Below are 72089 nucleotides of genomic sequence, written 5' to 3'. Positions count from 1 at the left end.
AGCATCTCCTTCACACACAGCGGGTGAAGCAGCCTGTCACTGAAGGAGCTGCTCAGTGCTGTCAGAGTGTCCTGCACGGGGTGGGACATGTTCTCCATCAGGGATGATAGCTTAGCCATCGCCCTCTTTTCTCCCACCGCCTTCATGGGCTCGAGGCATCAGATGACTGATGAAAGCTATTGAAGAAAAGGTTCAGATCATTCACCCACTTTCAGTCCCCCACAGGCTGGAGGTGGGGTCTGTTTAGCCAGAGATGGTCTCTCCAGATTCTGCTAAAGTCGTTCTGCTCAGGTTGATCCTCCATCCTCCTCCTGTTGCTGTTTTCTCCCTCTCTGATCCTCCTCCTCAGCTCCGTCTGCAAATTGTTTCAGCTCCTCTTTATGTCCTGACCTAAAGACCTTGAGGAGAGCCTTTATGGGAGGATCAATCCAGGGTTTGTTGTTGGAAAAACACTCCATTGTCTGGACGTGTACGCCATTCTCCACTAGGTTTATATCGTCCGTTATACTGTGTTTGACACTGTCATTGTCCTCGCCGTGAGCCTCACAAAGTGCTTCCCACACAGTTGTATGAAACAGTCATTCAAAGCCTCATCGCCATCATCTTTTTGCTGCCCGTGTGTGCATCAGGTTGTGATCAGATCTTCCCAGGGGGGCGGAGAGGTGATGAGTTATATGCCTCCTCGGTGTTGACATGAAATAAAGGCGGCGTTGTATTGTCTCTGGAGTATACAAGTGAATGTGGGCACAGTGGAGGACAGACAGGCATGATTAAAGTCACCATAAATCAGACGGAGGGCATGCAGGTGTTGTCTGCTCGCAACAGAGTGGATGACGTCACAGGCCGCATCAGAAGACACACTGCTGCAGCCATATCCTTTCAGTTAACTTCTCAGAGTGAAACATTGATAATTAGCTGATCGACTTTATTCCTGTATTCTTTTCACAGTTAAAATAAACCAAGTAGTTGTGAAATAAAGAAATTAATACGAATCTACACGTTATTATTAAATGTTGTTCCATTATTTCCACAGTAACACGGTTAATTGGACCTCTTCATATTACTTATTTAGAGAGGCTGACATTTGCCTCCACATGTGGGGAAATGTCAGAGGTTTTTGTGTGGAAGCCAGCAGCAGTGGTAAAACTGTGATAATCTGTCATGAAAAGTGTGCGCAACATCCCGTGCTGCAAGATAGATGGATTGTTTGACATGCGGTCATGGAATACATATGAACTAAATGAAGCTAGGGGCGAAGGGGTGGCCATTTGCCAAGTTACACAGAGGACAAAAGGCTTCGCGAGAAAAGTTTTGTGAGAAAATAAAAAAACTGGGTTTCTTTTGTGCACTTCCGTCTGAAACATGTTCCTCCACGTCCCCTCCGGGGCTCTGTAGAGCTTTAACCAAATGGTGGAGAGGTCAGCGGGTCAGGATGATCAGGAATTATCCTCTCATGAATATACACCGCTCATTTTATGGAAATCATAGCAACAGTTGTCAAAACGTCTCATTCTGCACGAAGCGGCTTGTTCTGTTTTGTGGTATAAAACTATCTAGACGTCCTAACACATCATCGGTTATTCTGTTGTAATGTAAGATGTTGCACAGTAATAAAACAGGATACTAACTCAAAATGTTGCTGAGTGGTGTTAAAAATGCACAAACCACACATTTAAGATCCCTCCGATGACGATGTACTCTTCCACCTCCGGAGAGAAGTGGAATCTTTTAAATGACATCCTTTGAACACCAGCAGCAAAGGGAGAGGCTCAGAGTGGTTCACTGAGAGACAGACAGACAGACAGACAGTCAGACGGACAGACAGGCAGAGTGCATCTCAGCATTCAGCGCTTGCTGTCTCCACCATTAGTGTGAGACCGACCAAACTTCCCTGCAGTGCGGCACTGAAAGGTGCAGTCACCGACATGCTCGTGCAAGTTTCTCCCACTTCCCGCCCCCCACCCCCCCGCAACAAAAAGCTCCCACAGGCCGTATCCTAATGCTATGTTGTGCCTTTTATCCCCGCCCCCCCGCCAGCGCTCTCCCATTCCCATTCTGTTGACTGCGACCTCCTCCCTCTTCCGCCTGCTTTTCACTGTGAAATGGAGCCCTTCTCAATCACACGGCGCTGTTGGCCTGCTCTTTTATTTCGCTCGCCTTTTTTTTTTTTTTTTTTTGTTCCCTCTCTTCCTCTCTGGCCGGGAGCTTATCTGAGAGCCTCAGCTGCTGGTCGACTGTCCACAGAGAACCCCGGGCCACAACAACAACAGCAAAAATAAAAAAAATAAATAAAAAAAACTGTGGCAAATATAGCTACTCTTTGCCGTGACTTTATTTATGTTAAGCACTGAGACACTTCAACTATTTACCGTGACCTCAACTTGAAATGTGGAAAACGATAAGCTTCCCTCTGCAGCTGGCATGAAGCATCACTGAAATGCCACTGAAACTGAGTCAAGGGTGATGGCTGTGTTTTCCTGATTTTTTTTTTAGTCGTATAGGGATGTAATAATATGTCTGTGGTGTCCACTGAAAACTATGTATCTCCAAAATGTCAGCTTTTCATGGAATAAAAAACAGCCTTGTTTGAAGCCAAGTGGGGATGCAGTTTTAGACAGTTTGCTGTATTTTTAAAAGGTTTTATTCACCAAAATGACCAAATATGAATGACATGCATGGGTTACACTGGACAGCAACGAGCTACTGTGTGCAACAGGACATAATTACCAGAACATAAGTAAAAATGTACCTGATTATGTGTTTGTATGTTCATGTTGTAAAGCTGCAGCAGTATGGCATTCATGAGTTGGGATTTTTATTTGCTTCTACTGGAACTGCTACAAAAGCCAGACTTTTCTGAAATACAGCTGTGATCAAGAAGCATGTTGGCTAAGGGTGGAGTTGGATGACCCGTCTTGCAAGCCATACACCAACACCATAAAGCTGGAAAAACGAGTCACAGGTGCACGTTGCGTGAGAGAGAAACAGGACGTTAGAAAAATGGGAAGTGTCGATTCAGCCTTCAGTTTCAGTGGCGGTGTAGATGAAAGTGTGTGTGAGAGCTCACTCGATCAGTTATACTCTGCTGGGTTCAGTTTGAACAGTTTTATAAAAGGGAAAATTGTGGCGCAGAGAGAAGTTTGAATTTCCTTGCCATGAAGAAGCGCAGCCCTCTTTACTGGTGACATCATCGACTTCAGCTTGTCCACAGACAGTCGGTGAATCAGCACTCTGGCTGGAGTGATCGCTGTTGTTCTGAGGACAAACACTCGCTCAGTGAGGTGGTGACGGAGGTGGAAAATAAGATGTGATGCGCAAGTAGGATTTCGCCTGAAGCGGGCAAACATCTGTGAGGCTGCTTCAGCGATACATCTCCGATGCTGCATTGCGGCTCTCTTTGGTGACATGCCTGTAGAGGTGGACTTGGTTCTTATTGCAGTCCTATCCCAAGTGGCAAAGGGGCAGTCCACCACCCAGGCCCCACCCGGGCCCCACCCGAGCCTTATGGCCCTGTCGAAGCAAAATCCACCTGATGGAATTTGCTCATGTGATGTAGCCAAGGTCTGACTGCACTATTACTCCCCTGCCTTGTGGTACTGCTGGTCCGACCTACTGCAGAGGCAACAGCCCTAAACCCATAGCTCTACAGCCGTGAATGGCCCCAGCCACGCCCCCAGTAGCTGTCCCAGTCCAAATAACTGCAGCAATAGGTGGAAACAGGCACCACCTCCACTGACACTGCATCCCTGTCCCCAGGGCTGGTCCTAGGTATGCCCCTCTGTGCGGGCCACATCCCCACCGTCCACCCCCAGAACCTCACTAAAACTGCAAAGCTGCTTTGATGATGCATTCCCGTCCAACATCACACACTGATGTGATGTGATCTTCAGCATAGCTGGCTGCCCACGCTGCCTGTGTATCAAATGGATGGCTGAAGCATCTCAGGACAGACAGACGTTTAATCGTTTCCAGTAATTCTGTTTATATTCACCTAATTTGCAGCAGCAAATAGATTTTGGGGGACAAATAACACAAACTGAATGTTTTCTATGAACATAAGTCGCAAAACAAAACAAAAAGTCAGCAGTGACTTGAGACGCAAGACTTTTTTTAGCATTTAACCAAAATCACGATCTTTCCAGAACTTTAAGCAAAGTGCTCTCATGCCTAAACCACAACAGGAGACAGGACACAAACCTGGATTCTGGAGTCACAGTTCTGTACACCCACCGTCCACCTCCACCACCTCTCTGCGACTCCAGTGTGATACATAAATGTAGTGTTTCATTCAATCAGAGAAAAGTCCATAACCATAATCCATGTCGTCACCACAAGATAAATATGACAAGAGTTGAGTGATATACAAATGGAATTTCTCTGAGACAGGGTGAAAAACGGGCACTTATACTTAAAGTCATCCATTCGTCTCTTTCCTGCTTGTTCCTGTTCAGGATCACATGGGGCTGCAGCAGGGAAATTCTCGAAACATTCCAATGAACTCTCGAACAAAGTTGCCCGATTTTTTTAAGGCAGTCTGTGGATACTCCACTTACTAATTCAATTGTGACATCAGTTGAAGCACTCTGTGCGCTTACAAACATCTGTCCATGTACTTGATCTGCACAATCACTCATGTCCTCCAGTATTTCTCTCCAAGCTGACTGCTTCTTCTTATTTATTATTACAGCGGATTGCTAGGCAGTCAGCGTTTTCTTGAGCTGGCTGTTAATTTTCTTATCTCAGTGTGTGTGAAATTGACTTTTCTTTTGCTTTGATCCTCCATAACTTCACAAATTAGAAATTTACTATAAATTAGCAAAACAGCGGGATATTGTTAACGATGTATCCTATTGACACAAGCTGCTTAGCAACAGCGGTCGTGTAGGCATTCACATGGATACCCATTGCTAAAACCGCATGTAGTTAAGGCGAGACTTAAGTTAGATTCATGCAACTGATGCAAAAGACTGGTTAGCTTAGTAAAGACCAGTTTGACATGGTTCCCTTTAACAAAGAACTGAAAAGCTCAACACACACCGCTCTGCTGTAATACACAAGAAGCATCTTATTCCAGACATTGACGATTCGTAAAGAAAAAACTGTTTTGTAATCTGAACCTCTGACTGACTGCACATTCAGGTCCTGCAGGTTTTTTCCTCCAGACAAGAATAACATTTTCAGTATTGAAAACACATTTGCAGTGTCCATTCTTTGGAATTGCAGCTAATGAGGCAGGTGTATTTCAGATACTGTTGCCATCTTCCCTAATAGCTTTAACCCGCTGAACTCATTTATTTTGAATACAACACTAGAAGCAATGACGACAAACATCAGTTGGCCCATTTACTGATGAAGAACATCAGCATGATGCCCTTGGATCACGTGACCCTATAATTTCCTTCTCTGAGTCATCTTCCTCATGAATCAATCTCATTGACGGCTACTTTGATGCCCGTGGAGGTACAGGGAGCTCGCATCGATACTTCTTCATTCCCAGTTGTTCAATATGTCACCTGGACAAATGGTTTTCTAAGAGATGATCCGGCCACCACGTCTGAGGTGTTTCTGCACTGAGAGGCCTGGCCCACCATGTTTAGCATCAGTGTACTTAATGTGGTAATTTGATCATAAACAGTGGCTGTAAAGAAAGCACACCCAGCCCTGGTAATACGTGATTAGTGACTGCTGGAGTGATGAACAACACCATATCAAACAATATGAACACATTTGGGAGCTCAGACAGATTATGAGACATCAGGACCCTGGATACGGTCACGTAAAAGCCCCCCCACCCCTCCTACATAAGAGCTGACACAAAATGTGTCACACATACTCTTATTTAAGCATTATTATCCCTTTAAGGTTGCATTATTTAATTAGGGACACGGGGCAACGTCCCGAGTCACTGGCTCCTACAGCTATGAAATAGCTGCAGGAGCCAGTGACTCGGGGCGTAGCCCCGAGTCACTTATTACTATCCCGCGCGTTTCTTCTTCTTCTTCTTCTTCTTCTTCTTATTATTTTTCATCTTCCTCCAAGTTTTCGTCCTCAAACTCGTCCCACAGCTTTGAGAAAACCCTCGCAAATTATATATCAAAACGTGCGTATTGTTCGGGATCGGTGTGCTATTACTTTTCTCAAATTTATCGCAGTTTTTCGCGTCGTAAGACGCGAAAAACTGCGATAAATTTCCCATAAGAAATGAATGGGACGGGCGAAAAAAACAAGATTGAAATTGGAGTTTTTCAAACATCTGTAGCTCAGGCATACATTCACCGAGAGACTTCATTTCAACTTTAAAATGTAGACCCAAGTCTGGTCTATTGGTGTGTTCATCCACATTTTGATTGGTCCTATAGTTTTTGATCAGTCACTGTTCAATGACAGTGATCGTTTGGCGGGAAATTTTGAGATTATAATGGGTGTGTATTGCGCGGAATGTTCGTGCTAGAGTGCGTGCTAGAGTGGCACAGAGTCTAAAAACGATCTGAAAATCTTCTCTTTTTCTCGTCGCTACGGCCACAAATTACACTCTACACGCATAATTTTGGGATCAGTTTGTAGACAAACTTGTCCTCTTTCGTGTGATGTCCTCGAAAAAGCCGAGAGACTTACTGAATTTAAATAGTGAGACGTTTTGTGCAGCCAGCGCCCTCCTGTTCTCCCATTAAGTCCCATGTTAAAATTCAGAGCTGTTTTGTGAGCAAAGCAGAAATGCCTCCTGTCTTTAGATCGCCATAAAACGAAAAGTTGTTGTGTCAGGAATAAAACGAGATGATGGTCGGACTCAGGAAGTTCTCGGGAGTCCGATGATCTATAGTACACTCTGATACGAGGTACGGTTCTCTCACCAGAGGATTTAGTTCAGGAGGTTCGCCGAACCCAAATCTCACTGCATACAATACAAACTCCTGTTCTCTGAGTCGCAGAGTCTTTTTAAGTCGACCATTTTGTCATTTTTCTAAAGAATATCTGGACATAAAACACACGTACATCTGGCCCAGACTTGTCCGCATCTCACAGTGTAATCGGTTTTTTGATAGCAGCTACGGTTTTGACACAATCGCAAGTTGTTCGGAAGAAACCGACAGCGAAAAAGGCGCTTTTCAAGGGAAGAGTTTAACAGGTGCAACTGTCATTTACACACACACCGGTCAATAACCCACGCACACACATCTGCAGGACAACCAGCCTGAGAGTGATTATCTTAACGAGCTCAGTCAAAACAAGGGCATTGTTTGAAAACAATCTCCGTCCAACAAACAGTTAAACTCAGCTTCAGAAAGCAGTTTCGCAAAAAGGTTGAGACAGTAGTGACACAAACACACACACAAAAAGGGCTAACCAACAGCTAAAAAGTGATTAAAAACAGCACGTCAAAACTGAACAGGAACAGGTAAACAGTGGGAGAGGTGCAGAGGTAATTATCAGCAGGTGGGGCAGAAGTTACACAGGCACACACGCACGCACACACACACACATTCAGACACACATATACCATACACATCTCCATGTAGGAGCAGACTGGGCTGCTTGTGTAGTTCAAGCAGACACACACACACAAACAGACGAAGACACACACATACGCAGTCACACACAATGACAGATACATAAACACACACACACAGACAAATGCATAATGAAAACCCCATCCCCCCGCCCCCTTGTTAACGCCGTTAGCTCTATTAGCTCTGTTAGCACAGTTAGCTCTGTTAGCGTTAGCGCCGTTAGCTCTATTCGCACCGTTAGCTGTTAGCTCCGTTAGTGTTAGCTCTGTTAGCTCCGTTAGCATTAGCTCCATTCATGTTTATTGATTCAGTTCATTAATTCATGTTAACAGAGACATGAAGCAGAGGAGAGAAGCAGACACAGACAGCTGAGGTGATCAACAGAGACAGACAAGGAGAAAGCCACAGAAACACAGCTGAGAGCAATTCATTAATCAGGGACTGACTACCTCTGATATCTGCCGTTTTCTCACATTGCAGCCTTTTTCAATTGTCCGCTGCTTCGCCATAGTTTCTCCTAGAGACTTCATTCAAACTTTAAAACGTAGATAATTTTGTCGGCTCCAAATGACCCTCGGCACATTTTGATATCTCTTACGGTTTTCGAGCTATGACCATCGAAGGCCGACGTAAGACGCAAACAACTGCGATAAATTTCCCATAAGAAATGAATGGGGAAATTTCCTCAAATTTCAGCCTTTTTCAATTGTCCGCTGCTCGGCCATACTTTGTCCTAGAGACTTCATTCAAACTTTAAAACGTAGATAATTTTGTCGGCTCGAACGCACCCCGTGTCCCTTTCAAAATTTCCCAGGGGGAATTTTCTAGTTTTCTATTACAATGCATAGTCATTTGTCTGTATTACACAAAGACATCTGATTCACTGTTAATTTAAAAATATTGATTAGAGGGATAATTCACGTCTCTACAAAGAAGTGAATAAAATTACCCACACAGAGAGAGAGCCCAGCCCGACTTCACTAAAAAATACAAAGCAAGTGACAGTCACCACCTGCCAGTTGCCTCTGAACAAGCTCATATTTAGGCATTGATGATTGATTTATTGAGTTATTGATCCCCTTAGTGGAACAATAGCTTTCAAAAACACAATAAAGACTGGCATTAGATCAGGTAAAGTAATGCTTTGAAATTATAAAGTGTTGTTTATGAATGGTATTGAATCCCAAGAAGGAAGTTGTGCATTATATACCTAATTCATTAGATCTGCACTGTTCATATAATAATAATAATAATTGTTTCCTTTCTTGTAAAAGTAATATTCATGTTAATTCTGTTAATTGCATTTTATGTGTCACTGTTTGTGTTTGGATGTTTATTCCTCTCTCTGATTCGATCACTATTCACATGGACACACTTCTGTTTTGTCATGTCCCGCTGTGTCTGATGTGTCTGTTCAGTGTCAAGTCTTGTCGTGCACTTCCTGTTTTATTGTGAAACCCTAACTCTCCTCTCGTTTCAGATCCTGACTTCCTGATGTGCTTCCCGCCTGTCTGATTGTCTGCCCCGCCCTGATTGTCTCCACCTGTTCATTGTTGCCTCATGTATATATAGTCCGCGTCTCCCTTTGTCTTGTGCCAGATTGTCTTGTACGTCTTGTGCTCCCAGTATCTTGTCTCGCTACCAGTCCTGTTGTTTGATTACCTTAGCGTCCTTAGTTCTCCTTTTTGAAATCCTTAGCGTTTTTTGTTCCTCCTTTTTGACACTACCTCTGAGCCCTGAGTTTGCCTGTATTGCCTTTTTGTTTTTTGTAAATAAATCAGCCCTCGTGCTCGCCTTTTGTTGGAACTGCGTTTGGTCTCCTGCTTTTGAGTCCTGACTCCTTCGAGCCCCTGGGCCTTTTCATGTTTAGTCTATTTGAGTCATTATCTGTCATTTTTCACTCATTACAACGCTAAACTTGATTTTTTATTGAGTGTATTTGCTGTGTGCCTTTTCTTCTTATACCTGCCGGTTGAAAAAGACTGCCCTTTTCAAGCCGCCTTGAAAAGGCGTGAAGGGAAAACTTGTGTGGAAACATATCACTCTGATGCTGCTGCACTCTGCATCTCTTTCATCTGTATGCTGTTTGAGAGCATCTGCAATAGCGTCGCCTTCGTTTTCCTCACGTTCACCGCAACCTAAGACTTCTGCGTGCGGAATGAGATCAATATAGGCGGCCTTGATGAAACCTCGCTTTCAAATGCAAAGTTTTCCCTGCTTTCGGGACAGCCACGCGTCCGGACGAATCCCAGCACTTCCAGATGCTGATAAAATCGCCCAAGATGCGACTGGATCTGCGATTGCAGTTGGCTGAAATCACTCAATCTGTTATGAGCCGTCAGCTGGCATTGAATCTGGTGTTTAGTATTCCGCGGCGTCCTCCTGTTTGACTCTGCTTGTCATCCAGGCTTCGTTACAGCCTCTCAGGGACGACAACAGCACTTTGAAGTTCACGTCTGCTTCGCATTATCACAGCCAACAGAAAGCAGAATCAGTCAGACTGCATCATTTAGTGTAACTGTTCTTATCGCTCCTCGCAATTTATTTGCTTTCACTATTGCGGAATGACTTATTCTGTGGCTCTCTGAGATTGAAAGCCCATTGTAAAGCTGCTGCTCAATGCACAGCATATTACTCTTTTCATGAAGTAAGCTGATGAGGTGAATCCAGGTAGACGCCGTTATTCCTGATTGATTTCCTGCTCTAGAATTAAACTGATCACAAAGGAGGAGGAAAAAAGAGGAGATGAATTGTCTTTGTGGTATGGATTGTGCAAAAACACCTTCACATTTTGTAAATTGGTGTGTGTATTTTAGCTTTTTGTCGGCACAGACGGCTTCGATGGCTCGAGTGTGTGACAGTGCTGTTGGCATATCTTGCCAAATAAAGCGAGTCCTGAGGAGAGAGTGACTTTCAGAGACCCGACATGGAGGATCCAGAGGTGCGCAATTAAACTAGATTTCCGTGATCACGCAGCCTCTCTGCAGCGTCACGCTGAATGACGTCCCCTGTTTGGAACAGGTGTTCCTACCAGCACTGGCACATCAAATGAGAAAAACAAGATTTTGACCTCTCAAAACCTAAATCAGCTGCAGACCTCAGTGGCATTCAGGAAGCAGATCCAACTTAAGAAAAAAAAGGTAAATAATAATAAAAACCTCTCCCTTTTACTGTTATAAGCTAATTTCTGTAATGGAATATAATTAAATGGAGAAAATGAAGTGCAGTCATAGATGCAATTGTTTATTGTACATCCTATTTGGTAAAGATAAAGGCCATGCAGGGATAATAGTCTAGAAGCTCCCTATTGGTATTAAATTGCTCCAAGTTTAATTTCAAAATATTCCCCTATTTTAAAAGTTTCTCGTCAGCTAATGAAGAAAAAACAGAGCCCAAATTAGCAGATAGTTAGGGAACAGCAAACAAAGAATAAGGCCTCGGCTTGCAGCTTTTTGTATGAGGCGGACCATTAGCTGGAAAGCAGCGGGTACTGACTGTTGTGCCTGAAGCGAGCTACAAAGGCTTTTTAAAAGCTCACTGATTTCATTTGAACAGTCCTCAAATGCAAACACGTACTTGTTTTTTGCTGCTTTTTTTTTTATCCGCCTTGTTTGAGATGAACACAAGCAAACAACTATCTTTACAGCCATGTATCATTTAACCACCAGATGAGGTGTTGGTAAATGAGACTGATTCCAACAAGCAGCGCAAAGGAAGAGATGAAGAAAGAGGCCTAATCCCAATCTAAAGCAATGTTATGAGCTGGTGTTTCAACAAAGTTGCACGGGCATAAAAGTAAACTAAACTGATATGTGTGGCAAGAGAGCAGCACACTTGTGCTAATAAATAAGGCCCAGGCAGTAAGTATTAAATAGAAAGACTTAGCGCAGTCATGGGAATCATTTTGTCTTGGTATTTACTTTTATGCCTTGAGAAGCGCCTCCTCTAAGCTCCGCTTGCATCCATCTCTTCCAATTAGTCTAAGTCCTGCCGAAATATGACTTTCTGCAGCCTCCTCTCCCTTATAATGCTTGATGTCGGGATTTTGTTCAAGCGCTGAGATTTTAATGAGTTAGTTTGTCATTAAATTAGCGGGCCGAAATGCATTCATCCATGTTATTTGCCATTCACCGCATGGCTGGGCCCCTGGCAGCCTGTGTCCACAGGTCGATAGGTAAAGGTTGCACGATGGCTTTGTGAATGGAGGGTGTTTTAATCAGCGGTTCATAGCTGAATACATAACTGCGTCACTCCAGGTCACATGTTGCCTTTTATTAAGCTCTTTGTAAGCAGCAGCCGTGATCAGTGTTAAATACCTTAGCATTATTTTCTTAATCTTGACATTTATTTTGGTCTTTGAGTTCAATAGAATAATTAAATGTCAAAAATGATGATGATGATAATTATCTTGTGACGAAGCCTACTGATGAGGTGCAAGGCACTTCTGTGGGAATGAAGATCTGACTAGAAAAATGAATCTAATTTGAGCTAAAGCTACAAATATCGTATTAAAGGACAAAGCTGGTGTGACTTTACTTTTCTCACTGTCAACATATTCCACAAAAAGAGCAAAACCAACCCGCCTGACTTTCCCTCCCTGCGTGGCTCACTCAGCTCCGAGCTGTCACTTTCTAACGAAGGCATGAACCTTTGAAAACAGCTTACAGGTGTATAGTGTGGTTTTCTGAAAAGGCTCGGAGGCTGTCTTGAACATCTGTAATTTTTAGCAGCCGCTATTCAGCCAGGAGGAAACAGTGTGTTTGTTATGAACTATTTTCAGCAGTGGATCAATACGCATTTGTTGATGTATTTGTGGCAGCGGTGGATGTGGGATTGAGTCAGTGCGGATGTGTTTTTAGTATTTTTTTTTGACAACAATGGAGCTCTATGGCACAGAGGAAGAAGACATATCAGGCTTTGATACCCACACAATACTTTAATATGTAGTAATAGGATACATTATTGGCTTAGGTCTTTTCATTGGCAGTGTTGACAGTAAAAACAGTCAGTGCCAGTGTTGTCCTTCAAAATACACTCTGCGTGCTGTACACAACAGCTCATTAGTTTGTTGTACATGCATTTCTTGTTTAAAAAAAAAAATCAAGGTAAAGTGCAGCTATTTCAGCTTTCATTTACATTGACAGAAAAACGACTTGACACAATGAGCTCAGGTTTGTTACAGGTGGTGTTGGTTCAGATCAGCTTGAGTTTTCCATGTGGAAGCACCATTTTTTTCCCTGTTTTAACAGAATTAAACACCAAACAAGGCATTTCAAACGAACGAAAGCCTGTGCAGGTCTCTCAGTACTAAAAAAACCTAATTAATTATTTATTCGTTTAATTGCTTATAATTCAGTTGAACATGATAAAGCTGTGCATTAAGATAAGATAGATAACTTAAGACGGGGAGATTCACCTGTTACAACAGCAGAATTTAAAAAAAAGGAGAGGTAGAAAAACAGAACAGGTAGAACAAGAATGGGCAATAAAAAACAGCAGATGAGAAAGATAGAAAATCAAATCAACTCCAGAAGGCTGGTTGCACAGATGCAAAGATATTAGACAACAGTTGGAATGTCTAACTCCAACATGATTGAACTGTATGGAGGTATGTAAGTCTGGGGGAAAATCCTAAATCCCTTTTATTGTTATGCATGTAGTTTTTTACCTGAAAGCAGTTAAACATCAAGAGATTTAGTGATGTTAGAATCAGCCTTTAAGCATCCAACATGGGATATGTGTGTAATCAAAGATGGAAGATGGGTCATACTATCTCATTTTATAATGTAAAGTGTAGGTTATATAAACAGATAAACCAGACAGTGTGGAGGGCTTTGCTGTGTGAGCTACCTGTGGAAAATAATTAATATATCAAGTTATGGATGAATTTCCCCAGACAGCAGCAGCAGTCGATCGTAAAACAGCAGTCTGGCAGACCTCGCAGGCCGTGAATGCATCTGGGGAGATGGCTTCAAAAACCAACACTAAGGAACAGGACTCATGTGAGTCATCTGCACTCTGCACCATTTCAAAGGAGACAAGCCGGCGTGAGTGAGGGATGTTATTAACGCTGCTGCCATTACTGAAGAAAACAGTGAATGATTCATTCTCTTCAAAGAAAGAGGCGGTGAATGCAAGAGCATTCGTGTCCAGTCAGGTGGGAATGTCCATGTCTGTGCCAAAGACGGACAGAGAGACACCGAAGTGCAGCCTGTGCCGTCTCACAGCCTGCAGCTGCTCCAAAGAACTGGATGCTGACGGTGTGTCTTTAGTGTCAATATTAGCCTCACTTTATAGCAATACCTGAAATATCTTTAACAATGTATCTCATCAGCTTCCAGGGGAATTACACATTTTTCAGATAATGGATCTCATTACAAGTTGGAGGCTGGAACAGTATTTTCAGGCAGTAGGAGGTATTAGCACCTCCGCCTGGTGTGGATGGGAGGGCTCTTATTTCACTTCAGGTGGTCAGGAAATGTAATTTTCACCCGCATAATTTCTTGGAGAAGTTCAAGCCTGTAGGCCTGGATTCCTGCTGTTGTAGCACTGATTTATTATGTTTCTTCTCTCTCTTCCAACTTCTTTGCATGGCACATAAAATTTGATGAAATGAGAGAACACAGCTTGGACCAAATTCATCTGATGGCTGTGACAAAAGTCAAGCATTTTAAGCTTCAAGAGACAATAATTCCCCGCACCACAAAGGTGATTAAGGGTCTTACTGCAGCTGCTGTTAAAACATATTGTGGATTATCAAGACCCTCGACACACTGTCAGCAGGCCAGTTTTCACAATGTGCACCTGGAAGTACCGTTTCACCTCATTTGAATAGAAAATGTGCTCAATTTTTACAAAACCTTTAATTTTTCCACACCAAACTTGGATTATGATACTGTTGAACCAATAATGTTCAAGTTAAGGTTAGTAAAGCCCCATAACAAACGTTTCTGCTGAATATAACAACAGAAATTAGAATTATTTCATCATTTATTTAGTTTATTGGATGCAATTCAACAGTTTTTTGATATTTGACCCATTCAAGTCTAACAACATAAGCAATGGAGCCACAAAGCAGCTCAAACAGGAACAAAGCCAGGACAGTCATTTTTTAAAATTCGATATTATGAATGGAATTTTTTTTTTTGCCGTTAAATTATGTTTTCTGAACATTTTATTTCTTTAAATAATGTTTCAAAACTCCCCTTCCCATCCCGCGTATGTATTCCATCAGAGAATGCCATACTAAATCCCTTTTACTCTTAATATATTTTGTATTTTGCCTAAAAGTCTTCAAATTTTAAACTCGCTTCAATGGATATCTTTAAATTTACAGTGAAAGTGGCTTGCTGTGATGAACACACAGAGATTTGTCATCCAAACTCTGCAGCATTTTAGCGTCTTTCATTCTGAGCTCTGATAAAATCACTGTGCTGCCTGACCAGCAACAAACAGCAGACGGATAGTTAGCAAGTTAGCAACTAGCTTACGTAGCGAAGCACTTAGCAGCTAACAAGCCACACTCCACAGAGATGGTGGAGAACAAATCGAGGTAAAAGAAGAGGGAATGTTGGACTCCAAACGCTAAATGCTGTTTCTGCAGGATGTATAATGCTAACATGTTAGCCATAGCTTTGTTCAGTGTTGATATTGTTTTTGCAGCTTGTTCTGCTGCCCCCCAAAATGGTGCTTTGAGATTTTTAGTCTGAAAAATATTGGAATCAACTATTAGAAACATGTAACATGTAATACAGTATATTAGTAAATGGAAATGAATGTTCCCCTTCATGTCATTAAATGCCTCAAATTCCCAGAAGATGTCGTGGGTGGCAGCTATAGCCCAAGGAATGAAGTTTTTTTTTTTTATGATTAACAAATGAATAGGAAAATGAAAGACCATTCAGTATGTTTGAAAAAAATGATACAATATCATCCAGATGTCCATGAAAATAATTATTTGCTGTGGCAGATTATTTTTTTCTGTTTTTTTTTTTTTTTTCAATGAACTATTCTCTGAAGCATTCAGCGCCTGAGACCTTTGTATGACATACGTATTCATGACGTATGACGCAGGCTAAAACCATCCAGCTCTTCTGAAGCCTTGAGACACAGTCGAGCACTTTTTCCTGTGCGGTTAAAGTTGGATATACTCTCCTTCCCAATGTTTTATTTAAGCTGAAACTGTTTCCTGCTTCTAGTTAGAGATCCATAATACAAGGCTGGGAAGCATCCCTCTCACTTTTTATGCACTGAGCACGTAGTTTGCATATGAACATTTCAGGAACATTTCAGGGACCACACTTTGAACAAAGAGCATGTGTTCAAATGAGTGCACATGTGAATGTCTGAAAATCCTCATATACAGTGTGTCTAGTTTTTGTCATATGCACAACAATCATGCCAAAGCAGTTGCTGGCAATGGAGTTCCTGTTCTAGTGCAAACACTGGAGAGGTTTAACAGAAAGAATGATGGAGGAGCTGACATCCATGCAAGTCTTTTTCCTGTTGCATCTTTCCTTTCGTAAATCAGGACCTGAAAACAAGATATCATAATTCATTCATGTGCAGAGTGATTTAAAGTCAGTGAATAAAAGTCAGAGGTTGGTTCCTGAGTCTTTCAGCTACTGGTGTTACATCCAAGCTTCTTTCTAACGCCGTGAACATGTGCTTCTTTTTTTTTTTTTATTTCAAGAGGTCTGCACAATATGTGTAATAAGTGGACATTGTAGGGGAGCGGTTCATTTGCTCTGGTAGGATGTGGATTGGGCTTTGCAGTAAGACCACCTCCATTCCAAATCACCTCCACTATCATTTGAGGACCTCTAATCAGCGAGGGCCGACTGGTGTTGCCATAGAGCACGTCCAGGAGAGGAAATTCAATGGCTCGAGGAAAAGAAAAAATGTGCACCGCTTCCACAAACCAGACCTTTTACACTCAGCTGCAGCCAGAAGTACAATGAAGAGCCTTCGTTCTGTCATGTTCTTGTTCTGCATGTGTGGCATTTTAAAAGCAGCTGCTTTGTTCGACTTCTGGGCTGTCTTTATCAAACCCTGACCCTATCTACAACGATTTGCACAAGCATCAACGCAACTGGATTTGAAAGAGTGGAGGTGTGGAGTGAGGCGGACTTGGAACAGAGCAGAGCTACAGCAAACAGCAAGATGATGTACGTGTTAATTAGCACAGTCATTTAAGCATAACACATAACGCACATAAAAACTCCTCAGTCCTAAATGACAAATATGTCGAGTGTGCATCATAACCGTATCAGTGTTTATGGATTGGTTATGTTAAGTGTCATGACGTGCTTATTATTTTTGTAAAGATGATTATTTCAATATAAAATTTCAATAAAATATAAAGCACTTAAGTGTCATATGTTACTTTATACTTATAAAACAGCTTCTCTGCCAAAAAAGCAAAACTCCTCTGGTCTTGTGATCATCTGCGGCATCTGTTAAGCATTAGTGCTCTTTTAATTTCTCCACCATAGAAACACCAGGCTAATGTACTGCTGCAGCACGCAGGAGGCGAGCGAGCTGGGTGTAAACTAGTTAGAGCTGGAGGTCACTTTGAGTCTTTTTTAATCTGATATCTGCTGCGGGTCAGGTTTGCTTCATCAGGCTGTGAGAAACATGAAAAAATGTGCGGACCGCAAGGTCAGTAGAGTTGAATCGACGCCTCTCTGACAGAGTGTCAGCAAAAACTCAATGTAATAGGCTTCATTAAGGTAGGATTTACTGCAGGACTTATGAATTGAAGCCGATTTTACAGGTGTTTGCTATTTTCTGGTGTTTAAATGTACGTTTAATCACGACACTTTACAGGAAAACACTTAGCCTTAGCCTTAGCTTAATATTTTCCTATTGTTCACTAATCCACCGAAAAGACCAAATCCAACAATGGAGTCCTGCTTGTGTAGCCAAAGTGTGATAACCTCTGTGCCACAGAGCTCCACTGTTAATTAAAACTATTAGAAACACATAAATCAGTAAATGCGAGTGCCGTTAATACTCACTGGAAATGTGTATTAATCCCCTGCTGAAAATAGTCCCGAACAAATGCGCTTTTTGCTCATTCCAGGAATGTTTGTTAAAAACTACAGTGCCCAGCTATTTTAGGAAATGACTGGACCGACTGGACTGGATAGAACAACATGTTGCGCTTCCTTGTATCCAGAACTGATTATTTCAATAAATTAGCAAGATTATCTGCTGTATGAAATATTCTGTGTTTTTCCATCTGCTGAGAACAGACGGCATGTCAAAGTTTTCTGTTACCATTAGAAACACCTAATTCTTTTTGACAAATACTCAGCTGAAACAGTGCAAAGACAATACATGTAATGTTTCACCTCATCAGCTTGAAAGGTTGAGAGTTGTAAAGAACGCTCCAAAAACACCTGTTTGGATCATTCCACAGGTAAACAGGTTGATTGGTAACAGGTGATAGTATCATGATTGGGTAGGAAAGGAGCATCCTGGAAAGGCTCAGTGGTTCACAAGCGAGGATGGAGCGAGGTTCACCACTTTGTGAACACATGATTGGATAAAGCAGATTAATTCATGGACTCAGGAACACTTTGTAAACTGTTAAACACAATCTGTTTGCAATTAACTGCATTCTGCTTTTAGATGCGTTCTACACAGCGTCACAACTTTTTTGGAATCATGAGTGTATGTACGTTAAAGATATTACAGCAACTAGAGGAAACAGACACCAGTTATCTGCAAAAGCAGAGTTTCCTTTATATCCCTGCACAGACATCGCCTTAAAGACCTGACCCTCCGTGGGTTAAAAGCTCATATTAGCACTGCAGCTGGATGTCCCAGGTCTGAGTTTTCACCTTTAAGCTCTAAGCTTTAAGGTCTTTTTGTGCCATGCATAATGACAGGTTTTGCAAGAATCAAAGAAAACTGGTGTGGAAACCAGACAGGGTTTTTTTTTTTTTTCAGCAAAAGAAGATTCGCCCTGAAAACGAGTACATCAAGCTGCTCTGCCTTCTAAAGCTTTATTTTTCACACAATCGGATGAAAAAAAAAACAGACATTTTTCTTGTTTGTTTTAGAGGGACAGCAGGGTATTAAGATCCCTCCAGATCAAATCCAAGAAAAGGATCTAATTTTGTCAGAGCCCCATCTGTGCTACATTGTTAAGTGTGCCATCACGATGTAGATAGCAAGAAGACACAGGACATATGGTTTTTGATGAGAGCAGTACAGGGACCTCAGATTTCTGACTTTTCTGTCATGTAGTTGCACACGAATCACTGGCCTCAGTATGCAGCTTTATGTACATTCAACACACATTTGTATATGTATGTAAGTATGTACAATATGTATGACAGAATAAAAACTCAAATGTGAAACGTGGTAACGTGAAAAATGGACAAATGAGCCAGTTACTGCTGTCTTCCACTGTTTTCCTGTAGTGTGCATGCATCTGTGGAATCACACATTGTATCGTCCTGACCGGTAGAACAAAAGTATCTCTCCTTTAAAAGAGATATAGCTGCACAAATAAGCAACATCTTGCATTTCCATAACATTATGTCTGCTAACATTACCGGTAGTTGGAAGGAAAGAAGTGACAGATTTATGGCAACTCAAAATACACCAGGAAGTAACAGAAAACAGGCGAGAACATCAGCATTTAAAAAAAGGGGAAGCTAACGCAATATTGTGGTAATGTTGCCTTTAGTTGGCTGTCTTTTGTGTTCTGAGACTATTGGTATGAAGGAGTGCAGCATGTAGGCGGTCAACCATCCAAATTTTCCCCTGGTTGTTCGCTAGAGGAAATTAACTCTTATACTTAAATGTTGTAATTTTACTCTAGTCAGTATTAATATATTATTATATAGGTAGCTACAATAATGCACAGCGAGCAAGAATGACTGTGTTCACTGAGCAGAGTCACTCTGCACAGTGACAGTGAACGGCGCCTTTCCCGCCAACCTTTCAAGATGAGGAGAACACCTGTGACCTCAGGAGCTGGACGCGTCGAACGTAGCCACAGCGACAGCCTCAGAATGCTTCATTGGCCCCATTCACGCTGGATTTACCTCTGCAGGGGAGGTGTGGCGCCTGCACTGATCAGTGATTTTTATCTCATCTGCAGGAGGATATTTTTCGCCTCCACCACCCTAGCAGTAGCAGCCAGTAGGTAATGCTGCTTTTCAGCCAACTTGCTGGTCCCCCTGCGGTTTAAATCCTGTCCGGATCGACGTCCTTGTATTTTAAAATGGATTTTTGATATTTTCTGCAGGAAGAGCTGCTTGTCCTTCTATTTTATTTTTATCTGCTCAGTATGAAATTTGGCCAACTTTAGTACATGTTTCTGTTGAAGCTATATGGTGCCAGCTTAGCCACTTTCAAGATTAGTTTTATGTATCCTCAATAAAACACCTGAATATTAGACACATTAGACAGCACACACATGACATTATGAATCTACTGCACAGATCATCAGCATCTCAGCGATCGCTGGTGTTTTTTCATTGTTGTGAGTGGTGAACGATCTGTAGCCCCACCCTGACTTCCAGCTTGCAGTGAAGGGTGCTGGAGACGTGCCTGAGGAACAGTCAGCAAGAACTAGTTCAACAACTCTCAACGCAAACAAATGTTCCCCAGAGAATGACGACCTTCTGGCTTTTCTCTAGCCTCACCGACTGAATAACATTTTTGGTTGCTATTGAAATATGTAGACAAATACTGGATGGCTTGCCATTAAATTTGTCATAGGCATTAATTTGGATGAATTGTAATGAATTTGATCCTGTGACCTTTCATCGCCCACCATCACTGGACAAAATTTCAGTTTTTCTAATAATTTAATATTCAAATACCTGTGAAAATACCAACATTTCCATCAGCCTCAGTTGGACTTTGTGTTTATCAGCAAATGTTAGCATGCGATATACTGAGACAGTGAACATGGCAAACATTTTACTGCTAAACATCAATATGCTTTTGTTAGCATGTTAGCATCCAAGTGCAGCCTCGCAGAGCTACAGTGATGGCTGTCGAGTCACTTCATCTGCAGATGCTCTGTTCTTGAAGAGGATTGTAGGTGCAAAGATTTTAAGACTGTCCAGTGCTTTTATCATTTGCTTCTGTTTAGCACACAAAGCATAAAGCAGAAGTGATGAAGCCAGATCATTTGGTTAGACAGCAGCTTCTCTCTTCTGAAATAAAAGGCATACATTATTACTTGATAGTAATAACATTCAAAACAAGGCTCAGAAGCTTGATTTCTGCATTTCCCCTTCTACAAAAGCCCTTCACTTTCCTGTAATCTTATTTAATGGCTTTCTTCACAACTTTTTCTCGACACAGTTCGGAGAAAAAGTTGACACGCTGGGTGAAGAACATAAATCACTTATTTGTTTTTGTCTAATATAATAGCTCGTTCAGATGAGAGTTTGTCTCTGGCAGGAAAATTAAAAATCACTAAAGAAAAGCTCATATAAGAAAGCAACCGTAGGTTTAATTCTCTCAGTTATTTGTTTTTTCTGCGTGATGAAATGTATTTTTTATGCATCTTGTGTGAGAGGTGCCTTTGTGAACAGTGTGCATTTTGCTTTTGACAGTTCCAACATTTTACTGCAAGGTCCACCTACACAGCTACAGCTGCAGAGAAGTTACAAATAAAGAAAAAAAAAAATCTGTATACTGTGTGTGCTTACAACTATATTACAGTGTTTTCTACATAATGTATTATCTACAGCATCACAAAGAAGTAGGCTTGAGTAGGATCACCTAACAAAAAGAGGACTGACAAATCCTGGTGCTTTGAAGGGCGTCAACCCATAATACCACCAATCAAATGCATTCACTCCATCATAACAGGTGATGCTCCATCCCCACACTCACACCTGGACAAGTGCAGAAACAGCCTCAGGTCACAGCTGTGTTTCAGATGATTATTCTTTAGTGCAGTGTCTTTGGGAGAACTATCAACAGTCAGTTTTTTAAGCATGTGGTGAAGACTTGTTGTGGACTGTTCTCTGTGTGGAGGTTTTGCTAGCCTACTCGTGGATTTAAGTTAAAACTTAAAAGACTCCCCCAAGTCGCTGCAGTGTTGTTGATGGTAGTTCTGGAGCAAAATATTGATTTTCCAGCCTTCCAGTGAGGATTTGGAGATGTCGGTTCATACCTCTGTTTGGTAGTTACGGTTCAGCATGTCCGGGTTCGTTGGAGTTTGGTGCAGTGGGGGAAAAAAAAGCCCCAGATGCATAAGAATATGTTTCTTTTCATTTATTTTGAACAGCCAGTAGTGTAAGTGTTAAAGACATACACACATTTGCCCTTTGTTATGTTTCCACTCAGCTTGTTGTGCTAACCTCAGCACATCTGCTAATGGTGTACGAATAAAAGTTTCCTGATGGAACTGCTTCGTTCTGCATTACGTGCATCAGTCTACACTACATGTATGTATATGATTATTACTATTTGATATCTTTGTATATATAATATTTTTCTTTTTTGATCATACGTTTATGTGCTGCTAAGTGGAGTTGTGTTTAAGCCGCAGTGACAATAAAGCATCTTTCATTGTGAAACTGTTAGAGAGTTTGCTACTGATGAAGTTTTGCAGAGCTGTTGTGCTTTTTGTCGTCTTCTCTCATCGAGACAAACTGGTGAGTCCTTTATTATTTATTCCAGAGCAGCTTTTTGTTCTTTTCTCTTTTATCCCTGAATGTAATCAGCTGTGTTTTATCAGGTTTAAACACTCTGTCAGCCAACAGCTCGCCGCAGGTTTTTGATATTTCTGTAGTAAAGATTTCTGATTAGATTTTTCCAGGGTGCCGCTGGCCTTTCGTCGTTTTAATTGTGGTCGACTGTCTTTCATCAGAGTGCAGATATTTAGAGATGTTTTGCCTTGTGAACAGCATTTTTAAAATAGATACACTCATTACCGAACTATGACCTACCACCAGGGATCAGTGCTGCTACTAACCATGATTGGTTGGCAGAAACGTTTCTGTTGCGCTGATGTGTCTTTATACTGATGATCTAGGACAGTGTTTATGTAGCATGTATGCAGGTCCCAGCTCATTTCAGTGTGACTACTTCCGCTGTGCGCATGACGCGCCTGGATGAACCCAGTGTGCATGAGCCTGAACTGTGATCTGTGAAGCCTGCCGATGCGAGCTGGCCTTCACCGCCGCAGCAAAACAACTTGCATGTGGAAGGAAATGCTATATGAAGCCTGAGCATGCTGTATATGGACAAGGACTCAGCCCACTTAATTGTTCCCTATGTTCCAAGGTAGTTATTATTATTTCAGCGTATATGTGGCACGAGTCTTGACATCATTGTGTGTAAAATTGCACTTTCTCCGTCAGGAGTGTGCTGAGATTTTCAAGTGGGCTTGAAACATTACATTTCTGCACTGCAGAGCATCTGCATGTATCTTTTCTCACGTAGCAGAGAGAAATCTCCATCGTGCTGACGTGGTGGCCAACCTCTGGTATCTCTTTGGGACCTGACATTTTCTTTATTCACAGCTGACGCAGTGATAGCAGGTGATATCAGGCCATGAGGCTATCATTATGATGAGGTCTAATCTTGCTGTAGCCAAGATAAGATGTCACTGTCTCTGATACATACCATCATGCAGTCATTCTCCATCCACTCCTACTCCCAAACCGGCCTGATATTAAAAAGGAATCGCTGAACTAGCGGCAAGGCTTTAACAGTGGCGAATGCATGCAAGGATTCATGGCCGACTTCCTCCCTCCCTTCCTCCGCTGTTGTGTTTTACCACCACAGGCTAATGTCTTGACCTTCTTTAATTACACCAATTACTCGGCCATCAAGCTTTACTTCCAGGCCCCAAACAACCTCCTCCATCCTTCACTTTATAATCTATTACCAAGAAACAGCTCTAACAAGACAGAAACACAATGCCTCTGAAAAGCTCTCAGCTCAGCCCCAGCCTTCAGAGACAGCTGTGGTCAAGCATCCTTCTTTCACAGTTTAACTCAAAAAACTTCGAATATCTGTCTGACTCCAATTTCGGCACTTCAGCCGTTCGCTTCAACAACAGAGTTGTAGGTTAAGTGGCAGTGGATGCCAGTGGCTCAGTTCCAAAGAAAAGCCCCCACTCATTTTGATGTTGGCTTCGAATCCATTCTAACACACATGGAATATGTGCACATACAAGGAATCTGACTCTGGTTTAAACATTGCCGTCATTGTGCTTGCATAGACAAAAAGACATTCAACTGAAGGAAACAATATACAATATATACAAATAATGATGAGGCAATAAACAATATTTACAATGACAATTCAAAATGATTTATTCTGTTTTGTATGTGTCGTGTACGATGAACAAAACACAAAGAAAGTAAAGGAAATAACTTTTTTCCTCTATATCTTTGTTAGCCAAGGTTTCAGGATTCAAGATTCAAGATTTCTTTATTGTCGTTGAGCATGACATGCATTGCAACCCCCATGTTAGAACCAAGATAATAAGAAAGATAAGAAAGATTAGAAAGAACACAATTAAGATAACTAGAATAAAATAAACCAACATGCAATAAAAATGTCTGTAAATATAAAATTAATTAAAAATATACCAGAAATGAAAATATACTAAACAATAAGTTTCATGAGCCACTCACTGACTGCCAGAGCATACACAAAAAATGCTGTGAGGCAAATCACTAATTGATAAAAATGAGTTAAGAACTAATCTGTCATACAGCCTTACTCTGTGGAAAAGCTACAAACCATGCACACTGATGAATTCTGTACATTTCCGATGGTTAAACACAACTTACCTTCAGTTAACTCATGCACTAAGAACAGAGGGAGAAGATGCAGGGCTGCTCTCGCCGGCAGAAAAGAAGAGAGGTCGACAGCAGTCAATAGGTTTTATCACAGAAATGATCGTAAAAATGATAACAAATCACAATCAGAAATTCATTTGGTCCAGAGAGGTCATTTAGCCACAGAGGACAAAACTCTGGTTGTGTTTTTAGTAAAGGAAAACATTGGAAGACTGCTGAGCATCTATGGAGGAGGTAAAATTCCTCCTCTACCACGGTCAGGGCATCTCGAGGGGACAATGTCTACAGCTGCTTTGTTTGTCCAACATACTGGTCCCAAAGTAACAGCCAGCACCATGTTAATATTAGCAAGCTCATTAGGCAGCTTTATTTATACAGCACATTTTCATATACAAAGATAATTCAAAGGCGTGTGGAACTAAAACAAGTCTGCAGACCTGCACTGCAGGTCTGTGGTTCAGCCCCTCGCCTCATAGGATATTTCATAGATTGGACTCATTGAAATGCTGGAACCTTAACGTTTTAATGATCGTACGGCCTTGATTGTATACTTGCTATCCAGCATACACACCCAACCGATCTTTCCCCCTTCAACTCTGGTCCAGACTTACTGATGCTGATCGTGGAACAAGATCCTGAATGGGCTTGTGGGTATCAATAATCCAAACTGAACCGCCGCTGAGACGCCCCATTGTGCTGCGCCAGTAGCTTCAGGGTTTGGTGTGGTGTCATGAAACAATCAATTACTTATTTAACTTGCTTTGATAAGATGAAAATGAGGCGGGGGAGGTGTGTGTGTGTGGGTGTGTGTGTGTGTGTGTGTGTGTGTGTGTGTGTGTGTGTGTGTGTGTGAGTGTGGTGGGGCTATCTCACCAAAGCCTTTCAACATTCTCACAGGGATATTTTTGATTCTCCTGATGTCTGAATTTCTGCAATTCCATCTTGTTCCTCTGAAGAATCTTTTATTCTCCGAGGTTATGAATATGTAAATAAAATTCGGTGGGTCAAAGACGCACCTTGTGCCGCCTTTGTTCTCTGCGTCCTACTTTTACATGAGAACATGTCTGTTGAGGTACCTCCTGGAGCGGCTTTGAGATGAGACACTTTTTTCAAAAGTTATTAGATTAAGTTTTTATATCACATCTGCTGCTTATTGGTCAAAGCTGAAGCTATTACATCATTGATTGGTGTCATAAACTCACTGAGGAGCAATCTGTCATTTGCAGGAGTTTTCAAAGTATTAGTAATTATAAATACTGCAGTCAGGAAGCTTATTTGACAACTTGGCTGGCTGACAAATTTGAAATGTGAACTAATTTGGTGTGGCGGTATAACCCTTATGACAAACACTATAAAATTTGACTGCGATTGCAAGTGGAAAATCACCGTCACGGGCTGAGTGTAATGTTTTCAAAGCATGACTCTTTAAGCACCCAATTACATTTACAAAAGGCTCCAGGTCTCCCACAGTATTTCACTGTGTTTCCTGATGTGGGTAATTAAGCCTGTCACCTAATCAGCTCTGCCACATTGATCCCGGCACTATTTTAACAGGGAACAGGTTCCCACTTTGCCTTTTAAAGTGCACACTCATTTAGAGTCATGCACCCTTTAAGTTACTTGCTTCCTTTGGGACTGACTGTTAACAGCTGGAGAGAAAAACACACAAAGTTCATTAAATAATATTGCAACTTGTAAAAATCTGTTTGCATCTGTAATACCAATCGATAACTAATCCTGTTTCTAAATGTCCCTGGAAAGACTGTGAGCCAGACTGATTATAATGTGATAAAGTTCGCAGAAACTAAACAAGTAGGTGATTCCAGGGAAGATTTGTCCTGGGACTTCAAGCCTGGGATCGAAAAACAGAATTTTGATTCGACCTTTCATGTTCCTCTATTTTGCCTTTCAGGACTTACAGGGACGGCAGGTTACTTTTGGACTGTTCCGTGTCCGCAGCCTGGTTGCCAGGGACCCTTCCTCTGTAGTGCATGTTCCATGTAACAGTATGCTGGGAAATGACTTGTGACATATTAGATGCCCCCCTTTGTTTCTGCAAAGCAGCAATTCCAATGAGATGCGGTGCACATCCACGCAAAGCGGGTGGGGCGGACGCTCGGTGGCGTATCGACGGTGGTCTGCTAACTCACCAGCCCGGCCTGGTCGGTCACATCAGCAGCCTCATCTGTCTGTTTGGGCCTCTGGCATTTGCTCACCATTACACACCAATTTGTTTAATAAAATGTTATCGAAGAGGGAAAGTAAAACTCTCCGAGCTGTAACGAGCTTGTTGACGGCCAGTTAGCAAAGTCTTTACCTCGTTAGCTTAGCTCGGCCGCTGACAGGACAATCTGTTCACACCGTCGGTTAAAAAGACGTATCTGTACGCTCTTGTCCCGCAGCTGTGAGCTCCTCCACAGAACAGCTTCTACTCCAACAGAGGAGGTTAAAGAAAAGTGAACAGTTCAACACAGCTGAACAGCTGCAGTAGCTTCCTGCATCTCCTCTAGGTCAGCACTGTCAGAACATTTAACCTGAGTTCACTTTAGAGGAATATTTTAGAAATTTCTCTTGCATCCCAGGACGTACAGCGTTTCACATAGAGAAAAAAAGACTTCACCAAACAACAGAACAAACACTGCAAACATGTTACTTCAGACATTACGAGTAAGTGGCTGCAGAACAGTCGATCTTGCTATTGGTCAACTGCAAACGTGAGTGTCAAAGTTCCTGGAACGTCTGCGTGGGTTCATTTCTCCTCTGATTGAAACGCTGGCGTGCTGCGAGCGCGCTGTTGGTCTCAGGCTGCTTGATGTTGTTTTTGGGCGAACACTGGGTCTGTTTTTAGTTCTGCGGAGTGAACTGAAGGGTTTTTCATTAAGATGGCCCAGAAAGATGACCCACTTGAACACGTCTAACAAACTGATCCAGGATTAAACTGCTGCAGAGAGCCGACTCGGAGCTGATGTGAGCGGAATTTGTCAGACCTGGTTTATTTCGTGACTTTGACTTTGACACTAGCCCAAGAAATCAAACGGGGATCACATTCATTCGCAGAGAACTGAGCTACATGCAAACATAAAAACATCAAATGAGCCTTGTGTCAGTATCGTGGACTTCCTCTGTGTCGCTTACTGCTGAATATTAATGTCCAGCAGATATAAGATGCATCGTGACGTGAAACGTCTTTGAGAACCGAGGGTAGAGTCAAGTGTCAGAGTTGGTTTTTAGCTTCATTTTCATCGGAGTACATTAAAAAGCACACACTGTGCACATACTTTAAACTGAACAAGATGTGAGCGCAGGCTTTAAGTGCAGCCTGTGTCAAAACCATTTTGACATGTAGTGCAGACTGACTCGTGGTAGCAGTGCAGCAGTAAAGAGAAACCTTCAAGGAGAAAATGCTATGTTTGAGTCTGACACACTGATTGCAACACTGCTTAATTAGCCTGACCAGAACCCTGGTAGTCTGGAGGGATAGGTTTCCATGGTAACATAGGTCAGACTTATTTAAGCCTCCTTTATGAACCAGAATTTCCTGAAAATAAGCCTGAATCACTAAAGTAAGCCCTGGCACAGTACAACAGTACAACATCCACGGCTCAGGGTTTCATGTTGATATCTGCTTAATGAGGAGGACAGCCTGGACAGCAGTGGTCTTGTGCGTGATCCCTGCATGATGAAACTCCTCCTGAGTTTAGTTTTAGAGAGCAGCGAGTGTGTGTGAGGCTTTGGCTCGTGTCTTCTGTTTGACTTGTACGCCAGCCCACCACCTGCTCCTCATCAGCCATGGACAGGGAAGATGTAGCAGCCACTTCCACTTCCTGTTTCTGTGGCCTGACAGGAAACATTGTGAACATACATCATGATCCCGCTTCTATGGCCACAGCTGGAGCCTTCAAACACGCCTGCCTGCCATCCCAGAAGTTTTTGAAGACATGTAGATAGGAAACAGTCCGTGTCCTAACCGGCTGATGGTGCACAGGCAACCTTTTAAAAGCTACATCAGGTAATTTTGTTCTTAATTAGGAATTAGGAATGGAATGGAAAGGAAACTTAGGAAATAAGATGTTTTGCTATGTAGTAGAGTCTTAAATTTAAGGAAATGTATCCTTATATAGAAATTATATATAGATATTTAGATTTAGATTTATTATTATTATTATTCTAACAACTCAGGTGATCCTCCACCATCATCAGGTTTCTGTTCAAATACCTGCAAACTAATGGCATTCTGACCAGTCTCAGCTCTACTTTGTGCTTAGTGCTAAGCAGCAGATGTCAATATGCCAACATGCTGAACTATCATTGTGAACATGGTCAACATTACATCTGCTGAGCTCCAGCACGGTAACATCGTCGATGGGAGCGTGTCAGCATGCTTACGTTAGCTCAAAGCACCTCTGTGACAAGGCGCAGCCTCACAGTGCAGCAGAGGAGGCTCTCAGTCGTATCAGCTGGAGCAGGATGTCCATGATAACCAGGTCTTCACGAGTGACGATCTGTGTGTGTTCCAGTACCCAGCTGACACATGTGAAACATGAGAACAACAGAGTTTTAGAAAGTTTGTCAAGAATTAAAAAAGTTTTGCCTCACTTTGGCCACATTTTCAAAGTGCTCTAGGGGTCACTTCAGGACTTCATCAGTTTGTGGTGTTCACAGAGCTCTTTCACATTTCTTCAACCTTGCTCAACGGTGGCTGCTAATGAAAATGTTTTCACGCTGGTGTCAGAAAAAACCTTCACAACAGTACCTTGAAAACCCAAGACATTTAACAGCCCCATTATCTGTGCTGCTTCTCTGTTTAGTCGCCTTGGAGCGGTGCAAAAATGCCGAGCGGACTGTAGAATTACCGAAGAAAAGCAAAAAAAAACATCTGAGCCACCACCTTTTATTAACATGCCCTTTGTGTCATAATATGGTGGACAAACTGTTCTGGCCGCTGGTCAAGCACAACATTAGCGTGAAAAACATGTCACTATTGTGCTTTATACACATACAGAATGACAGGAGAGCACCCACCCTCAGTAATAATCCGCCGTCATACAGCAGCCTGTCATGTCATTTTGTGACATTTGTTTAACTTCCATTAAAGAAACATGAACATCGGGGAAAAGAAGCGATGGAGTGGCAATTTTAGAAATATTGGAGCACATCTGTGCCCCCTCACCACCTGCACTGTTTCTGCATGTATGCTAACAGATACTTTTGACTGAAATACAACATTAAAACGGTGAAGTCAACATTTTCTGCTGCTGGAGAATCATATTGGCCATAAGTGCCGATTGGCCTTACAAAGCATTATTCTGTAAATGTATTTCGTATGAGACATTGCACCATATTTCAGGTTGTTGTTTATCTCAAGATCTAAAAAAAAACAATCCTCAAGACAACTGGGGCCTTATTTTGCACATTTCAGACATCATGATCTAACCCCTGTATAGCATCACACCTTGCACAAAAACAGTCCCACCCTGACCTGAACTGTCCTCAGCCTGACGCCTGTGAAGACTCTGCCACCGGGACACACGCCGTAATCTAAAGGCAGAGCGGAGGAAGTGCTTGGAAAAATGCCCAAATACATACATTGTGCCTACCACCTGTTAAAAAGCTATACCTTAAATGCCACACGTTGTTATAAAAAAAACGTAGTTCTCTCTTTTATTTTTTTTTTCATTTGCATTTTCTCATTAAGCGACGTGCGTGCTGTAACGTCTCAGAGTGATCGTAATTTTCAGTGCCAGGAAACCCTGGCCTCGCGCAGGGTAGCCCTTCACACACGTTGTGATGTGGCATCCACGTACATACATTTTGCAGTCCTTTCTATAATTAACACTACAAGTCAATATGCTGTTTAATGTAGGATCCAGTATATACTGCGCTCTCTAATTGTCCCCCACCTGCAATTTGAAAAAGAAATGAAAAGCATGTTCCTTCCAACTATAAACCATCTGTTAGTTATACCCTTGAATATTTAAAAATGCTTGTTTAAGTATTCAGCTGTGACATAAGGAGCTACATATTAATCTCATAGTTTAAGTGTGTGCAAATAAAATAAAAGAAAAACAATATTATGACTCACCTGATGCATAATTTAAGGATGAAAGCAAGCCAGATTATTGCCAGGAGAAACAAAGATATCTGGGACTTTGTGCGTGATGCAATGACACGATTTCAACCCTGCTATTTATTGTAGTGGCTTTTTCCATCATCGTCGCTGGAGATGTATTAAAATTGCTGGTGTACAACAGAATCTCATTATCACATTCAAGCAAGCTCCAGACAAATTAGAATGTGATTCCTTTTCATCTCGATACAAACTCATTTTCATACTATAAACAAGAGGAATTGCAATCTTGGGGAAATAAATTGACTTTCTACACTCCGATTCAGAGGGGGTGAAATGTGTGTGATGAGCCACAAAGTGATACACAGATGAGCCAAGCCGCTTCTCACAATCAATTGCAGGGGAAAGCCAGCTGTTGTTGTTGAGAACGGAAGGAAAAGCGAAGATAAAACCTCTGCTGATCTACCAAAATATCGGTAAGAGAGCAAGTTCACACATACCTACGTCCCTCCTTGACTGAATTTCATCTAAGATGCTCAGCTATTTGTCTTCCTGGGCTCGGGATGCATTGAACAGGGCCTTTATATATTCTCGCTGAGTCTCTAATTCAGCCATTTCAAGGCAATTCTATTCCCAGACGACACTTATCGCTTATGAAACCCAAGAAAACTTTCTGGTAATATAAAGACACTTTTGTTGCAACAAATTCTGCCATCCACGACAAAACAATGAGCCGTTGTCTGTTTTACAATAGAAGGTTTTTCCACTGTGCTCTTCAACTCAACCGAGGAATTCAAAGCGTTTGTGTCGATCAAGCAGGAATGAAAGAATAACGAGTGTCTGATTGATAGACGTACACTCTAGATCTGCGATCAATTCATCTGTCAGCCAGTGGGTCCATCATGTAGGTGCTTTCACATCAGTAGGTCTTACTGCGCTGTTTGATGTTGCTGATCAGTCGTGGATCTCCTGCTGCCTTCATAACACAGAAATCTAATATTTGAAGCCAATTGCCCTCTTGACTATCACATTTTTATCCCGGACACAAAGGAATAAATTAGAACATTTAGCCGGTACATTAAGTTGACTTATTTTATTATTTCAAAGTCTGTTCAATGTTCCTTGAACATTTCCATGTGAGTTTAAATTACTTGCCAAAATGTATTTTGTTAATAAAGCTTACTAGTTTTTCCCAGAACTTTCAGGCGCATCTTCATGGGTAATTCATCAAAATTAGGTTTATACGTGTCTTTGATTGACTTTGCTGTGTAGACCAACAAAATCACACAATCAGTGAAAATAATTGGAATAATTTATCGCTTTGATTCAGCCTTTCTCTCTATTTTCCATCTCCACTTTAGCATATTACATGTGGCTGGCTGGAAAAACAGCACGTGCACACGTGATGAGAAGTGTGCATGAGGTGCGCGCAGTCTCATTGTGCATTCTTCTTCTGTGAATACTGTTTGATGTGTGGGAAATTTCATATTCATGGTTTGTGGGCATATGCATCTTTTATACATTTGGCCCAAGGTCAAATACCTTTGACCCCTTCCCAGTTGCTACTGTGACCGGCTGAGGTCCACAGTCAGCGCTGTCTGGATAAAAAACTCTTTGTAGATTCATGACTAGAGCTGTGTGTATGCACGAAGACAGAAATATGCATGTTCTTTTTGCTCTGATTTCTGAAGCCATGTCAACGCTTGTTCTGTTATCTAAATCTGTGCATGCAAGAGCCTCTTTTCACCTCCCACAGCTCACCATAAATGTTGAACATCTGCTTGCATATCGATACTTGCCCCCTCTCCCAACACTACTCATTAGACCTACAATCAGCAAGGCTCTCCAACAACAGCTGTCAGACAAGTTCAAGCAGATAGCGGTTCAAGATGAAACCTTTTTGTGTTTGATTACACTTGGTCGGGTGCAGGCAGCAGTCTTTGTGCTAAGCATGGTGGCACTAGAAAAGAAAAGATACACCACATGCGTGCATGTGTGTGTATATGTGTATGTGTGCTATACCTTCAGGTAAACACAGACAGCAGAGGCAAGAAAAAGCCTCTGCTGCCACAAAATGGGCTGATAAGATGCAGGTTCCCAGTGAGCACCAGCACATACTCAAATCACACTCGCTGAACAATACTGTTGTATTGAGGTTTTGTTCAGGGGTGAACTTGGCTAACAGTTGGCTAGCTTCATATGGCTAGCCGTTCTCCTCTTTTCTGGTTTCTTTCTTCACTAAAATGAACTCTGTTTATCCTAGAACAGTGGGTAAGTCACCCGGTCGAGCGCACCATGTACTATGGCTGTGCCCTGTCTGCAGGGGCCCAGGGCCCTTTGCTGCATGTCATCCCTTTCTCTTGCATCAAATAAAGGCAAAAGGCAAGAAAAAAAAGAAAAACAATGGCGATTCTGGATAACCAATATCCCTTAACTGGTTAACAGCGAAGTAACTTCTTGTGTCTAGCTGTCGACTGTTGATTTTTCTGGCTGAAACACTCGCTGTAGTTATTGGCAGCTGGGTAAATTAGTTAACTGATGATAACTCTGTGAGTTGGCTGAAAGTCTCAGTCTCATTTCTTAACGGTGCTGACTGCTTTAAAACAGGAACCATGTGAAACACTGTTGAATATGTAGCATCTTGGCTCCCACACAGTGGATGTGTTGGCCCTGACTTTCATCCTAACCTGTAACCCCTCATGATAATGTGGTTTACATAATACGTGGTATTACTGGAAGTCATTAGCATTGGCATTCATGTCTGCACCTTGTGTTAGAGCAGACAAACACGCTGCTTAATCCGTTCCTTCCACAGTTGCTGGTGTGCTTTGGTTTTAGAAAGGTGATTAAAAAAAAGGCTGCTGCCTCCAAACACCTCCAACAGTACCTCTGTCATGGTTCCCCGTGCACACCACTTCAACATGTGGACAAATTCAAAGCTTGACGGACCAACTGTGCTAAGATATGGCTGCTTAATGGCTTACCGCCTACAAACTAATGTGTTGATGTCAATAATATCTGCATGCCAACTGGACTGAGAATCACAGATCTGACTGCGTGCCGGCAAATATGTCTTATACCCACCTTTTCAACATCCAAACTGTGGCTAAACATATACCAGGATACAAGAATAAAGTGTGTATCACTTCAACAATGGTTGAGTGAAAAATAAATAGTAGATGAGGTAGTTTGGATTTCGAGCATCTGGCTATTATGACAGTAAAGTAAATTGTCTTGTGTCTGTACATTAGCATACATTAGGTGTACCAACATTACACAGATAACTAGCTGAATGCCAGATGGTGTTCTATGGCACCTGAAAAAATGATGGCTCTGTTAAGATGTAATGTTTCATTGAAGGATGTCAGAATGGGAATTTATTTCTGGGCTGCTTCATGTATGTTTTTTCTTTCTTTTTTTTTAGATGAAGTTATTTTATGTTGAATCCCACAAGCTGCACATTCTTAAAGTAAGTGCTCCATTAGCATGTAGCCTCCTGTTCCTACCTGAATAGGTTGTTCTATCTAAATACTGATGCCCTCTCTGACTCTAACAGAGCACTGCAAGTCAAGCAAGACTTCATTATAGACGATACATTTTAAAAAAAAGAAGGGTTTTAACATGTTTGTGTGAAAAGCAACCAATTTTCAGAGACTGAACTGATATGTAGTCAAACACAGCTCCCACATAACTATTTCAAGCATTTTTCTTTTTCCCTTTGAGGCACAAACCTCCATCTTCGTCGACTCTCATCTATACAAATTGATTCCTGTCACATGGTATGAGTTATCCGGTGATTTGAAGGTCACAGAATTTCAGACGGATTCGTGCATGTCTCTCTTCCCTCATATATTTATATATATATATTTTCCTGCTGTGGGCGATATTGATTTGTTCAAAGTCAATTAATCATGACAAGAATGTTGTGCTCGGGAAATGTGTCTCTAAATGTGACCTCACTGAAGGAGGGGAAAGAGTGTACAAACACTAACAATGTTTTGGAGGTGAGCTCTGCTGCATGTGTGTAATAGAAATGGAGGAAGTTTATCAGAGAAGTCAAAGAAGGGATCAAAGCTGGTAGCCTGTGTTCATTATAAGGATAGCTTCGCCATGGTCATATCTACCTCAAAAAAGTCCTTTTTAAGGCTAGTCTCATACTTAAGGATTGAAATTGAAAGAAGAAAATTGTTTGCATCCCTCAGCTGTATTTTGTCTTTGTGCAGTGACGTGATGAGTAGTTTTAGATTGGTCGTGATTGTGCACTTCCTATTTGTCCATTTACTGAAAAACATGAAAAATATAATTACACTTCCAGCACACAATTAGACGTCTGAGCTGGAATAGAGGCTCTGTTGTGACCAGTCACAGTGGGCACTTTATTTCTTCCAAGACACGTGTCAAATATTAATTATGCTTCTTGCATTGCTCAGTGAATGTGAGCAAGTACAAACAATGTTTGGTGGGGCGGCACCTGATTTTAGATTGATGGTTCATTCATCCATCTGTTCACTCACTCACGCTTTAATGGGCTTTCTCTCATGGTAATATGCTACATTCTCTGTCCACAATGATATTTGCTTTTTCTACTTAACTTTGCTTAAATCACAACTTTTTGACTGGAAATAACACATTTTTCATGTGGTTATTCTGAATCAATGAAAACCTGGTGGTGGACTAAAGTTGTAGATCTCATTTTTAACAAATAGTCTCAGGAACCTCAGTGCTCTATAAAGTACAGAAGGTTTGCACCTGGCATTAACATGGAATCTGGATGTGGATATGTTATCAACACAATAAAAGCAACAGCTTCACTCGTTATTTAGTTTGCTTCACATGTGGCTTAACATTTACGCAGCTTATCTTGACCGTCACTCAACATTACAGAATTAGCCCTGCATCGCCCCCAGTCTGTGGGAGTAGCCACATTAGTTGCGCAATATGCTTGAGCTGAGCTAAACAGGCTAACCAACAAATTAAATCAACATGAAACAGTGAAAAACTGATCTAAAAGTCAGGTCGTGGACACCTGACACGGATCCATCCTTACTGTTACCGGCCCTCACTGACAAAGCAGTGCGATGGTGTAATATTAAAATGCACACACAGTTTTCCAGTGGTTGTGGGGACATTTCCATTACAATTCCATCAAAAATGATGGTAATCCACTGCGTCTCTTCTCAGATGGGAGGAGTAAATGAAGCCAACAACAGATCTTCAGGCAGGCAGCGAGGTGGGCGGGTATACGTGTACACATTATACAAAATTCTATCAAAATATAATACAAAAAAAGTCACATGTAAGCAAAAAAAAAGCCACTCAGTTTTTTGTATTTATGGTGTTTCTAGGTCTTACCGTTATGCTGCACAAACATTTGTAGCAGAGAAAAAATAATAATTGAAAGAAATTATATTAATAATGTTTTTGAGATCGGGCATTTTATTAAGTTGAAAAAGCAGTAACTTCAGGAGAAAACATCAACTTTTAAATCACAGGAGTTCACAGCAGATGGGCTGAACTGCACAAACATTACTGTTAGAGGGCCTGTGTTCAGACCCCTACACCACCAGGACAACACAGCAGTCACTGAAGCAGCTGACTCTAAACATTAACTTAGTTACACATACAAAACATAGATAGATAGATAGATAGATAGATAGATAGATAGATAGATAGATCACAAGTATGTCATAGTGGTGGAGTAGCTGATGAAAATATTCACCAAAATTACACATTTACAGATAAACAGCTGAAAAACTGATCACATGATGACATTTTCTGTCAACTTAAGATTAAATATAGTAATAATGTTTGTCAGCTGGGTCAGAAATGAATGTAGTGTGTGGGTAAATGAAGTGTGTGTGATGTGTGCAAACAAACAAACAAACAAAAAAACCCTAAGACCATGAGTGTCATTTTCACGGTTCCTGTTGCAGAGATGAAGAAAAAGAAGAAGAGCAAGAACAAAAACAATGGCTGCTTGGGCCCTGAAGCAGAATACCACATTCTTCATGGGAAATGCACCAAGCAGAGTTACTCGGTTAGCCAGGTAACTAGTAAGCTAACATGCAACAATGTCTCTGAACACACTGATACTGATATGATTCAACGAATCCCTGCATCCCTACCAGCATGTGCTATTTGTAGAGCCAGTCAGCAGTTAGCTATGCCTGCCCGCTCTGCATGTTGAGATCCAATCACTGCGGGCACATTCGAGGTAATTAGAACCCTTATTAGTACCAGGTGTAAATACAATTGGCCTGCGATCAGACATCATTATCCAGATAGACATCTTTGCTGATTCAGATTGCATCTTCATATCAGCTTTAAGTGGGGTCTAAAAGTCTCTGCAGCGACATCACGTTTGCATCTGAACGATCACAAATAAATTAGGCTGGTGGAGACTAAAAGGCAACGTATCTGACACATACTTTTTGGTCTCATGGAAGCAACAGTCATCTTGCTCTTTGTAAAATTGTGTAATTTGCTCGTGTGTGATGTTTGCATGGCTGTTGAAAAAGAGACATGCAGAGGTGGAAAGGAAACTTTAAAATGAAAATTTAAAACAAGTGGGAAGGTTTTTTTTTTTCCCGGGAAGTCTGTGTCTCCCCAGAAAGAAGTATAATACAAGCTGATATATAAGTATAATACACTCACTGGCCACTTTATTAGGTACACCTGTCCAACTGCTTTTGTTAACACTAATTTCTAATCAGCCAATCACATGGCAGCAATTCAATGCATTTAGGCATGTAGACATGGTTAAGATGATCTGCTGCAGTTTAAACCGAGCATCAGAATGGGGAAGAAAGGTGATTTAAGTGACCTTGAATGTGGCATGGTTGTTGGTGCCAGACGGGCTGGTCTGAGTAATCAGAAACTGCTGATCTACTGGGATTTTCACACACAACCATCTCCAGGGTTTACAGAGAATGGTCAGAGAAAAAGAGAGAAATATCTAGTGAGCGGCAGTTCTGTGGGTGAAAATGCCTCGTTGATGCCAGAGGTCAGAGGAGAATGGCCAGACTGGTTCAAGCTGATAGAAAGGCAACAGTAACTCAAATAACCACTTGTTACAACCGAGGTATGCAGAAGAGCATCTCTGAACGCACAACACGTCGAACCTTGAGGCAAGTGGGCTACAGCAGCAGAAGACCACACCGCGTGCCACTCCTGTCAGCTAAAAACAGGAAACTGAGGCTACAATTCGCACAGGCTCACCAAAATTGGACAATAGCAGATTGGAAAAACGTTGCCTGGTCTGATGAGTCTCGATTTCTGCTGCATCATTCAGATGGTAGGGTCAGAATCTAGCGTCAACAACATGAAAGCATGGATCCATCCTGCCTTGTATCAACGGTTCAGGCTGGTTGTGGTGGTGTAATGGTGTGGGGGATATTTTCTTGGCTTACTTTGGGCCCCTTAGTACCAATTGAGCATCGTTTCAATGCCACAGCCTACCTGAGTATTGTTACTGACCATGTCCATCCCTTTATGACCACAGTGCACCCATCTTCTGATGGCCACTTCCAGCAGGATAACACACCATGTCATAAAGCTCGAATCATTTCAGAGGTTTTTTGAACATGACAATGAGTTCACTGTACTCAAATGGCCTCCACAGTCACCAGATATCAATCCAATAGCACACCTTTGGGATGTGGTGGAACGGGAAATTCGCATCATGGATGTGCAGCCGACAAATCTGCAGCAACTGCGTGATGCTATCATGTCAATATAGACCAAACTCTCTGAGGAATGTTTCCAGTAACTTGTTGAATCTATGCCACAAAGGATTAAGGCAGTTCTGAAGGCAAAAGGGGGTACCTAATAAAGTGGCCGGTGACTGTATGTTCATATAGTATGTCCTGTTGACAGTGTCATGTGATAGTTCACCAGTGGTTACTTAAAGTTGTCAATCTTCGTTGCATATTATTAGTCTGAAGAGCTGTGTGCTGAAATACCAGTTTGACATTTGTGATGATTATATCTTTGCATCGGAGAGCTGGTTAGCCTGATTCTCGTAAGGAATGCATGAAGACCTGTAAAAGAAAGAAAGAAAAAAAAATGAATGGCTACTACTCGATTGCTGTGCAGAAAACATCAGATTATTGTGGAGAATGCAGACCAGCTGGCGACGCCTGTGCACTAATAACGGATTATGCAGTCAATAATGAACCAAGGTGTTGCTGCTCAGTCTGCGTCGGGGTTTGTCAGGAGCCCTGAAGAAGATGATTTGTTCTCGGTTGGTCTTTTCTTCACAATCAGACACTTTTCTGAGCAGTGCAGCTGCAGCTGCAGCAGATTGTTCCGAACAGTCAGTCACTGTTTAAAGGCTCGAATGCACCAACCAGCTATGTGAGCTGTCTTACCCGTCACACATTTAAACATAGTTGCACGTCTGGCCAAGACAGTTGCGCTGTGCTTCAAAGCTGTTAGATACCAGAAGCTAATTGGGAACTTAGAGGCAACTGTGTGCCATGGATGTCTAAAGGTCTGCAGGCTTTTGTGTAACCCGGACAACGAAGCCAGTTATTTCATGGTTATTTCATTGGTTTCTGTTTTTCCATTGGAATGCTAACCCAACCCTTGCAACATTTTGCTATGGATTGAGAACTGTCATCGTACGTATTTAATGCAGAGCTAACAGCTATACATTCAAAGTTACACCAATAACAGTATGTCAGATTTCTGAATTAGCCGCTTCCACCCTGTTCATCATTACACAACCTGATTCGTTCCGAAGGACAGACGAGGAAACATTTTGTTCGATTGAGATATACAGCCTCTTTTTCAAGGAAGATGTGGCCATGGCCAGTAGCAGCACAAAGAAAAGACAAGGGAAGGTACACGGAGCACAAGGTAACCGGACAGTAAACAGTGAACAGAACCTCTGCCTCTGTCAGCAGCTGTTGCTTATTTTCTTTCTGTGTTATACCCACCTGAACATCTTGTTTCAGCTAGAAGCTGTGCATGTTATAGACTCTATCCATCTCACTTCAGCATCTTTATTTACACCAAGGACGTGTACAGGTGATTTACAGCGTTGCTGCTGCGATCTGCACGAAGATGTGAATGCATTAAAAAATGATTGTTTATTTTAAAGCTGAAGGCAATGACCTTAGATATATCGCTGCCCATAAACTACAGCACAGATGATGGAGCAGCACTCTTTCTATTTTAACCTCATAGTGTCATGTCTCTCAGATTTGTTAATGTGTTTTGTTCACAAGCGTCATGTCTTGTCTTGCACTTCCTGTGCCAGTGTTAACCAGTGGATCCTGGGCAAGTAGTGTCCAGTGGGTTTATCACAGCAAACTTAAAATAGCGGGGTGCTACAGCTGGAACCTGCTGGATTGAGCGTGGTGTTGGCCAGACAGCCAAAACAACGAGCCACAGAGGCTGCCCATTAACACACTTCCAGCTGACTTTCTTGCTGTTTCAAGTCACCACCACTTTTTAGGTCTTGGCCATTTTTCGATATCTTTTAACTGGATGAAGGATTTTTAGTCATCAGGCGTCCGGATCTTAAGTTTTCTGGGACAGATGCTAAGCTAACATTAATTATTATTATTATTAGATAATTTGGGTCCCGGCAAAAACCTCCTGAACAATTAACAGCGAAGGAAGCCTAACCTAAAAATAAACAGCAGTGGTGGTTGTTTAACTGTGAAGACAACAAAGGCCGTGATCTCACACTACTTCACAGCGTCATCAAACTCTGCCTTTGGTTGTTGTTTTGTTTCAGGCAAGACAGCTTTATTTATAGAGCACATTTCACTCCAAAGTCAAAATAATGAATAAAAAAAAAAAAAAACGAAAAACAACATATATTTATACAAACCCATGATACATACACACAAACTCACACCGTTCCTAAGCATGATAGTACAGGAAGCTTCACACACACACACACAAAGATCACAGCTCATCAGGCAAAGATTTCCAGAGTGCAGGTGCACCTTTACCTGCTCCACATCTTCTTCTGGGTGCAACCAAAAAGCCACTGTGAGAAAGCTGAGAGGTCTGATGGGGCTACAGTCAGTGAGCAGGTCAGAAATAGATTGAGGATCTGAACCATGTAGTCGCATAGTTCCCTGCCGAATGGGAAGCCAGTGGAATGATTTTAAGCACTGGAGAAACGTCATGACGTTTTTCTGTGCCAGTAAGAACTCTGGTGGCTGAATTCTGTATGAGTGGAAGACTTCCTGTTGAATGTTTTGACAGTCTTCTGAGAAAAGAGCATTGTTTGACTTCCTCATCCAGGATGGCACCCAGGTTTTTGACTGAGAGACCCCATGCGGCAGAAAATATCGTGCAAATCAGTGCAGCTCATCTTTTTATGTTATGTTATATGCTGGGGCTCATGGGTTGAGAGGGGCCATGCAGGCACCTTCACAGTACTGGTGCAGATTGTACCTCAGAATAAATTAGCTGTTTATCACCGTTACTATCACATTCTGTAGCAGATTTGCTGCTGTTCCATCCTGTTGCAGACTCTTTGTTTAAATGACTCCTACAGGCTTTTCTAGCATGAATTTTTAATGCAAACCATGCTAACTTTGACAGTCATCTACCAGAGGTGAGGAGACATAATGTGACTATTAAAGTACTTTCTTAGCTTAGTTCTTTTCCTGTTTTGTTTGGTGCCTGTGCCTGCCCCATTGCCTCACACTCTTTCTGGACCAGTTAGGAATTAATTAATTTTTGTAAAACGTAATTTATGTTCCTGCCTAAATATCTTGATTTAGCTGTAAATGCAAAAGTACAAGCGCAAAATGCTCAGTGAGCGCTCCATCATCATTCTTACACATAAAACCCTGGAAATGCAAAGTGCTATCTCACAGTGGCAGTGCAGATTATGGTCCAATCAACAACAGGAGCTGCTGAAAAGGAAGGCATGTATACGGCGGATGGAAGGGTCATGGAGCGAATCCCCTAATAACTAATCAGCCCCGAACACTGAAAGGTCAGCCTGATGAATCAGAATATCACTGACAGACATGGAGCGCAAGAGGAAATCCCCAAGAAATTGCGCGCCGTGATCACCTTTTCATTTGCCTGCATTACAGGAAAATAAGCCGCTGTGCAGATCTGTGAGCAGATGCAGGATTATGGTCTTTAATGACGAAGAGGCCGGGATGGTCAGAGCACCTTGATCACTGGATGTTTTTTAAAGGTGAAGAGTAATTTCAGAGCTCTCCTGAGCAGGTCACCCCTCCTGCGCTGCGATAGATTGATTAGTATGCCTTGTCTCAGTTTTCTGAAGTGGAAATGGAGAAGGGGGAAATACTCTCCAACACTGTAACAACAGTCATCACTGCAGGCACGCGACCTTCTTCTGTGTTGTGTCTCCTTTTGGATTAATCTCACCTGGGACTGCATGGTTCATAAACAAACACAAAACAATTTCCTGACTAAATTACCAGCAAGAGTCGCCAAGGAGATGGAGGGGGAGAGCGAGGGTGCCCGCAATGCATAACTCCACTCGCAGTCTGAAGTTTGAGGGGCCCTCATCTGATTTCCATGCTGTGAGTGACACTGTCAATAGAAATGAATGAGGGGAGTAACCTTGAAGACTGCAAACAAGATGAGAAGCTCTTGTCACTTCTTCAGGTCTTTTTTTTTGCCCATGGAACAAAAGCAATTTTCTTAATTAATTAGCAGTTTGCAGATTAATCGAAAAGATGCTGCCTAAGCGTGACAGTGTCAGATGAAGATACAAGAAGATAAAGCTGAGCAAGGTCTTAATTGCTATTTGCAAAAACACCCAGGTAGCCGTGTAAGACAGGTTTGAAGTTTCAGAGCAGTGGATGGCGTTCTGCACCAGAGGACTGAGTATCAGCCAGCTCTGGGCTATGAGTGGCTACCAGATTTGACTGGGTTTTGGGGGTGCAGACTGGGTTTGGCCTGCATATCAGCTCCAGTTAGAAACACCTGGTCTTGGTTTGGGCCGCAGTAGGCTCATAAATCTGGCAGGTGGTTCATCAGGATCTTGGAATGTGCCAGCTGACCAGGTTTGCCAAATTTGTTAGGCAGAGCTTTTTTGGCATTGGAGAGCTCACACATTGTAACTTTAACTTTAACATTTGTCACAGAATTAGTGCATTTTCTTTGGTAAAAAAAATACTATAGAGTAGGACCAAGATCAGTTAATAGCATAACAAAGTGACTGTACAAAAATAATTTATTAACAAAAGTGGATTTAGTGTTACTGTTAGTTAAGTTCTGTGAACAGCTACGCCTCTTCATCTTCTTCTGCTAAGCATGGCGTGCCTCAGGGATTAGTTTTTGGACCAATTTTATCTTCTTTACACATGCTTCCCCTTAGGCACATCATTCATAGACATGGTTTCTCTCTTCATTTTTATGCTGATGATAAGCAGCCTGGTAGATTCACTGATCCTGGAGTGCTGAGTTCACTCAGTGACTGCCTTTATTAAAAACTGGTTGTGAAAACATTTTCTTTAGCTGAACAAACTAAACAGAGATCCGAGGTGAGGGGTCCAGCACATGGCAAATCAAATTCTGCCATCTGCAGGTTTGCTGTCGGATCATATCAAGCCTGTTACAAGGAACCATGGTGTCTGGTTTGACAGTAATTTAAGTTTTAAGTGTTTTCATCATCTTAAAAAAATTTCAAAAATATTAAGACACAGAGAGCATTTTGCACGCCTTCTTCTCATCAAGCTTAGATTACCACACCAGCACTTTTACTTGCCTTCATCAAAAACGTGTCGATTGACTCCAGACTGTACGGCTGCAAGGCTTTTAACCAGAACCAACAGAAATCATCATCTCACTCCTGTTTTAGCATCTTTACATTGGCTCTCAGTATGTGTTAGATGTTTTTGTCTGTTTTAGAGGCCCGACTGAAAACTACAGGGGACAGAACATTTGCAGTCAGTGCCCCGACGCTGATGATACCTGGGTTTAAATGCTTATCAGTCTTCTGTTTTTGTGTGTTATGACCTGTTTTATCTTGGTGCCTTTGTGCAGCACCTTGTAAAGTGGATTTTGAAACGTGCCCATCACCTTTGCCACGTTTTCTCTCTATGCATGTCAACAGTCGCAAGCTAGGAAGCAGCGCATTATTGTCTGCAAACATTGTGTCAATAAGCATCCTACAATGCTCCCCAACAATTTATTTGTATTTGTACAATGCAGCACTTCATTTTCTTTTGTATCTACAGTCTCTGAGGCCATATAAAAGACAGATCCCAGAAACTGCAGTGTAATCCTCTCCTGCACAGACATTTATCTAAATCTGGTCAAGATGAAGACACCTGTCCCAACACTGCATCACTTCTTTGTCAGTTATGCAGTTGTGTAATTTTCACCTTCAAGCCCCTTTTCACGTTGAACTTTGCCTATTATTGTCATGACCCGTGCCATGCACGCCGGTTTTGTTTAGTTTTCCTCTTGATGTTTTGCCTTATTCAGTTTGTAAGTGTTCATTGTAGTGTTCTTAGTTCATGTTCGTTTTCTCTGTTCAAGTCTGTGTATTCCTAATTGTCTTAGTCTATAGTCATGCCATGTTCTATGTAAGAGAGTTTTGTATTGTCTTAGTCTCAACCCTTGCCTTGTCTTGTTTGTATATTTGTCAAGTTTCCCATTGTGTCTTGTCTTTGCCTGGTTTTGGTTACTTCCTGTTTTATTTTGAAGGTTCATGTTATGTGTCTTTGTGTTGCTTTACTTCCTGTGTTTTCCCTCCTGCGTGATTGTCTGATGTGTTTCACCTGTGTGTCATTAGTGTTCCTCCCTAGTGTATTTAAGTCTGTGTCTTCCCCTTTGTCCTTGTCGGGTCGTCGTCAGCATTACCCTGTCTGTGTCTCCATAGTCAAGTCCATGTATCCTTGTTACCCATGTTCCTTGTTAGAGTCCAAGCCTTACCATAGCCCTGTAAGTTAGTGTTCCTTGTTGCGTTTCTTTGTTCTTGTCCGTGCCGTGAAGTGTGTGATTGTCTCCTTGGTTTGTCTTTGTCCTTTGTTTGCCTCAGTTCCCGCATGTTGTCTTCCGCCTTGTTTTTGTTCCTGTTTAGGCCTTGTTGTATGTTAGTGTTCCTTAGTGTTGTCTGCGTTACCCTTCTGTTTGAGATCCCACGCCATAGTCCTTTTGTGAGTGTTTTCTGTTGGTAGATCTAATAACCTAGTTTCTGTTTTCCCTTTCCAGTTCTTAGCATAGCCATTGTTTTCCTCTTGTAAGAGTGATTTTCCGTTTGACTACTTTATTATTTAGATTCTTGTTTCTCCATTTTCTAGGAAGAAATTTTGAGTTAGTTTTTCATATCTAGTTCTTTCAGTTGGTCAGTTCCCTTTTTCATAGCCCTTTGTGCTTTCCTCCTTCAGGAGCGTTTTTGGTTTTCTAGTTTTGTAGCCATAGTGTTTTAGTTTTGTCATGTTTCATGTATGTGTGTTCTTGCATTGTCTTAGTCGTGCCATGTTTTATGTTAACATCAGTTGCTAGTCTCGTCTGTGTCCTAAGTGTCTTGTTCCAAGTTAGTTCTTGTGTTTTCCCCGAGATTTGGTTTATGTTGAATTAGTTTTGTGTTTAATAAATTTGTTTATTAATTTAAATCCATAGTTCTACGTCCCCTTTGTTTGTCTGCATCTGGGTTCAACCCTTAGTTTCCCCTCATAGTCCCCCTCATAGATCCCCCTAAGTCCCCACCTTCCTGACAATTATCATTTTATGCCCCATTTTTGTGTCCCACAGTTAATGAGTAGGGCTGCACATTTGTGTTGCACAATGTTCAGTGAATCCTAAAAGAAAGTTAAAGTACTCCACTGATTTAGAATTGCACTCTTGTAACATTAGCAGACTCTCAACAGACAACTAAAAATAATCAAAATCATTGCAGCAGAACCAGAGATACCGTCTGTTTTATTCCCTTCATTCTTCTTCCTTGTCAAAACCTGGTGCCCACATGGTTCACAATGCGACTTGACCATGAGAAGTTCAGCTGGAGATTTAGATGTGTTGTGTTAGTAGCCTAGTGGCTCGAAGCATCTAGCATCAGGCAGAGATGAGAGCAGCTACAGATGTCTGGTAAGCTCAGTTCTTTCTAACTCAAGACTCAGAGATTTTTCTTCAGGTTCATATTTGCAGTCATCAGACCCAACCAACCCTGACTCAAGTGACATCACCTGAGGACTTTTATCAGACTTCACACAGCTCCCTCTGGAGGCACATTATACAACTTTTTATATATATGCAGTAGTCGTCACCAACATGTGGAAACAGACCTTGGAGCTTCCCTTTGACATTAAATCCACATTGACCATCTCTCTCATTGCAAAGCCGCTTGATTCAGCCTGTAGGAGGCCCTGGATGTGCTATGCTGTTGTGTCTGTGAAGATTCTCATTCATTCAGGTCATGGTTCTTCCATCTGCTTAAAAATGCAGCTGGACAACCTCAAGCAAGTTGCCTTTCTGAGCACCAGGCAGCTATGCTGTTTTGGTAGCAGTGTTATGGGCTCTGACATGCACAAATGAAAGGGGATAAAACAAGTCAAATAATGTAAAAAGGCGCAGGAAGGTTTTTGTTTTTCTTGGTTAAGGCTCATGTTTCTTTCACTGGAAAGCTGCTTCCACAATCTTTACAATGACATGAAGTTATATTCGTTATATTATGTGAACAACAGAAGGCTTTTTACTTTATTTTATCCATGTTATGGATAGTAGTGTGCATTTGCAGTGACTTGCCGTAATATGCAGTAAAGATTGTGCTTCTTTTCATTATTTTCTTTCTAACTTCCTATTCTTGTCACAGGGTTTTGTTTAGTGGTGTGCAGGCTTCAAGAAGCCAATCCAGCTAGTATTTCAGATGATATTAATCACCTGAAAGCAGAGGGAAACAATATATCTAAATCAGCCTTTTGTCATGCGACATGAAGGCAAACTGGAACTAACAAAAAAGGTCTTAGAGGTTAAAAACTGAGGATGGAGGATGCAAACTTATCCAATCAAACACTACAGGGAGAAATCCAGCTGTGTAGCTCTCAGTCAGCTGTAGGTCATATTGTCACATCAGTATTTTTAGAAATATTAATTGTACACTTATACTATACATTATATTATAGGATTTTTTTTTATGTCTCAGTGCTGTACAGCCTTTTTCTTCACACACTTTCATTATGCTGCTGTTCACGCATTTCATGCTTTTCATTCTTTTATCTCCGCTTAATGCATTCTGGTATCTGACCTAATTTCCCGACGGGGATCATTTAAGTTTCATATTATCTTTCATCTACGTCTTATCTTAATAGGTCCTGGCTTTTTTTTCTGATTGCAATACCCAGAAATCCGTTCCTTGTAATGTCAGTTGCCCGAGCAGCATGTGTGGGAGCGTAATTCAGGCGCTCGAAGACGAGCAAATCACACTCTGAGCTGACAGAAAGATTTATACACCTGATGGTGATCAAAGTGTATGAATGACAAAGGATTTGTTGATGAAAATTTATAACGATGAGGCAGCAAAGAAAAAGATGAAAGAAGATAAAACTATCAGTTATTGTCGGTTTGTCTCGTCGTCCTCCAAATTCATTACAGCAAACAGGTTTTTCATTTGACAGGTTTATCTATTTTTAGACACTATTTATACATTTCTGGAGAGGTCCATGCATTATAAATCATCTGACATGCACGGAAAACTGAGTTCAAATCAGCTCAAACATTGCAAATTTTTAGCAGGGTTGTAGGCACGGAAATGTCGGTGTGTTGGTCCACCTCCTTGGTTCTGACTGATATGTCTCAACAACTACAGGATGGATTGAGATCAGATATTCATGCTCGCCAGAGGATGCACCATGGTGACACTGGTGATATTAATGAATGAATGGAATCACATGAATAAACTGTGTGAAATATATTGTGAGAATAGTTTGTGAATAAGCTCATATTTCATATTAGAACTTCAAACTCCAAAAGACAGTTTTAATTTCATACTGACATTTTCCCAATAACACATTTTGTGTCATATTGACACTTTTTCCTTCATAATGTCATCACTCATTTGTCAGCCAATCACACGCCTCTTAAGCTTTGGGGCTATCAAATAAGCCAGTCAGCTCCTGTTAGCAAGAGTAGAAAAAGATGGAATGGAAGAAAAAAAGGTGTCATCAGCAAAATCTGTTATGAAATGAAACTGAACTATAAACCACACATTTTTATTGGAATAAGAATGATGAAATAACATTTTATAATAATGAGATACTGTTTCACATATTGTTAGGTCATTTATATATTTGACACATTTGTTTTGGAGCATCATTCTTTACTGTGCCGGTGAAGGGAAGGAAGAGTTCGAGAAGGAAGCATGCTCAGGGAAACGGAACCTCTTTGTACCTGCATAGCATCGTCTCTCCTCCTGACGGTGTCCTTCAGAAATGCACATCAAACAGTTGTGACTGATTTTCATGTTTACAAAATGGCAAGATCAAGGTGAAATAGTGCCTTGCCTCGACAGATGAATGAGGCAGCCTTGCCTAAAACAAACAGAACGAGGCTGTAACAGCTTTTTCATTTGCTTTCTGAAACAAATTGCACCCAATGCGAGGCTATCCAGCATTTGTTAGTTCTCACCCTTGAACTGACAAATTGAACTGCCTACATGTCAGATATGCAATGAGGCAAATCAAGTCGGTTCATTCCTGTAGCCGAGCCTTCAGTCAGCGGTTATCAGCAGGGAGAGCAGCTGTAGGCCTTCATTCAAATGCAGCTTTGAATTTATTTTTAAAGACAAATTCAAGGGGGCCTTGAAACACTGTGGCTCTGATGCTGACATTTGAAGAAATGACTGAGGAGAGATGAGGTCATGACTGGCGTTAACAGGTTCCCATCATTATTCACTGATATGTATCATGCTTGACACTCCAAAGGAAATCTCTTTGCAGGAAAAGATGCACGACATGATGCTCGTGAAGTATGTATCCGTGCGTGCTCTGTGCACGAATCATCGTCACTTCAGAGCTAATTAGTCATGACTTTAACTGAGCCAGCATCGACAGTGGGAGCAGGTGAATGCCGTTATTGTTTCCACGGCTTTAACATGTCGCCTTTGTGCGGGAAACCTGATAACAGCGGCAGGGTCGGCGAGGAATCTCTCTGCATCGCCGCAGTCGTTCCTGGCTGTGCTCCGACTGTCAAACGTCCCCAAAAGGGATTTGCAAATCTCCCGTACGTGAGACTCAAAAGAGAAAGAGATGCAAGAGAAATTTGTGTTCTGAACCATATTTGCAAAATAATTATCCTCAGCCTGTGATGCGGGTAATTTTGCAGGTATAGGCTGACATTATTCAAATGAAAAGCAGTTTAGCAGAATAGTTTTGTTTATCTTTTCTGTGTGTGCTACACTCCAGCAAGGGAGTAAACCTAACCAAAGAAGAGAGAGGAGAAACAGCTAGAGCTAAGTGTGAAATGGGAGCCCTTGAGAATAATGTGCTTTAAATGAGTTTGAGGAAAAGACACTGTGGTCTCTAGGTGTGGGCTGAAAAACACGGAATAATAACAATGTCCTAGATATTGAGCCTGAGTAGATTTTTAGTAATATTGTTTTTAAAAAGAGTTTTCTTTATATCTAATCAGCAAGTCTTACTTTAACTTTAACCCATGAATTACTTTTGTAGGAAATTTAAATGTGCTTCAACTTGCACTAACCTAACCTTTAGGTGATGACCTGGATGAATGAGAATATTCACAGGCACTAACCTAACCAACTATGCTATGGTCTTTAAAGCGGCCGTAGTCAAAGCCGTTACCGTGTGTATGAAATGATCACTCATAGTGATGAACCTTGTGAGAATGATCAGCTGAATCTGCTGAATGATTAGCTGTCCGTCCCGTTTTCAGTGAAGAAGCTCCAAAATCTCACTTTACTCTCCCGGCCCAGCACCGGGAGCAGACAGACATGGTCAGAGGCTGTGAGGTGCAAGGAAAGGATCAGACGGTTCTATTTGTTTCAAAAATGCTTGACTTTATTTACTATAAAAGATTAAAAACTTTGGGGAAGGGGGAAGGGAAGAAGGATTCTCGTGGTGAAGGTGATTCCTTCGTCAGGCCACCAACAAACGCAACAGAGGCTAGCTGCTAAGGGGGCTAGCACCCTGTTGTACTGTTGTAGCAGCATCAATACCATAACAACTGCATGCCCTGTAGAGAAAGTCTAAGGGTCTCTGGAGCGGTTCATTTGTGCTGGGAACATGACTTGACCTCGATCTGATCCAATAATGAGTTGATCTGCACAAATTAGAGCTAAATGGCTTCTCCAGCCAGGTGCCCTTTGCATGCTGGGAAATCAGCAGTTCCCAGCAATGAATGAACTGAAGTGTGACCTGGCCAAGCAACAAAGAATGCTGAATATTAAATTTTTGGGCAGACAGGACCTTCTCCAAGACCTTCCTCGTCACATCAGTGAGCCGAGTGAACGTTCTCGCCTGGCTTTAATGTCGCTTTAATTTTGTTCTGCGTGCGAATAAACCAGTTAAAGAACTCTAGGTCTGAAGCTGTCCTTCAAAACACATGTGAGAGAATTCCTTTAGAAATGCCTCATATATAGACCACTCACTCTGTCAGAAACGTAACTCTTGATCCAGCGCAGTCTTCTGCATTTAGCAGCTTGTGCATTCATTGTTTCCTGTGAATTCCTTGTATGTGGGCACACGAGTTGAATCCCATAATTATGAAAACTGCTACTGTTTATTGAGGAGCAAGTAAAAAATGATTAGGGAGAATATTCTTTTCTTTCGCTTCCTTACACAGTCTGACAGTGTGTTTATTTTGAGCCAGCTTTTCTGGTTCTGGCACAAGAAGATGACCTCACAGTCTTGATCTTGCCTACAAAGCTCTGATTGGCTCAGCTGATTTCTGACCAGACAAATGCCTTTTAGTGAGCACAATCCCAGATCTGTTTAAATCTCTTGGCAAAATGGGTAACTACAGATAGGCCTGAAACAGAAAATGTTAAATAATCTTACTGCAACTGTCAACAGAAAAGTATTCAGCAGCTATTTTGACAACTGATTAATCGTTTAAGTCGTGTTTTATACAAAAAAAAAAAAAAAAAAAAAAAACCCAGCTGCTGTTCATTTGATGACGTCTCCCTCTGCTTTGGCTAATTGTGATCAGCATTTTTCTGTGTTTTCTGACATTTTATCGAGCAAAAGATTGATGATTAAAGATGAAAATGCTGCAGCTCTAATTACAGGCTTATTACATAATGCTAATACATTGAATAAATATTGTTCAGTGGGAGATGAACAGCATTCATATCATGCTTTTGTAGCATACCAAGCACTCAAGAGGGCTTTATGACATATGCCACATTCATACACACACTCACACACTGACAGCACTGTCATCTGGAGCAGTTTGGGGTTCGGCATCTTGCCCAGGGACACTTCAGCTTGCAGACTGAAGGAACAGGGGATCAAACCCCTCGCCTTCTGATCAGTGGACAACCACTCTACCAAACGGGTATAATGTGATGAATCTCTAAAGGATTCTACCTTTCAGAGGCCAAAAGTAAGTCCTCTGACACACACACATACAGTAAATCCTGTATCCAGTATCAACCTTCTATATTGAGAAGTCAGTCTATCCCAGGAAAGGACTTCGCAGTTTTAACAGGTGTTTAAGACCCGGGACTGAATGAACAGAAACTTCCCTGCACGAAGAGAGAGTTCCAACTTGACTTCCCACATGAAGGTGAAAAAGTCAGGAGGGAACTGTTATTGATCACAAGATTCAATAAACTGGGAGGCTAAAGCTTTGGTAAGCCTGCCACATGCAGACAGCACCTCAAGAGCGGATTTGTTTTTACACGACTGTTAATATTGCAGGGTGAACGGCGTCTTTTCTGAGACTGGAATGGCAGAACACATCAGCGAGTGTTCACGTCTGCTCAAGGACACCAGGAGCCTGGAATAACTCCATCTCAAGTCAAATTACAGGAAGCACGTAAACAAAATCCATCTCACTTTTAGTTGAAAGTATCTGAATGGAGGAGTTTAGCTTTCTCTGTCTTCCACCATCTGTTGTTGATAAGAAATAACTTGTTTTGGGAAAACTATCATCGATAACCATATGGCGTGGTCAAGAGGAATTATTTTCGTTGGATGCATTTATTTGAAATATACAGATGTTAATCATTTCACGCTGATCCCCGGAGAGTTCAATAAATGAGCTGGAATTAAATGTTTGGAAAGAGAAAACAGAAGTGTGATCTGAGCATATTGTACAACTTTAATGTATAATCCTGTAATCACGTAATCCTGCCTTTAATTTCTCTCTACAATTTTCAATTAGTTCTTTGCTCTCTCCTCCAAGGCAGCTGAATGTATTACACGCTCAGGTTGGTTAAGGCGAAATCGTTTAGGTGAGATTACACCTGCGCTAGTGTTCCCAAATCGTCCCTTTCACCTTCCTGACAGGGAGAATTCATGCAGTTAGACAGATGTGGCTCCCCTCGTTAGATTCTCACTCTGTTCTGTCTTCAGTTTTCGTGTTTTGTTGATTTACAACATTAGTTCAAAGTAGATTTAATGTGGCATTTCTGATAGCCACCAACAGAAAGAAAGCCTTTTTAATGTGAGAGTGAAAACAGATTTCTACAGTGATCATCAGTCATATCAATAGTTAAATGGAGATCAGCTGTTTGTAGCCAGATGTGAGGGAGGGGACGAGTGGATGGAGGCCACCAGGAGACCAGTGGCAACTCTGAAGGAGGTCCAAGCTTCAGAGGGTCAGGCTGGAGAAGCTGTGCAGACATTCACAGTTGTCCCGGTGCGTCACTAGTTGCAGGTTTATGGCAACCTGGAAAAGAGAAAAGCGTGCTTTAAAAAAAACAAGACATCTTGGCTAGTTTGCCAGAATGCACAAGGGGGATTCTGATGTCGGCTGGAAGAAGCTTCTATGGTCTGATGAGAGCGACATTGATCTTTTTGGCCATCGGACTGATTAGTCGCCACAAACATCCTTCCCCCAGCATGAAGCACAGCGGAAGCAGAATCATGCTGTGGGGGCGCTACTGGGCTGCAGGCCCTGCATGGCTTGTGAGGGTAGAGGGTAAAATCGTTGCAGAAAAATACTGGTAAGTTCTGGAGGAAAACCTGATGCAATCTGCAAGAAACCCGGGAGAAGATTTGTTTTCCAGCCAGCCAATGAGGCCGAGAATAAAGCCACAGCAGCACAGTAGCAACAATGTCTGTGTCCTGGAGTGTGTGAGTCAGAGTCCTGAGACCTCATTTATAAAACTGTGCGGAGGATTCACATCAAAAAGGTTGTGTAGGGACAAAACATAGAAAGTGGGTACACACAAAAATATTCTGATAACTGTGCAGACATGCCCCATTTATTTCCATTTATAAATCACAATCCACTTGCTTCTTGTCCCACCTTTTTGATGCCCCTAGTTGCCTATAAATATTCTGTGAAACGCTTATAATTAATATTAATTGATACTGACTACACATAGAGAATGATGGCAAATTCAGGGAAACAGGTTGGAAGAATGTATTACACCCAGTGTGGGATTGAAGCACTTGTTAGTGAGGTGAGGCGAGGAATAATGTACAGGACTGTTGAGTGGACGCGGTGTGGGCGTTCTAAATGTCACAAAGAGTGGTGGCATGGGAAGGAGGCGATGAGACCACCTCACAAGGCCTGAAACAAAAAAACAGAAGAGGTCCGACATAAAAGTCAGAGGCAAAAGGCGCAGAGCTGTTTGTGCCACAGGCGGGGGCAAGGGGACGCTGGCGCTCAACCCTCTTGATGAGCGACTTCCTGCAATAATTGGGGTAGTTACAGAAGTGGTGGGTGACATCGATATGCAAGAAACACCAGATGACCCAGTTACTTAACTTGTAAGTTTAAAAAGTGAGTAAGCCCAATGCATTGAAAACAGCATCTATTTACTCGCATTTTGTCCTACTTTATTATTCATGAGAATATGTTTCAGGACATGCAAGTGTTGTTAAAAGTCCCCCTGCACTCAAAAATGTGTTTTTCTTGTTGTTCCATCAGTTGAATGTTCGAGCTTCTCTGTGCAGAATGATTTCTCTGCAGGGTTTGACACTAGAAAGCTGTTCTCACGTTCATCTGCTGGAAGTGGAAAGTTTCTCTGTGCTCACTGATAATCGCGTTTTAAAGAGGCGGGCCTATGAGCATCATTAGTGACATCACAAATAGCCTGGAAGCCGATCCCGGTCCAGTTTTTAATATACACAGGTGTGATGTGAAAAGCTGAATCAGGATTTTTTAATGAGAGAGAGGCAGTAGATGTAATTTTAAGGAAAAATAGTAGAACTTTTTAGGGGAAAAAACATATCAGAAAGACATTATTAGTCAAAGCACAGTGTTTTATATACATCTTAAAACACGTCTGGAGGTTATCTAATTACAGATCCAATTAACTATGATTCCCAGTTTAACTGCATGCCATTTTAGGGGATCTTTTGCAGAAAAACAGATATCTCCACTTGTGTTTATGATCCTAAATCATGTTTTTGTGAGTGCGCTTCAGGGAGTATCAATCAAACAGGTGTTCAGTTCTCCTGATAATACATTTCAATGTGATGAAATTTCCCTAATGATGTTTTTTATTGTGCACTTCAGGGAATATGAATCAAACTGGTGTTTGTATGTTTTTTTTTATTTTAAGAATTGTTTTTATCTCTTTTTGCAAATGAGCTCTTTATATATAATAGATGAGAGGAATTTATTTCATTTTATTTTATTTTTTTTGCACAGTGGCAACAATTTGGAGTTTGTGGAGTTTCATCCTGTCATTGGAGTCACAGTTTCTCATTGCTAAGAAAATGGCATACACCTTCTTTTGTGTCTATGTAGTGTTTGTAAATGAGGCCTCAGACTGGACTTGGCTGAAAAAGGTCAGTGAAGGAGAAAGGGACAAGGCTGTGGCACATGTAATAGAGACATGTGCCACACAGTCAGCATGTACTGAATACTGACTGAGAGGGGATGAAGACTTTATGCAAACATGTGCTGAGTATGGTACATTTGTAATTCATTGAGATCGCTTTGCGGAGGTTTGTTTTCACTTTGACATGAAATCTTCTTTGATTCAATGCTGTGAGAACTTCTGAGGGTGAATACTTCTTACAGCCACAGTAAAGTAAGGTTTTGGAATAAGGCATAACATCTCTCGCAGTCCTTACAACTCTGGCATTTTTTACTCATTATGTGGTTTGCAGTTTAGTATAATAACATAGCAGCTAAGTAAGAACACGCTCTGCAGTGCAGGCCTCAGTGCGGTACAGTAAGATAGAGGCAATTAATGAGACTTTCAGTTTGTCTGATAGAACTAAAGTGAACTGCCGCTGTGCAAATAACTCTGATAGCTGAAGTTTGTGATGGGCAATTTAAAGAACTCATTATTTTGATGTAATCTGTATGAGAAACCTCTTGTTCTCCCTTTCGGATTTAATGAAGCGAGGGCGCCGTGAGGAGATGAAATCCCCTTCGTACCAGGTTCTTTGATTTCAAGCAAAGTGACCGGAAGAAGTACAGTACAAACGACCACGCTCGACATGGTTTAATGGCCCTTTGTCTTCAGTCAGACATCCAGACTCTCTGTGTTCTGTAATGAAAACAGATGGAAGACACGGGGAGATATGACAGGGGGCACAGCTGCTGTTGAAAAAGTTGAGACAATCTAAATGCCAGGTTAAGACCTGGAAGACCAGAATGATGATGCGGGCTAGTTTGTTGCCACTGTACAGCTACTGCCAGTCACGATGGGCCTGGAGTATTCCTGGGAATATGTTTACTGAGCATTCTCCGTGCAGTGCTGCCTATGCTATGTTGTGTTAAGGTGTCTAATGTGTGCCAAGTGAAGGCATAAGTAAAATAAAAAACCGCCCATGGTTCCATAGGCCTGTGTTTGCCCTGTACTTGCACCCAACTTTCTTTTGCCGGAGTGCTGTGACCAAACTCACATACCTGTACTAAAACACATTCACACCTGGAAGCTGTCTGGTACAACTGCCCAAAATAGGAGCCAGTTTTGGCCAAATAGTTGCAAAAACTACGGAGCCACAGGAAACCCTATCCAGTAATCACTGATATGTCCTGCTAAAAAATAACATTTGGGAATTTTGTGGCACTATAAATGTAGGCAGGTGGCGCCATCTGGCCTGTTGGCCACTGAGCTGCTCAACAGGAGCAGTTGGGGTTAAGGGTGGTGGTGATGAGGGAGGGAAAACGCTGCTTTTGCACTTTCCCCAACCTTTAAGCCACCACTGCCTAACTGGGTCAGGAACGATGATTGGACCAAAATGACACATTTAAAGTGAATATTATAGCTGTTATTAACTGTTTAACTACTGTAGTTCAAATGTTTTTATCATGGTTTGTTATGGTAATGGGCATGTAAAACCAGGTATTGCTATGTTAGGACATATGATTGAATCCTGTATGGACTGAACACTGCAGTGGGGTTCTACATAGCGCCTTGCTTCAGCACCACCTTGTTACTGTCTTCTACTTTTAAGCATTCCTCCACAGTACAAAGCACTGAAGTCGTGTTTTTTTTAATCAGAAGTGTCTAATTCCAGACTTCTCTCCTCTGCCGGCTTTGCTAAAGGTCAAGCAAAAACTAATTATTTGTGTGATGCTGCAGTAGATTGTACTGCAACATTAACTCATCCTGACCTGGGATTTGTTAGCGACGCTTCTGTCTGCCTGGTTGGAGCTTGGCTCTCACAATGGCGCTGAACAACGAGCGCCGCTAATGTCATGACATCATCTTGAGAGAGGCCTGTGATCCCCGGGCTTTGACAAACAGAGGCTTCCATCCAAAGCCTCACTCTGGATAATATCCTGACACCACAGTGAGAGTAATTCCCCCAAATACATTCCTCTGTCATTCTTTCTTTCCATTATCTCAATAAATCCAATGCGACATATTCAGCATTCAATCAATGCCTTATTTCCTCCTTTCTTTGCCAGGCCAGGCTCTTTGCCATTAAAAGTCTTTGTCATTAAAAGTCATTTAGGGTGTAATTTAGTGGAATTGTCTGGAAGTGGCAGTGTGATATTTTGAAGCTGACTAAATTCTTCCAAAGACTTGATGGCATCTGCCTCGTTGCCGCTTTCAGAGATTTAAGATTGATATTTTTTTTTTCCTGCACTTTAAACGGAAGCACGGATGTGACATAGATTGCCCATAAATGGACCAATTTAAGTGACTCCAAAGAGTGCAGTGAAAACGGTTTATTTCCACTGGTGAAAATTTTGGGTTAACAATGACGAGACTGTTCATATTCTCTGGTGAATGAATTTAAAAGCAGAGGGTTAAAACTAATCCAATGCTAACCAATGCAATCGCATTGTCAAATCTCGTTACCTCAATTCAAAGGTTAAAAGTCTGCCATTATGAAAATGCATCAGAAAAAATAAAGTGATGTTAAAAATCGTCTTTATAAAAAACTTGAGCTTGTATTACAAAATGTCTCACAGCTTGTGGACACGCTGCTCTGTCGTTCGGTGGTACAGCAGCAGATACTTCTGTATTGCTTGCCAAACAGCCACAGGGTGAACAGGCTGCAGTTAGGGTGCATATTGTCTTTTAGTGTCCTTTGAGCTCTTTGTAGGCACCTCGGAGCCCTCCTGTCATTCTTAAGTTTCCTTAAGAAATGCTGTCGTTTCTTAGCTTTCTTTACCGGGGTGAATCACCTTTGCCTTCTTTTTTCCAAAATTATCTTCTCGGCTTTGCGCAGTAGGTTTGTTTTCTGTGCACCACCCTGCAAGATTGTTGACTTCCTCACCATATGAATCCTCATCTTTGTTTGAGTCGATGATGATGGTGTTGCCAGCACACTTCACAGCAGAGTTCTGTCAGTGTCTGGGATCGCAGTCGGGGTGTACAGTGTGAACAGGAGGGGACTGAATACAAAGCCCTGGGGGGCTCCGATGTTCAACACTAGAGCGGAGGAGGTGTGACCGCCAATCTGAACTGTCTGCGGTCTGTTTGTGAGGAAGTCCAAAAGAAATAGGAAGTCTGAGTTTGCCAAAAGTTTCATGGGGGAGATGTGTTGTGTTGAATGCTGAGCTGAGATCACAAAACAGGATTTTGATGTCAGTGTTGTTACTTTCAAGGTGTGTGGAGACTGAGTGGAGTGGAGGGCGGTGGAGATGACATCCTCTGTGGATGTGTGGATTCTGAATGCAAACCGGTGATGGTCCAGACTGGCTGGGATGTTACCTTTGAAGTGTGGGAGAACCACTTTTTCAAAGTACTTCATCAGAATGGGGATGAGATATAAGATCAGAAGACGTAAGATCTGAAGTTGCAAAAATCGTTTGTCATACATTTATGCAGCCTGAAAATCAACCAAAGCTGCAGAAGGATCCCAGTTGGCGACTGTGTTTACTTTGCAGCTGAAAATGATTGCGATCATCACTCTGGCGGCAACTGGCCCACATTTACCGAAGAAAGAAAACAAAATTGCACTTCTTTGCTTGTTATTAACACACTGGTGTGGAGAAAGTTCAATAATAATATCAAAATGTGGATAAAACTATTGGAAAAATAAAATCTGCTACCAGCATTAACCTGCTAGTGGAACTGAAGAATAAGCCACACATCTTACAGGAGATCCACCCCTCACAGGTTGTGCTTCATGGTTTGTTCCAGAACACTGTGCCACAATGGACAGCAGCAGTGCCAATGTATAGTGATAGGCACAGCATGACAGATGTGTTATACAGATCTAATATTTAGCTCTTCAGAGGTGTGTGAGAGCGACAAGGATGTGTGAATAAGACTGCAATCAATTAAGAAAACAGAGCAGTGTACAGGAGAGCAGGTTTGAACTATAAAGGAAAGCTGAAAGTCAGTGTGGAGGAGGACGCATCAGTAAACATGTCTTTGCTTAACAGTGTGCAGTATGAGGTCACCCGTGGATGCTGCACTTGGGGTGTTAGAAGCATTAGCACAGAATAACAACAGGAAGGCTGAATAGCTGAAGAGGCTCACGTCATATGGGGATCAGAACGAACAGTCCTTCAGCAGAGGGAGTGGTTTAACTCCTACTGGCTTCTCTAAGGTCAGAAACATTGTTTTATTTTCCTGCTGCTCCTTGTAAAAATGCTCAAAGGAATAAAAGCTGCATTTTTACACCTGTTTTGACAAATGTAACTGTCATCCATTCACTGCCTTTTTAATAGTTTATGGAACCTTATCTGCATTTTTGTCAGCAGATAGATTGATTGATTGATTAGACGACCACTCTCATGGCTGCATGGCTCCAACTCAGCATAAAGACTGGAAACAGGGAATCAACTAATCTGGCTTGGTCCACAGATCCAAAGCACATCATCATGCCTAAACAACTGAATAGTTTGCTTACAGATCACTCCCAAAACATCTTTCAGTTTCAGTTTTAGTACAGCGTCGGACCTCTGCTGTACCTTCTTCCTCACATCACAGTTGCAGTTTGATTAGGTTTAGACCAAGCAGTTTTGGTTAGGTTTAAGATCGTGGGTTAAAATAATAACGTCACTGTTGCATATGTGGTGTAACTTAAGTACATTATGTAACTTAAAAACAGTCAATGTTGACTTTCTCTTTGACGCGCAAACAGCGGTCTCCTGTCTGAACGTGCTCTGTTTGTTTGAGCCGTCCATCCACCCCGCCTTGCACCAGATGTGGACTTTCTTGCTCTTATACTACATCACCTGACTTCCTCCTGTGCTCCCGTCATAATTACTACAGCCACCAGAGGTCGTCACTAATCCATGAACAGAAGTATGGGTTGTGATAACCTGCATGCGGGGTCGACCTATATGGCCATTTTTCTCTGGATGGCTAATAAACACGGTACATGTTGTTTGTTTAATCTTAACAAAAAGCAAAGAGTTTTGTTGTCACCATGAGGGTTCAGGCAACCAGCAGGAACTCAGTATACACAGCCAAGAAACAGTTCCAGTGCATAACCTCTCTACGACCACTACTTCAACACACCGTGTTAGTCAGTAAGTGTAGAGGTGAAGGCTCCACTGCGTCCGGCCTTCATGCCTTGCTCAGCAGATCAGACAAAAGTCAAATCATTTTTGAAAGGGTCACATGTGTTTTGGAAGGCATCCTGCCTATCAGGGTAACAGATCAGAAAACACTTTTTCTCATTTTGTTTGGAGGACTTGTTGGCCTGGATGTAGCCACGGTCAGTCAGGGAAGAAAATGTGTGCTCAGTATGGATAATTTGACGGTTATGTCTGTGGGGACGGAAGGTTCCACCACAGCTGACCTTCCTTTCTTGGCTCGTCATTTTCAATACTTTTCAAGATTATAAGCACAAATACAAGACCCGATCCTGCACAGCTCTGACCAAATGTCTAAGCTTCTATTAAAACTCAAGTCATCTTATATGTACTACAGTGGAACTACAGCATGTCTTGCCTTCAAACTGGGCATCCTGGTGGTTGAATGAAACGGAGAAAATCTCTGAGAATTTTAAGAAGTATTTGCCTTCATATGACTCCCACGTGAAAACATGAAAAGAGATGAAACACTGTGCGTTGTCCAGAGAACACCACTGATCTCTTGAACTAACATTACTGCCACCAGCAATCAGCAACCAAGCTGTGGCAGCAGCGTGGAGGAAGAGCAGACACCTGGTGTGACTTCAGCTTCATCCCTCCACATCCTTCTAATTGGTGTGTGTACAGTTACTGTATGCTTGTTAGCACTTTCGGGGCTGTGTGTTAATTGCGTGTAGTATGCAGTGGAGTTTTGCGCAAATAGCTAAGTTGAGGCGTTTTGTTTACAGAAGCACATTGATACGTGCGTGAGTGTAAAGAATTGCACTACATATGTGAAAAAATAAAATGGCAAGGCTGCGTGGCAAGGTAGTTGCGTACGGAGTAGAGCAGGCAACCCTGTCTCTGGTCTCAGAAGTGAATGTCCTCGTTACTCTTCCGCTGAACTCTGTGAGTGGTTTCATGTGGTGTTCATGGACGGCTGATGTCTGTTCACGGTGTTCATTCAGTCTCATATCCAGGGTCTTCGCTGTTGCACCAGGGTAGAGTAACTCAAAAGCTCTCACGGTATGTTTAGACAGCCGAGCCCTATGAGGGGGTCCAACTAGGGTTCTTCTGGTGGTTCCTAGTAATTCAATTGGGTCGATTCTGGTCTTAATTCAGGGCTCCTGCCACTGGCCTGGAAAATGCTGCACCCTCCTCACCTTCTTTGATAAGATGTTCTGCTCTTTGTAGGACCAACTGATCTGTGATGTTGGCGCTTAGACACTAAGATACCTGGTAGAGTCTTGTTTTCAGTGAATTTTTCAAATATTTCAAATCCTATACTGAATTGTTCAACAATCATTGTTTTTACGTGTTTATTCCAGACATGCCTGATCAGAGGCTCCCATTGTTCTGCTTAACATCTTGCTCTAGTGCTAGTGTAGTGTTTGCAATAACTTCATTTTCATATTTTTAAAGTGAAAATATAATCAGAAAAAATAAATAAAAAACTTCCCCTGCAGGCCAAGTGAGGTTTTGGGAATACCTTAGAGAATAAAATAATGTTGCGCTTCTTGTTTTGCACTAAAAAAGAGGCTCACTCAGCCTGACATATGCTCTATCTGATACTACAAGTACAAGAACTAAAGTGCCTCCGTCTCTCCTTCACTCCTTTTCCCAACATGCAGTTTGACGTTGTGGTGACAATCTGTTAGCAAGGCTGCGAGCACACTAAAGCTCTTCCTCGCTGACGAGTCCCCACAGTCTTCCCTCGCAGCTCGCACTGTATTACAGATTCACACACATCTCCGGCGCCTCTCCATCTATTTTATGCATTGCATTCCCACTCCTCGTTATTAGCGAGCTACGGCACGCACTACTGTCAGTTTCAGGCTCTAGCACACCGTAATGAAGTCTGAAACAAATTGTGTTTTACTTAAAGCGTGGAAATCTCTCTGGAAGCAACCTGAGCTGTCCTGTAAAGCCCAGAGATGTACCAGGCTAAAACCTCTGAAGTTGGATTCAATTATTACCCCACTCCTCCTCTACATTTTCTGCAAACAGAGTGTATCTAAGCAAGGCTGTGTAAGTTTCCACAAGGATGACATGCTACAGCAGGTGGATTAAAGCATGTGCCACGAAGGAGAAACCGCAGCTGTGGAAAAAAGACTGTAACCTATAAAAGACATTAATTGCAGTGCAGAATAGCGCTACAGCATCATTAAACAATGGTGAAATGCCTCAACAGGCAGGGATTAAAATGGCCATTAATGCAAACTAATACCACTACATCTCTCCTCTGTCAGAGCCCATTAGATGCCCAGTGAAGTTAGCGTGTTACAGCTCATTCAGATCAATCTCGCAGTGTGTTAATACTCATGAATTCCAGTCAATTTTCCACGAAAATCTTCGGCGTGAAAACCTCTCCAAACACAGCATTAATGGTCATGCTTCTGTACAGGTTTAAGCTGCTATCACAGTTTGACTGTGACATCACACTATCATTACAATTCATTCATATCACTATCATTAAAGCTCATTTGGTTGCAGGAGCTGGAAAAAATAGTCATACTCTGCAAATGTATTGTTAATGGATTAGCTGAGGGCTACGTCTGTTGATAACAGAGTGGCTCTTATTCATCCTATAATATTTTACAGTATGGCTTTTATTTTTTATTGCTGGATACTGCCAGACTTATCTCTGCAGATTCAAACTGGCAGTGCAGTATGTATTAATTAACATAAAATACCTGGTGTACTAATGCTAAGTGGCTAAAGGTTATCCTCCGTAGACATATGAGAACACATTCAGCCAGTTTGAGCAGAAGAATCTTAAGGTCTGTTTTCAAACTCATCTCATCGTCTTCCTCAACACCTGGTGCTTCCTTGTTAGTAGCACAGTGATTTGGTAGCAGTTGCAACAAACTTATACACATTTACAACAGTTTCCCTTAACAAGGCTGTCTCTTAACGCAATTAGAGTTAAAACAACTCTACAAATCTATTACCCCATCAGTTGACTGACAGAAAAGTGATTTTCATCTACTTTTCCAATAGATTTATTACTTAAGCCATTTTTTTTTTCAGCTAAAATGCCAAACATCCTCTACCACTCAAATGTGATGGGAGGAACCAGAGGATGGCAGGTGCTGCTTGTCTTCATCGCATGTGATAGTATATGGAATATTTTGGGGTATTTGACTGTCGCTCAGACAAAACAACCAATTTTAAGTCAAATTTATGTCCATAAAATGTCGTTTGATGACATTTTTATGGACCAAACAATTACTGAAAAGATAATTGGTTGATTACTCAGTCATGAAAGATAATACATTAGTTAGCAAGTAGGATTCTCCCCCCAGCCTGTATGCTGCTTCAGTTGTGGAGTTAGCAATGGCCATTTCCCCATGGGAGTACTGTCTCATCATAACAGGGAAGACAGAAGGCCTCAGCAATGGAGATGAAAGGTGGAATATGTGGTTTTGCAGAAAAAAAAAACACACAGTCTAATTCAGTTTCTTTGTTCATTATTGGTGTTGTCTGCTCCACGAGAGATGAAAAGGTTAACTGACTTTGAGTAAGACGTCTGCCACATAGCATCAAACGAGATTAATATACATTTGATGAATTTCCCATGGGATTAACAGCGTTGTCCATTTATTAGTACAACAATTATCACGTTAAAGAGGGTGACTGCTGCTGATGTTTTGCCTCAGGGTGATCCTCCTCAAGGTTCCTTTTAAGTGTGGTGGTGTGTGGAGCTAAGAATATACAGCGTGCCTTTGGCTTTTTTTTTTTTTTTTTTTTTTTTTTGAGGGACTGACAGGGACTTGGCTGGCCTGGACTTAGCTGTGGAGACATCACGCTTCAGACTGCCAGCTCTTTGTAAATATGACACGCTGTCAGAGATATGCAGGCTTTTTTTTTTTTGTTCGATTAATTGGATTTGTAGTCTGAGTGTGCAGGGACATGGCGACAGAGGAAAGCTAATACCAGATGAACATGCTTGGGCAGGTTAGCGTACACTGTGTGTTCTGAGCATACTGACGAAGAGGACGAACACATTTTTTTTTTGTTCATCATCTCTATGTTCTGCACTCTGCCAAGACAGTTTTAAATTAAGCAAGCTGTAAATTAAACCGGCACAAAAAAAAAAAAAACTTGTTTCCCGGCACATACATCTTGTTATCCTAGTTTCCTCTAGCCTCTCAGTGTTGTGGGCTCACCAGTCAATCAATTTTGCTGCATAGCAAAGAGTATTTACAGTTCATTAATGAGGCAGCTGGGGACGGGAATGTCGGGACAGAGACCTCCTGGGACAAGGCAGACGTTTGAAGGGGAACAAGCAGAGTGACAGTGTTACAAAATGTACATCTGAGAGGGGATGTGTTAGGGGTGGTGGAGTTAAAACTGAGAGGCTGAACTGAGCAAAGTGATGTGCTCCATGCTGTAGGTTGCAGCAATGTCTTCATTATGCATGTGTCTGGAAGGAGACGGGCGGCAAACGGCGCAGGAGTCACGCGTTCCTGTGCTGACCCTTGATAATTAGCACTGCCAAGCCTCAGAATAACCACACTTTACATGTGATCACAAGATTTTCCTCTCACTATGACATCCTCCTAAATTACTGTGTCAACATATTTGCAGCAAAAGCTTGAAATCTGCAAATTACTTCGGGTAGAAAGTCTGTCAAGAGTTGCTTGGTTTTCTGTTAGTTTTGAGGCTGTGCAGAGCTTTGGCCTCTCAGCAAGGAGGAAGCACATGGCGCCTGAAAAGAAATAACATTTCAGGACACCTCAGAACACCCTGCAGTCGATAAGGAGTTGTCATCTTTCCCCACCTAACAAAAGCCTGTCAGAACCAATATGAGTCCTCATCGATTTAAATATCTCCCTGTTTTCAGCTGAGCCAACAGCAGGGGGGATTAGGAGTGTGGCTGTGGCCGTCGGAGCGAGCGACCTGGACACATCATCGGTTATTCCAAAGTAATTTGATTTAGCAACTGACAAGCAGGCTGTGTTAAGTCTGGGTAGGATTGGGTGGCGGAGTGGTGTGTGTGCGTGTGTGTGGGGGGGGGCATCGTAACAGACTAATAATCGTAATTGACATGTGGCCAAGTTACTAGCGCAGGGAGCCAGGCTCCTTATGATTGATGGATGTCATTTATCAACGCAATAATCGAGGGGCCTTGGCTGGCTGGAGCCGGCTGAAGGAAGTTAGGGACCCTGCATCTCTTTTGTCTGCACCCCTGTCGAAGTGCACGCAGGGGTGCAAACTGCAGCCACGCAATCATCTATCAAGAGGCTGCAGCCATAGAAATCACTCGGCCAGTCACTCACTGCTGCGGCTGTCAATCCATCTCCGACTGTTCCCAAGGTGGTGAGGCCGTCTGTCACACCACGTTGTGGTTTTACACGTGTGAGGTCAGGCGGGAACAAAGCCTCTGGCACAGTGTGTGTTCTGTGCAAAGTAAAGCTGGAGACATGTCCGCCCAAACACCTTAGTAACCATAGTAACAATCCTGCCAAGACCAGTGCATTATTATCCTTGTGGATATTGGGTTATAACACTGACAGCCAGTTCCTGATATCTGAGGGGACGGACGTTTGGCTAACAGGTCTGGTCATGCTGATTACAGGCTGGACATGACCTAAGGTGCTGGGTTCATTGGCAGTGGTTGTTCTCATAGTTTTGGCCTTAAATCAACTGTGTTTGAGCAGCCCACTGTTGACCTTTTTAAGCTTTCAGGCACCACATCTGTTGTGCGTTGCCCCTACGTGGTCCCACCATATGCCTGCGTGTGTGTTTATCTGACTGCCATATTCTGGAAGGGTGGTGCGACTGCTGTGTGGGTTTGTCTGGGTAAGCCTAAACTGTGTTGCCCAGACCAGCAGAGGCCTAGTGTTTGCTGGGAAACTAATTCTGGGGATGAGTTAGAATATCAACTACCTTGATATACAGCTAACTGCATTGGCAAAGACATTTTCCAGGTTGGCTGAGGTATTACTGAGGGATCATTTAAGCACAGGTAAGGTGCTTGATGTAGGCCACAATAAGTGTCTGAAATACTGAGTCTGTAAGTTTGACCTTGGAAAGAGCAGTTAATAAAAACAATCCACTCAGTGGCTATTCTGCAGCTTTGAAGCACATGGTTCTCTTCAGCAGATGGAGGTGCCCAGCTGTCATGGAAATTTAAATGTTTAAATTTCCAATCTTCTGTGCACTTTAAGAACTTTTCTTCCATGTTGCCTTAAAAGTCGAGATTGACTCCAGAACAGCTACTGAGTAGACTATCTTATAACTAAAGCAGCTCCAACAGCATAACCTGGCTGTAAGAAGCTACATTTATTTACCCCAAATCACTTGGTTAAGTCTTTAACCTCTGGCGTCAGGCCACCATCAGGTGATAGTCCTCCTATGAGGATGATCCCACTTAAGTCTGTGACAGCGAATCTCAAAAGACTTGAGTGAAATCTGTTGTGGATATTCACAGCCCAGAGAGGGCAAATCACAATAATATGAGTGACCTTATGGGCTCTTCTTAACTTAACTTGCAAAATGTATTGTTGCACTGCGTTTTTAATGCAATAGGCTGATATCCTTGACATTTGCTGAATGCATTCATAACTCCAAGATGTTAGCCATCTTTAAATTAAAGCGATAGTTTAGGATATTTGAAGTGGGGTTATATGAGGAACTTATTCATAGTCAGTCTATTACCTGCAGGAGATGACACTCAGCACAGAGTGTGGAGGAGCAGACAGAAGTACCACTTAAGGAAACTAAGCAATGCACAGCTACAGGGGCAGCAGCAAAACATATTTTAGCCACATAAAAAGACCCACCAACAAAAATCAATATCAGTTTTAAGTGTACGCTATATTTAAGTGTACGCCTCGCCATCAGACAGCCCCTTCCTTTGGTACTATCATTTTCTCATATGTAGAACTTCCGTATTCCTACACATGCTGCAAACATTAGAGCGTTGCTTAAATTATTTGGAGTGATCTCATCCTCTCGGGAACCTCAAATCAGATCTTCCAGTGGTCATCAGGATATCTTGATCTTTTAGTCCTCAGAAGAATAGAAGTACAGGACATGCACACACTGAGCATGAACAAAATGACAGCTAAGAAGAAAAAGTGATGAAAACCCTAATACAGGCGGAAGAAGAGAAAATCTCGCTAAGATACGGGCTTAGGTGGGATGAGGAATGCTGGAAATGAGAACAGGCGTTACACAACCATGAGCAAATGGAGATGAAAATGTATTGATTGTTTTGCCTGTTGACCAGATTAAATCTAGGGGGCTGCGCATCGAAATTATTAAGAGTCTGTACTTGTTTTGTACGAGCATAAAATCAATAACCATTTCAGGCAAGCACTGTTAACATATCCTTTCTTTTGAAGCCACAATTCCCCTGGAGAATTTCTGTAATGCCTTATTGTTGGGCTTTTTAAGTTGAAGTGCTTGTGCAGGCCTTGATGCATCAAAACAGAAGTCCCTCACCCTGATCATATCAATGGTGCATTTGTAGTAGGTGTTATCTTAATTCTGTAGAGTGTTCCAGACATTAAGTGTTCACTACGAGAGACTTTGAAATAACAGCATAGTTGGGATGTAATAAAAACATGAATGATTCATATTGCGCTTCTCATGTCAACATTAACATTCAGAAGGAAGCTTAAAAAGACAAAGAGAATATGTAAAAGGACATTGTCTCTAATGAAAAGGCTTGCGAGGATCTTTGAAGTGGGTGCCTGCCTCGCCCTTTAGACTACAGGATACAGACAGCGAGAGTGCCTACTTTATTAAGGTTCATCTAGCATTGGAAGGAGACATTATACCTGTTTGCCTCAGAGCGTCTTCACTTTGGGCCTGGGGTCACGTAAGTGGTTGGAAATGTTCTGTTCATAGACACCGGTGCGATAATGTCACAAAAAAACAGTTTTTAGCTGCAGATTCAAGCAGAAAACATCTATTTCGCAAAAGTCCGTGAATGTAAAGTCACTGTTCGGTTCCTGGAATCATTCTGACATGGTGGAACATTATCCTGCTCGAAACATCGCCTGACAGAGGCTGGACTGTGGCCTCAAAGGGATCCTTCCAATCAGTCCACCGTGGAGTTTACATTTGGTATTATAGGGCTTAATGGGAGGACAAAAAGGATCCACCCTGCCTGATGATGCTGGGCAGGAAGGTATCACTGCGCTGTGTTTTACAAAACAATGTTTTGTAACTTAATTTGTCCCATTTTGCCAATACAAGCCAATTAGACTAGACTGTTTCAAATCATTTTCATGCATCCAAGTACAATTTTCCAAGGGTTAGGGAATCACTTATATCTTATCCTATTTCGCTTTGATGAAACCCACACTGAAACAGCACTGTTAACCCTTGTAATGTGTTAGAAAGCTGCCCACGTCTTTTGTTTTGGCGGGTCAAATTTGACCCGTTAATTAACTCAGCCTGAAAATTATTAAAAACACTAGTTATCATCCAATATTGTTTTTCATCGCATAGCTTCTGTGAGAAAGTTTGAGTTCACGTGGGGTGAAGGCAGCCTGTGTGCGTGTGTATGTGTGTGTGTGTGTGTGTGTGTGTGTGTGTGTTGTGGGGCACATTGAGCCATATTTGATCCACAGCAACCCACAGCTTTTAAGTGATGCATACAACAGCCAGTATTCTCTGCTGGATCAAATTTGACCCGTAACACCACAAATGTCACCTTTTTTTTTTTTTTAGACTTTTAGAATTTATGAAAATGGTGAAAATTAATTTTGTTGCATTAAACTAGTTGTGTCTGAGGATTAGATGAAGCCTCGTTCCAGTACAAAAAAGCAAATGGTACTTTTTACATACCTGAACTTGGTCAATTTTGACCTGAACATCGTATTAGGGTTAAAAGTAGTAAACAACCTCCTCCACGTGCCAGTGTTCATCCAACAGTAAGCCTTCCAGAAACAAGCTGCACGTTGCCCACACACTGTCCAAAACTCTATCTCTCTGTTGCCGTTGTAACCGGAACCCAACTTATTCCCAAACACCTGATGTAAAGGATGTAGGCAGGTCCTCCAGGTCCTCCAGCCTCCAGCCTACTGACACCATAGTGTCAGTAGTTGTTGTTGTTGTTGTTGTTGTTGTGCTAACCTTACGTTGCTAACAGTGTACAGCTAGAAGTTCCCAGGTGAACCTCGCACTAGCAAACTTTGGTTCTGTATTATTTATTTGAATTGTTCATATCCAAAATGACATTATGGATATGTTGGCTGAGAATTCTGACTCGCTCTGAACTCTCATACACATTTAAAATTCCCGCCCCTTCATTCTATCAAACCAAACTGCCTCTCTCCCCGATGGCGCCCTGAGAGCTCCCTCATTTACATCTTACAATACTGCACTGCCACACCGAGTATGGCAAGCTAGGTGCAGCAGCTGCCACTGATTCATTTCCAATGACAGGTGGAGAATTATTTGCAAGTGGTGCAGGGGGCAAAGGAATTCAAATGTGATGGGGTGTAAAATGGTCGCTCGGTAACCAGTTACCCCTGTGATTTGCTGTGAGTGATGGTAAATCACAGTGTTTCCCTCCTGACATGGAACGTCGCTCAGATGCAGCTCTGCATTGATGCACTGTACCTGTGATCTTCAGCTGTAACAATGGAGGGCGGCAGTAAACTCCTTCCAGATTGACAACATGATGGATCTGCTCACAAAGACTTCCTGCAGCATGGGGGAGGTGTCAATAGAACCTGGCGTTATTCATTAAATGATCCCTCGCTGTGGTACCCTAACGTCTCCGTCTTACTCAGATCTGTATATGCCTGCTGTTCGTGTCATCATCCCATGACAGTCTCTTTCTTTGATGCTTAAACCAGTGCACTTAGCGCTAAACATAACATCCAAAGCCACCTCAATCACTCAACTTACGTGTCCCAACTCTAAACCAACAGGGGCTGAATATACTGTCCCTATCTGCATGCATTATGCTTTATTTATACGTGACTCACCGTGTGGAGGAGTGTACCTCTCCCCAGGGTAATGCATATGTTGAGGGCTTAACAAGTGATCCAAAACAAAGACAAGGCTTCTTCATCATGGGAGACAAACACGGCGCTTCACACGCAGAATGCAGACAGAGGGCCACATTCACCACCAAGGATGCGCTAATGCACAGTCAGTCCCGGAGGACTTTCCATCCGACGGCTGTTGCCTCCTCAGCACTCGCTGTTGTCATTGCCTCATCACATCCCATCACAGCCCATTTGCCTCTCAGTTAATCCGGTCCTGCAAACCCTGCTAAGTCTTTACACTCCCAGCCCGGGAAAATAGGCGCACTGGCTAAACATGTCAGCACAGACTGCTGGAACAGAGGTAATCATCCAGAACATTAAACAGCACTGCAGAAAAACATAAAAATAAACAGTATTTGTTGTCTTGTACCTGAGAAAATCTTTAAATGCTCATAAACAATATCACCTCACAGTGTCAGTGAAAATGCTGAAAATGCTGACTTTCAAGACTCGAGCGTGAGGAAGGGGAGGCGTGTTGTGAATGAAAATGTATTACTGTACATACGTTTTTTTGTTTTTTTTTTTACACTTCAGGGCAACTTTACTGAAGATTTAAGTCACTATATTATAGAATTTATTTTATTGAGTTTGATCCTGATACTATCATCATTTTCGGCCACCTTGGCCCACCTGTGAGTGCCGGCTGATCGGCATCAGCACTGTTTAAAAGAGATGGCCAAGGCAAGAACGAAGCTGTCTGGCTGTCACCTCCCTCACTCCACCTATAAAACTCACTTCTGCATAAAGAAATTTACCCGTGTACCCTCTGGCCACCGCTTTAATACATCTAAACAATCTAATTATCAATGCCATTACCTCCACTCTGTTGTAATGGAACTAATGTTCTGGCAAATTGTAGTGAATACCAGTTTTCATGGACACAGTTATAGCAGGAGTTGTGTCTCATCACACTGCTTGTAGTCCCCATCAACTGTTCACTCTCCCTCTGTTTTCCTTCTGTTTGCATCTAAAGTGACTCCGCTGCTTTTGTTTCAGCCCATTAGCTGCTGTAGTTCTCATATATTGCGCTCTTATTGGAACTCGTACCTTATTGTTAGCTGCCTGCTTCAGCAGAGAATTGCCGGTTTGAAGGCTCCAGCCTTTTTTTGCTGTTTCTGCTGATCAACCAGAAGTCACGCTTCCTGTTACACATTACGGGAGCCGTGCATATGAGCCGTGGGGAACACAACCAGATGAAAGAAAATGTGAAAAAGCTGAAATGAGTGTTGCGCCCCGAACCTTTTAAACAAAAACGCATAATATGCCGCTCACACGCGCCAAGCAGAGCGCTTTTTGAGAGGAATGACTCTATGAGCACATGATAATTTGTAATTATGTGTCATTTGCTCATCCTGGCTCGATGGTTCCTATTTCATTAAGCAGAAATACAAAAGCTTATTCATGCTAACAGGAGTCTTCACCTCCAGTAATGCATTACATTGCATGTACAGTAAACAGACACCTTAAACAGTGACTCCTGTAAATATGTAGCGAGCTAAACGCCTGCCCCACTTACCAGTTGGCTTCTTTTACACTGTCTGTTTTCATTGTGCTTATTTCATAGGTCTTTCTCAACAGCTTAAAGGGATTTTGCACATCAAAGTCTGCTTACAAGCGTTGGGGAGTTCTACTTCATATGTGAGAAAAGTTGCATAGTGAATGGGCATTGTGATGTGCGGTGCACTCTTTATGGAGGAAAGGATGTCATTATCTGTCACTGCCAGCTGTCATTTGTCATCTATCAATCATTCATCATCAGAAATGTATAAAATGCACATGAGAGGCCATATAGAGAAGCTCTGGACAGAGGCAAGGGAGCGATATGTTACAAAACGGAAGTTGGTTAATTGTACCGCAACTGTGCCGCCATCTAAACCTCAACAGACAAAGACAAGACAAATTCATTCTTCATATGGCCATGATGGTAAATTGCAGGGATCCTGCTATAGAAAACAGACACTAAGCTTCAAATAAGCAGCACAAATCTCACACACACTCATCCTCATACTACACCATTTATGTTAAGTTCATATTGGTCATACAGTAGACGTCTGTGGAGTGTTTTTATTCTCCTATTAGTGAGTTCGACAAACAAACATGAGAAACTAGCATCCAAAGATTCAAGATTCAGTCTGTGGGCAGACATTAAATGAAGTTCTTTGTTTCCTCCTTGCAGGCGCGTTTGGGGTTTTGGTTTTGGTTGATAACTTGGAAATACCGTCTGACAATAAATGTAATTAAAAACAGAATTGTGAGGCCTGTCAGAGATTTCCTTAATCTTTTAACATTTGTGTTTGCTCTGTCTTTTTTATTTAGTTAAGCCTTCACTTATTTCCAGAATTATAAACAAAATGAAATCGCGGCAGCCATTTTTCACGCAGGAAGAAAAAAGAATACACTTTGAAAGCAATTGAGAAATATTTCTGTTACTATCTACATAAAATAAAGTATTTTGGTGTGAAGTACCCTCTATCATAAATACATGTCCTACTTTTTCAACACATCAAACGGCTTGAAAACTGGTAGAAAATTCAGAGAGTTGAGTTTAATTGTGGACAGACCTCCTGCCTTCATAGACTTAGTACTTGCTCTAGGAGGCGTGGTTCTCCTGTACCAATACGTACAGCTATTGCCCAGGAGTTGTGAGTAGTGGTGTTGGATGTAT

The sequence above is a fragment of the Chelmon rostratus genome, chromosome 16 (genome assembly GCF_017976325.1).
Source record: "Chelmon rostratus isolate fCheRos1 chromosome 16, fCheRos1.pri, whole genome shotgun sequence".
NCBI classification, from domain to species: domain Eukaryota; kingdom Metazoa; phylum Chordata; class Actinopteri; order Chaetodontiformes; family Chaetodontidae; genus Chelmon; species Chelmon rostratus.
The sequence above is the reverse complement of the archived record's forward strand: the minus strand, read 5'-3'. Positions refer to the sequence as shown.